We start from the raw sequence: 62169 nt of genomic DNA on the forward strand, positions 1-62169 counted from the left end.
ACAGAACTCAAGAAACCTCTTCTGAGGACCTTCTGTGTACAAGGCCCTGACTACAAAGGGGCAGTGCCCTGAACAAAGTAGAGCCAGTTCCTGCCCTTTGGGAGCTCACATTCTCTTGAAGGGGGAATCACTAGTAATAGCTGGGAGATGATTTAATTCGGGCTGTGGTGAGTGACCGGTGTGTGGCCCTGCAGGCCGTGGGGGCAGCTGGTTCCCAGGGCCCCGGAAAGCACCTGCCTTCAGCTAAGGCCTGAGGAGCAGGGACCGAGGGAGAAGCAAAGGCGTCAGGGAAGACTAAGTCAGGATTCAGGCCTAAGGCCTCTGTGGAATGAGAAGAGAAATGCCGAGGGGGGCTCTATACCTGCCCCTGCGTCGTGTTTAAGTAGAGTACACTGACTCTCCATTTCTCTGGAGGTAAAGCCTCTCAGGTAAGAGGCACCAAAGCCAAAAGCAGGAAGGACTTCCTGAGGCCCAGGCCTGGGGTGGGAGGTCTGAGCAGCTGAGGCTGCCTCTCCATCCTGCAGGCAAAGACTGATACCAGGACCAGAGGGAGTGACCTATGTCTCTCTCTCTCTCTCTCTCACTCACAGCCGCAAACTTCCCCTCACTTCTGTTTCCCTCTCTGGACCCCATCTTCGAGACCTCCTCCAGGCTGTTACTATATCCCCTCTGGAGGAAGAAATGGCAGTAGTTCTTGTGCCAGATGGTCTTTGGACTTTTCAGCTTCTTCTCGGGCACCAGCCACTCCTGACTGGGATTCGGGGGCAGGATCAGGGTCTGCTCTGATGCTAGGAAGGGGCTTCTCTCCCTGGCCTCTGTGCCTGATTACCCACGTCGCTGCCCATCCTCAGCCAGTGCTCTAGATCCAGAGAGAACGGGGCATCTCACCAGGAGGGGCCAGGGTCCTCCTAGGAGCCCTCCCTCAGGCTCCTGCAGCCCCTATACATCGAAAACATGAGGGCCAAGTGGGTGCAGCCTCTGAGTCCTGAACGAGGGCCATGGCCTAGCATGGGTTGGAAGATCAGGGCTGTGGAGTGCTCCAATGTTGGGAAGGGGTAAGGCGGAGGAGGCAGTGCGGGTGGTCAGCCTCAGGGAAAGGCTCCGAGTGCTGTGGGCTGCAGCAAAGGCAGGGGTGGACTGGGAGTTCCTACAGAGCTGAGGCAGTGCGGGAGGAGAGCCACTCTGAGCCTGAGGGACAGTGGCTACAGCTGGAATGGAGCTGTCGCTTCTGAACACTGATCACTCAAGGTCAGAGGCAGTGTCTTCTGGGTATTCAGAACACACACACACACACACACACACACACACACACACACACACGGCCTTTGAGCAGCAGAAGCCGGCAGGGTGAAAGCGGCTACTAATTTATGCACATTCATAGAACAGCACATTTGCCTGCTGGGCAGGTCTGTTCCCTCCCTCACAGCTCTAGACCTGTCCCTGCCTTCCCTCCTGTTCTCCCAGCCTCTCCTTACCCTCCGGCCACCACAGTCACCATCACGGGCCTGTTCTGTGATTGTTTCCTTGCCCCTGTCACACTTGACTAGTTTGAGCACCAGCCAGCAAAGTGTGGGGTCCCTGCTCTTGCCTCCCCACGGTCCCCGGCCCTATCCAGCCTTCCCTCCCGCTCGCCTATCTCCCCCACCTGGAGAAGGCAGGAGTCCATTGCTCTTTTACCCCCCACTCCACCCCTGTCAAAGTGGCCCATGATCTACTGGCTGTGTCCTGCTAGTCCCGGGAAGGTTTGGCTCTGTGCCCATTAGCATTCCGGCTCCTGGCCTCTGTCCCCCACCCCCAGGAATGGGCAGGGAAGGGATGGGGGAACTGAACTGGAACCGCCCTCAGGGGCAGGTGCCTGGGCAAGTATTGAAGGACTTTAATCTTCCAGAGTCAGGAGATAGAGCCCCCATGAGGGACTTGGGCTCTCATTCCTCTCCCTTGTGGATCAGCCAGAGCCAAGGTAGAATCCCAGGGATGCCGAGGGAGGCTGCAGCAGGCCTGGGTACCCCGGCCCAGTCCTTCCGTCCTCTGGTCTCCCCTTGTCTGCAGTCCCACCCAAGGCCTGTTGGTTAAATCTTTCTCTAACTTCCCACTGTCCATCCCACCAACAGACCTCAAATGACCTAGCAGAGCCTGCCAGCAAAGTTTGCAACCCCAGGACGGCAGAAAAGAGTTGGTGACAATGGAGCAGGGACAGGGGAGGGGGATGGAACAAAATGCCTTGGAAGTTGGACCACCTGGAGGGGTGTAGGGGGAGTAGCCCCCTGCTGGTCTCCCGCAGTTCTGATTCATTTCATTCCCACCTCTAATCTTTATTTTAAGTTTATTTATTTATTTATTTATTGAGAGAGAGAGAGAGACAGAGAGAGAGACAGAGAGAGAGAGAGGCTATGAGAAGGGAAGAAACAGAGAGAAAGAACCCCAAGTAGGCTTCGCACTGTCAGCGCAGAGCCGGAGCTCTATCCCATGAATGAATGGGGCTCGATCCCATGAACCGTGAGATCATGACCTGACCAAAATCAAGAGTTGGATACTTCACCGACTGAGCCACCCAAGCGCCCCACCACCACTGAGCCTTACGTCAGGCATTGTGCTGGGCAGGGAGGCCTGACCAGACTGGTGTGTTAAGGAGATAAAGAAAATTCCGCTTAGCCCTGCAGCCCTGGGTTTACTCAGTTGCAGATTTCCAGTTTAGGACAGTATTTCTGGCACTCACAGCAAATGTCGCCCTGGAGTGAACCAAGGAGTCCTGCGGCATTGCACAGGAAAGACTGAGGCTGAGAGTAGCAATGGGAGGCAGTACGAGGTGGGGAAGTACAAGGAGTGTGAGTTCTGCAATCCAGCTGCCTGAGTCTGCCTCTACCAGACTCTGCTGTGGGGCTGTGGACAACTTACTTAACCTCTCTGTGCCTCAGTGTCTTCACTCGTGAGCAGAGAGTGTTCTGAGGATTTCAAAGACGGAGTCTACAAAGTGACAGAGCACCTTGGACACAGGAAGTGCCAGGAGAGGCCACCAGCATGCCACTGTGGTGGTAGCCCTAAGGGTTGCATGTAACAGATTATTTCTTGGTCGAATCAACCAGACCTGCTGGCTGATTTGATGTGGGAGGAGAGACAGAGGAATCCAGTTCCTGGCTCAGGCAGTGGTGAGGCTCCTGGAGCAGGAGGCAGGGTTAGAGGGCTCTGTCCTGGCAGAGAGCTCGGGGTATGGGTAGAGCACATCAGGGAGCCCTGCTCCTCAGCTTCCATCATCTGCCGCTCCCTCTCCCTCCCTCTGGAGCCTGTGCACTCAGATGTGGGGGAAATGACTCTGGACATGGGCGTTTTCTCCTTCATGGGGACTGTCAGTATATTTGAGAGGCAGTGTATTTGAGAGAGACAGAGCACACGGGACTCCCAACGCCTTGGGTAGAGCCACCCCCTGCTCTCCATCTTCCTAGTCTGGGGACTTTGAATATGCGGTTTGACCTTTTTGTGTCTCAGCTTCCTCACCTGTAAAATGGGATAACAATAATACCTATCTCATAGGATTGTTGTAATGCTTAAGAAAGTGAATGTATATAAAGTATCAAGAAGAGGGCCTGATACATGTTAATGATTGTTATTACTTATCTGTCCTAACACTTGTCTGGGCGGTGTGGAGGTGTCTAATGACAGTCAGGGGAGGGTGAAGGTTGTACCAGGGCATGGCATGACTGTTCCCAAGGTGTCCACTATCTGTCTTGGATGTCTTACTCAGAAACATTCCCCTAGTCCCCTGTCCCCTGCAGACCTCAGCCTTGATTAAATATCGGTTGAGTGGTTAGTTTACTTGCCAGCCCTCACCCAGGAATCCCCAGAAGGAAAAACCCGGCCCCATCATTTGCCTTGGTGGAAGGCAGGGGGCTTTGCCTGCCAGTAATAAGAATGAGGCAAATGGAAGGTCCAATTCCTAGGCCTGCCCTGGCTACCAGTTAACAGGCAACCACCCCAGCCATGTTCTCAGTCTCCTAAGAGAGGGAGAATGAGAAAGAGATGTAAGAAAAGAAAGGTAAGGAGAGAGTAGTGTTGAGAGAGAACATGGATGGGGTGGGGGGAGTAGGTTTGAGACACTTCATTTTCACTCATTTAAATTACTGTCATTTAAGTGACCCCCCCACACTTGTGCACATATGCTCAATCTCCCTGTGCATAGATCTCTCTTTTAGGCATTTAGTCCAGATTAGGAGAGTGAATACAATGTATACACAGTACAATACAGCATGGGGGTTAAGTGGAGCCTGACAACCTGGGTTCAAGCCCCAGTTCATCATTTGCTAGCTGTGTGACCTTGGCAAGTCACTTAATACCTCTGAGTCCCAGCTGCCCCATGCGTATAAAGTGGGAATGACACTACTACTCCTTCCTAGGGTACTGGCAGAGATTAAATACATGGAGCCCCCAGAACAGTGCCAAGCTATTGGCACAACAGGCTATTGTGACCTGAAGGTATGCAGATGCTCTGCTCCATTTCCCAGTTCCTTTTCCACCTGCCCAAGTAAGGGCAAGTATAAAGAGGAAATGGGGATCCCTTTCTGACCCCACTGCCAGTCCCTTTGAAACTCCTCTGTCAGAGTTTCTAGATCAGGTCACTAGCCCCAGCAACCTAACTCCAACTGCCCGCCCCCCGCCCCCTGCCCCCAACGCTTCCTCAATTCTCTTATGTATGCACCCTGTGCCCCAGCCTGTTTTCCTTTCCTGTCCACAACTAAGCTGTTCTCCCCTCTTCCAAATTCCCAGAACTTGGGTGGGTGGGTTTGGGCTTGGGGCTCTCCTCCTTCCTGAAAGAGGCATTTAAAACTCCACCACCATTTCTCAAAAGGTGAACCCAGCAGGGGTAGCTGGCTCAGTCACTTAGCATCACATTCTTTTTTCTTTTTTTAATGCTTATTTATTTATTTAGAGCTGGGGGGCAGGGGCAGAGGGAGAGAGAGAGAATCCCAATCCCAAGCACGCTCCATACTGTCAGCGCAGAGCGCCGCTGGGGTGCCCCATTTTACCAACCGTTGAGACAAGACCACAGTCGAAGTCAAGAGTCAGACACTTAACCAACTGAGCCACCCAGGCGCCCCGAGGGACTGACTCTTGATTTCAGCTCAGGTCATGATCTCAGGGTTGGTGAGATGGAGTCCTGCATGGGGCTCTGCACTGACAGCGAAGAACCTCTCTCTCTCTGCCCCTCCCCAGCGCAAATAAACAAACTTAAAAAAAATGTAAACCTAGCAGATAACCTTGGGGTATTTGCTCAAAATACAGATTTTCCATTTCATGCCAATAGAACTGAATCTGAATTTAGGGGTAGGGAGGATAAAGCTTTCATTTTGGCTCCTGGGTGGATTTTTAAATACACATTAAAACGGAGATTTTAATCACAGTTAAAATCCGTCTCCAAGAAAATAATCATCGGTGGGAGGTGGGGGCTCAGTGTCCCCAGGCAGCCTGGATGGTTTATTAGAGTGTCTTCCCCAATGCAGGCAGGCTCAGCAGCAAAAGAAAAGGGACAGAGACTGGGACAAAAAAAAGTGAGTCCTAGAAAGAAGAGAGTGGGGCGTGCGACTCCTTGCAAAACCCTCATCAACGTCCTCACCAATTACCGGGCGCTGAGGGTGTCGCAGCCCAGGAGCCACTGTCTCTCCGCTTCTCAGAAGCTGAGTGGGGCGAAGAAGGCGGCTCTGGGCCATCTGCCCGGTGGTGGAAACTGAAGCCCAGGAAGGTGACCGGCCTTGGTACAGAGCTGCCCGGGACTGTGGAATCCCGAGGCCCTGCTTCTACCGCCCCCCCCCCCCACCCCGCCCTCCCCAGCACCGTCAGCCCGGGAGCACGCGGTGGGGGCGTGGTTCTTTAAAACCCTCTTTCTTCCGAAGCTGTGCCACAATTCCGGCCCCCACCCATCCTGGAGAGCAGTCCTTTCCCCAGCCTCAGTTTCCCCACCTGCGCGCGTGTGTTTATGCGTGTGGGGTGTGTGTGTATCTATCCTAAAACCCAGCGCTTCCTCTCCAGCCTCAATTTCCCCACCCGCGCCCGTGTGTGTGTGTGTGTGTGTGTGTGTGCGTGTGTGTGTGTGTGTGTGTGTGTTTGCCGGGCAGGGGAGGGGTGGGGTAGGGAGGGGAGGCTAGGCAGCGGGATTCCCCACGGGAAGGCAGCCCAAACCCTCCCCCGGACTGTTCGAGACCCTGAACCGAAACAGGAGGCAGGACGCCCCCGGCCGGGAAGCGGCCCCAGCCCGGATTTCCCTCCCGGGTGGGGCCGCAATGACTCACCCCCCTCCCCCTTCCCTTGGTTTCCTTGTTTGCATTTCTCCTCCCGGCCACGTGGCGGCCTGTGAGGCCACTCAGCACCCCTACCCCGACACTCAGGCCGTGGCCGCGGGGGCACACAACCCCGGGCCGCTCCTGCCCCCTGGGGTTTCTCAGGCCTCCGACTCTTGCCTGACCTACAACCCGCGAGTCCGGACTCCACCCCCTGCCCAGCCCGCCCCCTTCCCTGTGCCCTCCCCCACAGTAAGGCCGGGCGCCTCCTCCCCGCCCTCCCAGCCCTTCCCGGGGAGGGGAAGGGGGCGGGCAGCGCAGGGGGTGTGACAGCTCCCGCCCGGACCAGTGCCAGCTGCAGCCTCGCTTCGGCGCCCGGTGCCAGCTGGCTCATTCGTCTGGGACGGAGGCGGAGGCTTGGGGCTCCTTGCCGCTGCGGGGGGACTCCCCCCCACGCCCCCTGCCCTCAACCCACCCGAAAGGAGCCTCTACACCCAGCCCGTTACCCTGGCAGCCCTTCCAGCTAGGAATTAGCCCTGTTCGCTTCACCTGGGGTTTACAGCCCTCACTCCTCCAGGAGCAGTCGGGGTCTCGCTGAGGGTCCCCCCCCCAACCTTTGCTAGAGCCTGCAGGGCTGTGCAAGCTTGAGAAGGACCATGAAGGTGGGTAAAGTTGGGGTCAGGGTGGGGAGGAGCAGGAGAGGAAGCTGACATGGTGGGTGGGGTGTTTGAGTGGGAGAGAGAGGGCTGCTCAGGGGTGAAGGAGAAGGGGAGAAGAAGGGTTTGAGCTGAAGCTGCATTTCTGGAGGATCCAGTGAGTCGGTAGCCTCGTACTGGGAGGTGGCGGAGATCCCTCCAGGGACAAGGGCAGTGGGGTGGGGCAGAAGTCCAAAGAAGACCGGGAAGAAAGGCCCGATCTCCGGTCTGCCAGCTGGAGACCCCTAAGTGCGCCAGACCGGCAGGCCCCAGTGAAGGTCTTCCTGTCCCTCCCCCGGCTCCTGGCAGGGTTGCAGCACCTCCGCCTGACCAGTCCAGAGGACTCCGAGGAAGTGGTTCTGCCTGGGGCAGTTGTGCCCTGGTCCAGCTGCCCCAGCCCTAGCCCCATGGCTCTCTGCCTTCTTCCCTGCGTCACAGGTGGGCTGGCCAGGTGAGAGCCGCTGGCAGGTGGGCCTGGCTGTGGAGGATAGCCCAGCTCTAGGAGCATCACAGGTGGGCGGCCTCCCGGACGTGGTACCGGAGGGGACCCTGCTCAACATGGTGCTGAAGAGGATGCATCGGCCCCGGAGCTGTTCTTACCAGCTGCTGCTCGAGCACCAGCGCCCCAGCTGCATCCAGGGGCTCCGCTGGGTGAGTGCCCATCATCTGCCCGGGCCAGGGCCGTGTACCAAGGACCGGAGAGGGGCCTGGACAGGGAGAAATCCTGCTGCTGGGGGTGTGGGGGCTCCTGCTGGGGTGGACAGTGGGTCAAGGAGCTTGGCTGATGTGTGTGTGGGCGGCTCACACAACTGCACCATGTGCATCTGTGTGTATGAGGTCCTCGCGCCTTCCCATTCTGGCGTGGGGGAAGGGGAAAGGGATTTGTCATTTATCTGTCACCTCTGTGTGCCCTGAGTTAGGTGCCTGTGTGTTCTTCAGGTGGTGGTGGGAGGCATGTGTGAAATACTGGGGGCCAGGTCAAGGTGGGAGGTGAGGTAAGCTTGGTTACTGCTCTTGAAATATCACCGTGGCAACATTCTCCCTTAGTGAGTAACTGAACTGCGAGGATTCTTCTTGATCTTGGGGTGAGGTGGCCATGTGAACACTGCTTGGCATCTGGCTTTGGGGGGCCCAGGGGAGGATTCTGAGAAGTTTGAAGACTGGTCTCTAGACATCAGAATTGAGAGGATAATCTGGGTGTCCCTAGCTCTCCCCCCAACCCCTCCTGCACTTCCTCCCTGGATCTTCCTGATCAGGGCCCTCTTGGGCCAGTGTCCTGCTCAAGATGGGGCTCTGGAGGGAGCAGGGGAGCTGGCTCCTTCTGGGCTAAGCTGTCGCCCCACCCCTCCAGGTCACTGGTAGTAGCTACTGCTTGGAGCCTGTGGGCTGGAACCCTCCCTCTTTCCCTCTCAGGCTATAATTACTTGTGCATTTCCTGTCCCCTTCCCAGCTTGTAGAGGCAAGGTGGTGAGTGGGGGAAAGGTCAGGTGCCAGGACAGTGAGGTCACTGGAGAATCCCTTGGGACCCAAAGTCTGGGAAGGGGTGGAAGAGGCCGCCAGGCTGTCTCCTGACTCCCTCAACTCCCAGAATTGAAGGGCTGGGGTGCGTGGGGAAGCCGGAAAGGTGGCGTGAGGGTTGCTGGAGTGTAAATGGGGTGAAAGTCACAGAAACACAGCCCCTCTCTAGCCAGGTGTGTGTGTGTGTGTGTGAGGGGTAGGTGGAACTTGGTGATTCAAAGGAGCTTAGATTTTTAGGCCTAGGGGCACAGGCCACGCCCTGCCCTGCTGACCATCCTTGGGGAATGGGCGAATGAGGTGGCTTCAGCCCACTGAGGCTGTGTTTAAGAGGTTCTGGGTACTTGTGAAGTTGCTCCTCTCCCCTATAAGATGATGTGTTTGGCCTCAGAGGGGCTTATATGAGGGAAGTGCGAGTCAGGGAGTGTGTACAAGTAGGGTAGAGGGTGGATGTTGTAAAGGGGTGGAGCCTAGGAGAGCCGTGCTGGGAGTTATTCAGGCCATGCCTGCAGAGTAAAACCCATCAACCTCCTGAGGTCTGAAGAGAATACTTTCTGTTGCTACTAGATCAGGCCAAGAGAAAATGAAAGCAGGTTACCGGAGGATGAGGTTAGACAGACGACGGACTTACCATTGATGGCAAAAGTGACACTGGAATGAGATGGAAGAGCATCTCCTTTGGGGCAACCACATGCAAAGTAACCGCTTGAGCTAAAGCCGACCCCAGAGCATCTCCTTTGGGAAGCATGAGAGAGAGGGGAGAGCTTGTCCAATGTCTGGGAGCCAGAGACGGATCAATTTACCTAGAGGCAGGGGCAAGATCAGGATGACCTCTGGTGGGTCCCAGAAGCTCAGAGAAGCCTGAGATGTTTCCCTTTGAGTGATTGTTTTGGGGGAGGTGGCTAGATTCTCTAACTCAGAAAACATGCTTTCATCCAAGCATGTTCAAACAATGGTAGTAGCCAATAGTTGTATAATACTTGTGTCCCAGGCAGCATTAAAAGAGCTTTACCTTTTTTATATCAAATAATCCGACAATAGCCCTGTGCCAGCATCCCATTTTATAGATGAGAGAACAGAGGCACAGAGTGGCTAAGTGGCAGGTCCAGGGTTATACTTCTGCTAAGAGACAAAGTTAGGCTTCTGTGACAGGTGACCTGGCTATGGAGTCTGACCTCACGGTGTACTTTCTTCTGCAAATGGTAACACTGACACCCCAAAGCATCCCCTTTCCCTTGTGTCCTCTCCCTGTCTTGCCACACACAGCCCTGGCCTGAGACCCTAGCCATGGCCTAAGGGAACTGGTCTGACAGGTCCCCACGAGGCTCTCTGGCTCTGTGCCTGCCCCTTCGGTGTGGCTCTGACACTGAGTGACAGGGAGGGAGGGGCAGGCTGTGGCACTGGTGCAGGGAAGCTAGCTACCCCCTCCTCTCCTACCCTGCGTCCTTCCTGTCCAGGTAGGAGAGGAGGCAGCGGACAAGGACATTCCCCCTACCCATACCAGCCACTTCTTTCCAACTGAGAACCCTAAGCTGACACTCAGGGTTATCAGATCAGAGACAGGGTCAGCCAAGGTCCAACATTTCTTGCATTGTGTCCAGGTAATAGGCACCCATCATAAAATAATGAAGTTTAATCAAGTTGCTTAACATTTACCAAGCAGTTACCACAAGCCAAGCATCACTTCGAGTGCTTTATGTTATTAACTCATTTGATCCTCATAATTACCCATGAGATAGGTACTATTATCATTAACCCCATTTTACAGATGAGGAGACTGAAGCAGAGAGGTTAATGAGCAGCCAGGGTCACACAACTAGCTGGTAGTGGGGAACTGAGATATGACCCAGGCACATGGATCACAAGCCCATGCCCTTGACAGTTTCCTGAATAGTACCCCCACCCCCAGCCTAGGAGGCTCCCAGTGCATATGGACGTGGTAGGAAGCCAGAGGGATAACAAACCCATGGACCTTTGTTTAACGCCATGTCCTGGCAACCTTACTTGCCCATGGAACATTCCTGAGGGCAGGATTTACCCTCCTATCGCATAAAGTGGGACAAGCACGAGGTGGTGGAGGTGCCTGGGAGATGGTGACCTATGCTTTGGGATCAGACAGGCACAGTGTGAATCGTGGTGCCCCTATTCACCCACTCTCAGGACAGCTTATCTAACCTCAGAGCCTCCTTCTGTCTAGCTGTGAAATAGGAGACAAACACCTATTTCCAGGGCGACTGTTGGTTATTCAGTAGGATCTTGAATTTCTGAGTAGTTGTGTGACTCTGGGTAAGTTACTTCATCTTTCTGGGCTCCTGCTTTCCTTGGCAAATTGAGAGAGATGCCTTCGGGAACCTTCCTCAGTTCTGATGGCCAGAGCCGTCTTCTTCTGACCCTCCTGCTTATTCCCTGGGGCAGGGCAGGAAACGGTTTAAACAAGGCCTGGAGATCTGGGATCTGGGTTGCGACCAGTCTCGCCCCATGAGCTGGCACCTCCCCGCCTGATGTGCCCTCCAGGGTCAGAATAATACCAGGAAGGGAGCATATGCTAGAGCCTGGGTCGTGGGCACCAGAGAGTTGGGGCAGGGACAGGGGTCACCTGGGCCTTTTGACATGAACAACAACAAGTCATTAGTGCTCGGGACTGTTTGTTCCGACACAGGGGGCTGGCTGGATAGCATTCCTGCCCTTCCTCCTTCCCCGGCTCCTCCTCCTCCTTCTCCTCCTCCTCCTCATTTCCTGTTGCTAAGTCTCCAGGGCTCTGTGTCTGGCACCAGGCTGGGCCCCATGACCCGGGCAGGGATACCCTTGGGACACCTAGCGACTTCCGCCCAGCCCTGGGCCAGGCGCCTATGCGTGCCAGACCTCAGGCCTCTGCCTGGCACGCAGTGGGAGGGTGCCAGGACCAGGAGAGGGGGTTCTGGCCCCAAGCCTGGTTGTACCTCAGCTTCCCAGCCAGTCCTTCTCGGGACCTGAATACAGATGGGAAAGCAGGAGAGAGAGCTGGGGGGGAAGGGGGAAGGGAAGGAACCGGGCAGGTGAGGTGGGTGGGATGAGACCAAGAATGTGAGCACTTCTGGAGTTTATGCAGGGCTGTCTGGCTGTCCCAAGTACATGTGACTGAGCTACACGGGCTCTTTACTCTAAGACTTCTGCTTCCTAAGTCAAGGAGGACAGACAATCCCTGTTCTGCCCTACTTTATATTTGGTCCTATTCTGTATAGAATCAGAGGAAATCATGGAGGGAGACGTGCTTTGCAAACTGTAAAGTGCTGTGCCTTTGGGAGGGCTCATTGAGGGTAGGGCATCCTGTCCAGGGATGTTCACAAGTTCCAGTTTTCAGGCGGCAGAAAAAGAAGTGTCCTAAGGGGCTTTCACGCCTGTGGGTCCCGGATGGCTCGGCTGATACCAAGGGCATGGAAACCTTGTTACCCAGTGTTTCTGCATAAATCCTGCCTTCTGGGGCCAGTCTCGGGTGCCGCCAAGACTTTGTCACTCTTGCAGGGTTATGGGCATCATCTCTGGGAGGACAGGGGCTTTCCAGAAAGCAGCCCGCTTTCTGCTTCACAGATGAGTAATAACACTTAACTTGTACATACAACTCTATGCTAGGCAGTGCTTTAAACATTCAGTACGAATCACCCACAGAGCCCTTCCCAAAGCCTTGGGGTTGGTATTATGAGTGTTTTATAGAGTTTATAGACAAGGAAGCTGAGGCAGGGAGATGTCAAACAATATATTTGGGATCACACTGCTGGTAAATGGAGGAGCATGGACTTGAATTCAGGAGTCTCAGGGTTTGGTGGTTGGGGACAGAGCCTGGCCCGGGATTGGGCATTGGGACCCTGGCCCAGGAGCAGGTGTTCTAGGCCTGCCTCCCAAGCTGCTCACTTCTGGCCTATCATGGGCCTTTCTTACCTCCCATCCTCATGCTCTTCCAGCTCTCTCCCCTGCACAGGTGTGGTTAACCTGGGAGCCTGGGCGCACCTAGGTCCTGAGTAAGCAGAATGGGGAGCTCATCTGTGGGGGTACAGCACTCGTGTCTAGAAGGAAGGCAAAGTTCTGGTGATAGGGTGGGAAGAGGTGGGAGCTTGGCATACAGGGGTGCTCGGGGGAAGTAGTTTATTTGTAGACTGAGTGGCAAGCTGCACGTGTTTGGAGCTGGGGACTGGGCAAGGGCTGAGAGGCATGGGGGAGGGCTGAGGTTAAGAGCTGGACTTGAAGGGCTGGCACTAACGTGTAGACCCTCCCTCTCCTCCTGCCCTTGCCCTTAGACGCCACTCACGGACAGTGAGGAGTCCCTGGATTTCAGCGTGAGCCTGGAGCAGGTACCAGCCAGGAGGGGTGGATCCGGGAGGGGGCAGCCAGGAGGTCAGGGCCTGAGCCGCTATGCCGCTCCCTGTCCTAGGCCTCCACGGAGCGGGTGCTCAGGGCTGGGAAGCAGCTGCATCGACATCTCCTGGCCACCTGCCCAACCCTTATCCGAGACCGGAAGTACCACCTTAGGCTCTATCGGTGAGTGGAGGCCTCAGCTGCCTCCTTGCCCACCCCCATTTTCTCTCCCTTTTGCTCTCCTTTGGGCATCTGGTCCGAGTCCTGCTTCTAGCCTAGGAAGGCACCTTTTTCCTTAAAAAAATTTTTTTAACATTCATTTAATTTATTTTGAGAGAGAGAGAGAGAGAGAGAAAAAGAGAGAGAGAGAGAGAGATTGAGAGCAGGAGTATACAGCAACAGAGGGACAGAGAAAAAGGGAGAGAGGAAATCCCAAGCAGGCTCTAGTCAGCGCAGAGGGAAGGCACCTTTCTGACGGAAAGTCTTCCCTCTGCCCTTCACCCCCCTGCCACTTAATTCTCCCTCTTCTTCCCTGTCCCCTTGCCTCTTGTAGGCAGTGCTGCTCTGGCCGGGAGCTGGTGGATGGGATCTTGGCCCTAAGCCTTGGGGTTCATTCCCGAAGCCAAGCTGTTGGAATCTGCCAGGTGCTGCTGGATGAAGGTGCCCTTTGCCACGGTGAGCCTGAGCCCAGGGTGGGGCCCCCGGGCCATCCAGTCCTGGGGAGCAGGCATCTGGGGGTGAGGAGGAGGTGGACATTGCAATGGGGGCTTTGTTCCCACACACCTCAGTTTCCTCTCCTCCCTCTCACCTGGGTCTCCACTCTGCAGTGAAACATGACTGGACCTTCCAGGACCGAGATACCCAATTCTACCGTTTCCCCGGGCCTGAGCCAGAGCCCGTGGGAGTTCATGAGCTGGAGGAGGAGCTGGTGGAGGCTATGGCCCTGCTCTCCCAGCGGGGGCCCGATGCCCTGCTCACTGTGGCGCTTCGAAAGCCGTGAGTCGGGTGCCCCACACCCCACAATTCCAGGCCTCACGTGGCTCTCAGACTCTAGTTTCTCAGTTTCATCACTGAGAGTTTCCCTTACTCGCTGTGTGATCTGGAGTCTTCCTTCCCCGCCTTTGGCCGTTTCTTCCTCTGTAACCGTGGGTGGGGGGCACAGGGCCTCCAAGACCTGTCTGCTCTGGTGCAGCAGTGGCTGAGGGAGGGAGGGCTTTGGAGTCTGCAGGCAGGTATGGGTTCAAATTCCAGTTCCACCGGCTACTTGCTGGGTGGCCTTGAGCCTCTCCGTGCCAGCTTCTTCTTCTGTCAAAGGAGGATAACGGTGGCCACATCATGAGGCTGTCACGAGGGCAGACGTAACACCTAGCTCTCGTCTGGCACTCAGTGTGCACTCAGTGGTGGCTGACCTGTTATGGGTCACCATCCGGCTGGCCTCAGGCCAGAGCACGGCGGGTGAGCAGCTCCCATGCCCTCAGACCCGCGGTACACTGTGTGCCTTCCGGCCCTCCCGTGCCCGCAGCCCAGGTCAGCGCACAGACGAGGAGCTGGAACTCATCTTTGAGGAGCTGCTGCATATCAAGGCCGTGGCCCACCTCTCCAACTCGGTCAGTCTGCCTGCCCCATACCATCCCCAGGAGCCCCTCTCCCCGTGAGCCCCGAGGCCCCAACTACTGGGCCAGAAGACACCTCCCTCGCCTTTTGCCAATGGCTAGGAAATTCCCATCTAATTTTTTGTTCCCAGCATCCTTGTCCCAAAATCCTCCTGCCGCTCTTAGGTCATTCCCTCCCCTTGCACTATACCCCGCTGAGTCCCAGGCACCAGACCAGGCCGCATCGCTGCCCCCAAGCACTTGAGTCTTTGGACCTAACCTCCCCCGCCTTACCCTGGACTCACTGCACTGACCCTCCTCTCCCCACCTCACAGGTGAAGCGGGAATTAGCGGCAGTTCTGCTCTTTGAACCACACAGCAGAGCGGGGACCGTGTGTAAGTCAGACAGGGGACAGGAAGCTGGGCAGCAGGGACCCAGACATGGCCAAGGCCATGGAGAAGTCGGGGGTGCCCACAGCAGTGTCTGATCTGTGCTTCTCTCAGTGTTCAGCCAGGGAGACAAGGGCACCTCGTGGTACATTATCTGGAAGGGGTCTGTCAACGTGGTGACCCATGGCAAAGTGAGTTCTTCCTGTCTCCCCAGCCCTCGGGCTGCACCGGCTTCCCTGGTCCAAGTCCTCATGGGCAGTGCCTTCAACAGACCCAGGGTTGCCAGTCTCCCAGCTCTCCTCCTGTCTTGGGGTTCTCCCACCACACACGTGTTCTGATGAGTGTTGGGGGGGCCTGGCTGGGCTGTGACTGAGACCTGGCTGCAGGGGCTGGTGACCACACTGCATGAGGGGGATGACTTTGGACAGCTGGCTCTGGTGAATGACGCACCCCGGGCAGCCACCATCATCCTGCGAGAAGATAATTGTCATTTTCTCCGGGTAGACAAGCAGGACTTCAACCGCATTATCAAGGTGCCATTACTAGGGGTGGGGAGGGCAGGGGACACGGCAGGGACACGTCTCTGGAGAAGTAGTAGGCGGTGAAGTAAGGGGCATGGGCCAGAGAGGGCCCGTAAGGAGCAGGGAGAGGTAGGAGATGGGGAAACTTGGAGGTGATGGCCGGCGCATGGCTACGTGAGGGGGTCCATAGCACACGGAGGAGGTTCAGTGAAACCCAAGAACTCCAGCTCAGTGTTGGAGACCGTGGGGGTGGGAAGTCAAAGAGGGTAGGGGACTAGGGTATGAGGGGAGGCAGTGTAATGGAGAGGGGGCCGCAGAGGGAGGCCAGTGAGAGCTGGGTAGAGGAGCGGCTCAGGCTGGGTGATAGACAGGACGGGTAGAGCAGCTCCAAGGTCGGGCCTGGAATGGGGTGGGAGAAGGACTGAATGTCCTTGTGGGAGCCTGTGGGTCTGGCATGGAGGAGGAGGGAGATGCCCTCGAACGGAGAAAAGGAGCCGTGGTGTGTGCTGAGCACTGGGTGTGGCTTGCTGTCCAGGATGTGGAAGCAAAGACCATGAGGCTGGAAGAGCATGGCAAAGTGGTGTTGGTGCTGGAGAGAGCCTCTCAGGGCGCTGGCCCTTCTCGCCCCCCAACCCCAGGCAGGAACCGGTAACACACCCGCCACTCTCCTTCCGCACCCCTTCTCTCTTGCCCACCTTCTCTCCTTCTGCTTCCCAAGCTTTACTCCCTTCTCCCATGTCTGACCCCTGCCTGCTGGCCTCCTGGGGGTGGGGAGAAGGGGAATCCAGGCACAAGGTACCCCCTCCCCCCCAGAGCCAGCTTTCCCTCCAATCCCAACACTGGATAGAACTGGCAAATAGGGAAGGGTGATATGATGTGATTGATTATTGATGTCTGTCCCAGATGTGGGAGTGGGGAGTGGTAGCACGTGTGCTATGGACTGGCTGCTTCTGCTAGGTATACGGTGATGTCTGGCACCCCGGAGAAGATCCTAGAACTGCTGTTGGAGGCCATGCGGCCTGATTCCAGTGCTCATGACCCAACAGGTAGGGGCAAGAGATACCCTGCCTGCCGTGTGACTCATGGGGTGGGCGGGCAGTGTAGTCTGGGAGAGGGCCAGGCACCCTGAGTCTGACCTCACTGGTGCTGGGTTGGTCCATTTGGTCAGGCGGCAGGAAGTACTCCTTCCTGTGCTCTTGGCTTAGGTGGGGAGAGCTGTCACAGGGGCTGGGCATTGCTGGCCCTCTGCCCATTATGGGACTGGGAGAAGGGACACTCCAGCGGTGCACGTATCTGTGCTCAGTAGACTTAATCTCTGAAGCCTCCTCCTGTCCCCTTGTCCCTGCCCTACAGAGACATTTCTCAGTGACTTCCTCCTGACCCACAGTGTCTTCATGCCCAGCGCCCAGCTTTGTGCTGCCCTGCTGCACCAATATCCTTCCAGCCCCAGGGTGCCTGGGATGTATGGAGCAGGGAGGAGGAGTCTCTCACAGCAGGGCTGTGCTGAACCCTCTGAGGTACCAGCCTCATGCCAAGGCCGGCGTGTCAGTGGGCCCTGGGCATCCTTGCCCCTCCTCTGCTTGCGGTGCGGCAGGCAGTCTGGTTGGATGTTGTGGTTCCCTTGACTGGTGCCCACCTTCCACGCGGAGCCCTCGGGAGGCAGCGAGCAGGAGCACAGCACCTACATTTGCAACAAGAGGCAGCAGGTCCTGCGGCTGGTCAGCCAGTGGGTGGCCCTGTATGGTCCCATGCTCCACGCTGACCCCATGGCCACCGGCTTTCTCCAGGTACCTGGGAGGGAGGCAGGGCGGGACTGGGCTGCCAGCCCAGACAGCATTCATCTGTGTTGATGACTCTTGGCTCCTCCCAGAAACTCTCAGACCTGGTGAGCAGAGACGCCCGCCTTTGCATCCTGCTGCGGGAGCAGTGGCCCGAGAGGCGGAGACATCACAGGTAATGCCTCGGCTCCAAGTAACTTTCCATATGCAGGACCCGCAGGGCATCAGGGACTGAGAACATCTCTGGAGTCGAACAAGTGGCTTTAAATCCAAGCCGCACCGCCTATAGCTGTGCTGCCCTGGGCACATTCCCCCCTCTCAGGGCTTTGGGCTCTGGTGTGTAAAACTGGGGGAGAGTTCCCATGTCAGGAGGATGGAATGTTACCACGTCTTAAGAGCACAGAGCAGTGCCTTGAGTGCCCCACGTGCATCACGAGTGTCGGCTCTGGTTGCTCATTTGTCTGGTCCTGTTCATTCTGTGAGCTGTTCTTACCAGTTTCCTTACTGTCCACCCTCACTCATATTCATGCATTCTCTTGCGTCACTCATGTGTCATTCTCATACTCCGAGTGCACCTGCTGTCCTCACTTCCTCCATTCTGCACGTATTTATTACCGAGCATCCTCAGTGCTAGTTCCTGCCGGCCCCACCCGGTGAATTTCCTAGAGCTTATCTTGGCGCTCCCAGACATTCCCGTGTGGGCAGGTGAGGCTCAGGGAGAGCTCACCTGCAATGGCCCTGCCCCGTCTGACACCTGGGGCACATTACTTCCTGGAACTCTCTTTCCTTCCCCTACTGGCCTGGGAAAACCACCGAGTGCAGGGTCTGGGTTTCAAGCCCCAGCTTTGCCCCTCTCTAGCTAGTACTCACCAAGTCTGCAAAGCTCTGAGACTCTAAGGAGGGAGGGGGGGATCCAGAGCCAGCCCTCCCTGCCCCCTGCCCTGCCCGCAGTGGCCGCTGATCTCATCTCACTTCCCTTCTCACTTGCTTCCCAGGTTGGAAAATGGCTGTGGGAATGCATCTCCTCAGATGAAGGTGTCTGCACGAACTGGCTCCTCTCACCTCTGTCTGGCCCCAGCTTCTTGTCTCTCCGGGACCACAGGGCCCCTCCTTCAGCCCACCCCCCCCACCCCCCCCACCCCCGCCACAGAGGCTCTACCTGGGAGGGATCCCCATGCACACACATTCCCCCGGGGCTGGGATAGGTGTCCACAGAGCCTGAGCCATGTGTGGCACTGGGAGCTGGCCTGATGGGAGACACAGAGGTCCAAGGTCACCTCCCACCCCTCCCTCACCCCAAGGGGCTTCTGTTGCACTGGGGGGGAATCCATCTTCCCCGGGGGGTGAGGGATGGTGCCTGAAGGCAGCCTATGAAGCCCAGGGGTTGCTGGTGGCCAGCATTCTGGGAGCCAGAGGCGGCCAGAGCTGTTCCTGGCAGGGGCCACAGGGAGCAAAGGGGAATGAGAACAGATTTCTTGAGGATGGTAGGAGGAAAAGACTGGAAAGGTAGGATGGGGCTGGTTGTGGGGAATGCTGCACTGGGAGTAACAACCAGGCTCTCTGTGCCCAGGTGTCTGTCCCTACCCCCGTCCTCCCAGCCAGGGACTCTTATAGGCTCCTCTCTCTCTCTTTTTTTTAATCTTTTATTTATTTCTGGGAGAGAGAGAGAGACAGCATGATCAGGGGAGGGTCAGAGAGAGAGAGAGTCACAGACTCTGAAACAGGCTCCAGGCTCTGAGCTGGCAATCAGCACAGAGCCCGAAGCGGGGCCCGAACCCACGAACCGTGAGATCATGACCTAAGCGAAAGTCAGACGCTTGCTTAACCGACTAAGCCACTCAGGCGCCCCAGGCTCCTTCTCTTCTATAGGCAACACTTATTCCCTCAGGATCTGGAACTTTCTTTATCTGGTTTTTTTGTTTTGTTTTGTTTGTTTTGTTTTGTTTTTTTGACTGCCTAGATCCTTCCTACCTTTCTGATCTCTGCCAAAATGTTGGTTCTCAGAGTGCCCCCCTCCCACCTCCCTATACAGAGCAGTCCCCACGCCCTGTCCCCCACTCCCCGCTTCCTACAGCGTATCTTCTATGATTCTCTCCAAGCGTTATGACCAAGTGGAGTTGTTCTGTGTCTTTGTCTACTTGCTTATTGTCTGTTAGCATCTGTCACATCCCACTAGAATGAGGGAGGAGCCTGGACCTCTGTTTGCCCAGGGCTCCCACACTGCCTGGCTTGTGGCTGGTGCTCAGGAACTAGTGAGGAATCACCCTCGCGTGCTGGGCCCTGTGCGAGGTGCTGACAATGCAGTAGGAGGGGCGAGCCACCCCTGGTCTCATGGGGCTTGTAGTCAGTGAGGGACAGAGCTGCTGAGCAGTGTCATGATGCAGGAGGGAAAAAGAGGGAGGCTCTGAAAAGAGAGAAGGGAAGGGCTGACTCGGGGTCAGGATCAGGGAGAGTGACCACAGGAGCTGAGAGCTGCAGGGTGTGAGGATCAAGGCAGTAGTAGACCGCAGTCAGGTTCACAGGGAAGGAAGTCCACCTGTTGGGGACCCTGCAGGAGGAAACCCCCGGAGAAGACCAAGGAGGCATGCAGGGGCCATGGCATGCAGGGCCCTGTGGCTCACGGTAAGGAACTTGGTGCTTGTCCTCCAAACAATGCGAGCATTGGAGGTGTTGGAGCCACGGACTGATAAGGTCAAATGTGTGTTTTGAGTAGGTCAGCTAAGGAGCCTGTGCTTTATCGAGCAGACAATGATGGCCTTGAAGCTGCATTAGGAAGCTTAGTCTGGCGCAGGTCAGGCAGATTGGAGGGGGAGGGCGAGAGGTAGCCGAGGCCCAGGGTAGAGAATAGTAGGGCCATTGTAAGACATTGGGAGGGAGGCCCCTGGGCAGGTGGAACAGGAGGTTGGCCCAGGCTGGGAGGAGGGGCACAGAGGAACCCCCAGAACAAGATGACAAGCTGTGGGGAAGCTGGGGGGGTTGGGGGGAGGGTTGGCAGAGGGGACATAGGAGCCCAAGCCCAGGAGAATGGCCGGGAGACAGGATGAGGGGTCTGAGGGAGGTGCTAGGTTTGGGGGGATGGAGCCCAGATAGGGAAGGATCCAGGAGGTGCCTGAGAGCAGGCTTGGAAGAGAGCACAGTGCTGGAGGTATGGCCGCATCTCCCACATGCAGGTGGTGTGAGACTTTATAGAGCTCCGAGCAGAGCCCTGAGCCTGGGAAATCTAGACATGGGCCCGGGCAAGGTGTGAACTTGGAGCTCCGCCGCCTGCAGAGCTGGAGGAGGAAGAGTTAGTACGGGAGGCATTGGAAGAACGGTCGGGTGGGCAGAGGAATTGCATTACGGAGAACTTTGCTGAGCAGGGCTGCCCCATGGGCCCAGTGCTGGGGCCCAGTGAAGAAGGGCTGTGGGGCTGGACCGGGCAGGTGACACAGGGCGGTAGAGTATCAGTGGGTAAGAGCACAGAGGGAGGGAGGGAGGAGCAGATTAGGGTTCCAGCTGTGCCACGTACAGCTATGTGGCCTCGTGCATGTTATTAACATCTCTGAGCCTCGTTTATCTCATCTATAAAACGGGAGCAATAATGATAATATTTTTGTCAAAGGACTATTGTGAATATTTAGATACTTCGAATGAGACTGCACTTAGCCTGGCATGTAGCAAACAGCAAACTAACAAATGAGAGCCAGAGGAGGAAAAGGAAGAGAAAACCAGGGCCGACAGCTGAGGTGTGCTCCTGTTAGGCGAGCTCTGGGACTATCTGGCAAAGGGGGTGACACATACGTTCTGGGGCGCTGGCTTGTTTATAGCCTGTTCTGTCTCTTCTCATGGAGCCTTGGGGCGTCAGGTCCCTGCAGGCAGCAGAGCCCGATGGTGGTGTGTGTACTGTGTGGGTCCCATGCTCCCGGTGACAGTCCCCTTTCTGGCTCAACACTCTCTCCTCTGTGTCCTCCGGGCCTTACTTTCTCTCCCTCTTAGGCCAGGAACGTGCCTGTTTGGCTCCCCGGCCAGGACCAGCCCCTCCCCGGCAGCAACTGTGCCATTCGAGTTGGGGACAAAGGTTGGTGGTCCCAGCCAGCCAGGGCATAGCCTGCACCCTGCTGTCGTCACCCTTGACCTCATTATGCCTGGCTGAGGAGGGCACGCTGGACTCCTCAGGGTCTCTGTTCCAGAGTCTGCCCCCTGGGCCTTCCTCTGCAGCTCAGGGCCCCCTTCCCTACTGTGTACGGCAAATCCACCCGGGCTTCCCCTTGTCACCTGTCCTGCTTCCTTGGGACCTCCCTACCCCCTGCTGCAGTTGCTGCCTGCTGACCCCTGGGTAGGGGCACCAAGAAGCCCCTTCCTACAGCTCAGCCGGGTCTTCCTTCCTCCCCAGTCCCCTATGACATTTACCGGCCGGACCACTCGGTGCTGACCCTGAAGCTGCCTGTGACAGCCTCAGTGAGAGAGGTGATGGCAGCATTGGCCCAGGAGGATGGCTGGACCAAAGGTCAGGAGCTGGTGAAGGTCAACTCTGCAGGCGGTGAGTTGTGTCTCTGGGCAGGGTGGCCCCGAGGGAGAGGCCCCTCAGGTCAGCGCCCAGATTCTCCCCCCACCCCGGGATTAAGATCATCATCTTTATCATCTTCATCAATGGCAATGATGGTTAGCACGTAAGAGGTAGCATTTACGTCTCTTCAAAGTGCTTTGCGTGTAGTGCTTGAGAGCGTGAGCTCTGGAGCCTGTCGGCTGTGTTCGAGCCCAGCCCTTGAGCAGGATATTTAATCGCTCTGTGCTCTTTTTAGCATCTGTAAAATGGGTCTGATGAGAGTGCCTTCTTCAGAGAGGAACTGTGAAGATTGAGTGAGCTCATCTACTTATGGGTTTAGAATGGTGTCTGGCACAGCAGTTTATACAGAGGTTTTATTATTATCATGCTCATATGTTCATTTAATCCTAGTAACAACCTTATGAGATAGGTACTTTTCTCCTGTTTGCAGACCGGGAAACTGAAGCTCAAGGGGTTAGGCAATTTCCCCAAGTCCACACAGTAAATGAGAGTGCCTGGCTTTTGAATCTAGGTAGTCTGCATTCATTTTGTCAGCCAGCAAACGTATTTGAGAGTCAGCTGATGGGCCAGCAATGTGTGAGGAGCTAGAGGCACCATGGCAGGTGAGATGGAGCAGCTTAATGCTTAGGACCATAAACAGGACTCCTAGACCTGGGCTGGGATCCCAGGACCCACTGCTGATTAGCTGTGTGATCCTGATCCCAACAGAGTGCTTACTGTCTTTGAGCCTCTGATTCCTCATCTGTCACATGAGCACTAAAACTGTACCTATCACACAGGACTGCTGTGGCCATTAAACGAGATCATGTATATAAAACACTTAGCCCGGGTTGGCACGAAGTTAGTGCTCAGAACAGGGCAGCAGGAGAATTATTTAGACCTGCTTTCAGGGAGCTTGGGCCATCAGAAACCACTGCAGGTTTTCCGGGAAGGACATAGCCTGGGGTTGACAGCTGGAACCCAGGGTAGACAGGAATTAGGGGCACCCAGAGAATAAAGGCAAGGAGCGGAGGCCAGAAAAGCAAAACCTTCTCTAAGCCATGGGTGTCTGTGCTCTGTTCTGGGAAGCACCGCTCTCTGGTGGCCACCTGGAGAACTACAGCTGCCCAAGGACTGTTGACTGACGCCCTACTATATAAGACAGAAGCTGTTTAGAGCACTGACCTGCAAATTTTTTAGATGGACTTCCATGTCAGTAACTAATATTTTTACTACAAGCCCCCTGATCTGTGTCTATTTGCTTATAAGTCATTTGCATATACTCCTACGCTAACATCATATAATTATAAAGCTACCCACAACAGAAAAATGCAAAACAGATGAGAAAAATAAATATGTGCTAATATTTTTTTGAACACATGGATGGTCTTGTATATCTTGCTTTGGTGGCTACTGGTAGAGACTGGGGATTCGAACGTGACTAAAAACACAGTCGCAGTCAGTAGGCAGTGATAAAAATCAACACTAAGGCCTCTGTAAGGCATTTCCAGTTTCCAAAGGGCTTTTGTATGCATTGTATCCTTATGGCCACTACTTATACAAATTAATTTATTAGACTCATGAGTAGTCAGGGTAAGTCTTGCTGTCTCCGTGTGACAAAGGAGGAAGCTCAGGAAGACTCCAGTATTGCCCAAGCTCTGCCTGTCTTCTCACCTTCCTCGGGTGTGTGGACCTGGGCAGTGCAGGGGAGTGAGCACCCGGCCCTGCGCATTTAGAGCGCCTGCCCAGGACCCCAGCCTGGCTGCTGGCAGAAGGGGCATCCGAGCCTCCCAAATGGGGCCTCCACCCTGCCTTCAGTTGCTCCCTGGCCTCCCTCCCTGCACCCGCCCCCTCTCAGCCCACTCTCTGCTCTCTTTGCAGATGCCATTGGCCTGCAGCCAGATGCCCGTGGTGTGGCCACATCGCTGGGGCTCAATGAGCGGCTCTTTGTTGTCAACCCACAGGAAGTGCACGAGCTGGTAGGGACAGGCAGGGTGCCAGGGAGGAGCTAGGGGTGGCAGAGGTGGGGGCAGGGGAGGGTCATAGAAAGGAGGGAGGGGGGCCTGGCTCTGGCTGCTGTTGGGACTTAAGGGAGAAGAGGAAGGAGCAGGCCTCAGCTGATAGGAAGGTTCCAGATGCTGGGGAAGGGAGAGAGCTGGTTGAGAGCTCTGGAGAAAGAAGGCCTCTGCTCATTAGGGGTGCCCCCAGGAGACTGGAGCCGTACAAGGAGGGGGGTATCAGCACCGGGGGGCCAGCAGGAAGATAGATGCATCTTTGGGGAGCCCTATCCTTCAGAGGCCCTTCCTAGTAGCACCCCTACCCACCCAGACACCCCTTTAATCACGGGCACAGAGTCCCCCCCCAGCTCTGCGCCTGTCCCCTGGAGTGCTCAGGCACCCCTCCTGAGCTCTCTTCCACCTGCAGACCCCGCTCCCTGAGCAGCTGGGGCCCTCCGCGGGCTCTGCCGAGGGGCTGGACCTGGTGAGTGCCAAGGACCTGGCGGGCCAGCTGACGGACCATGACTGGAACCTCTTCAACAGTATCCACCAGGTGCAGGAGCAGAGAGGGGAGGGGAGAAGCACAGATGGCAGGAGCACCTTGCCTGGTGGGGGCTGACCTCCCCTGCCGTCTGTCCCCCACCGCCAGGTGGAACTGATCCACTATGTGCTGGGCCCCCAGCACCTGCGGGACGTCACCACCGCCAACCTGGAGCGTTTCATGCGCCGCTTCAACGAGCTCCAGTACTGGGTGGCCACAGAGCTGTGTCTCTGCCCCGTGCCCGGCCTGCGGGCCCAGTTGCTCAGGAAGTTCATCAAGCTGGCTGCCCAGTGAGTGCCTTGGGGCCGGTGGGTGTGTGGCAGAGTCCTGAGGCCACCTTCTCTCCCATTCCCGTCCCTGGTCAGTTTGTTGGAGACTCTTGCTTCCCTGGGTCTCCTACGAGAGTCTGTGTATCCCCAGCCCATCTACCTGCAGCCCCCACAGAGGCTGGCCCAGCCCCATCCTGGCCGCAGGCTGGCTGTTGTCTGGGTATGAACTCTGTGGGTGTGGCTGCTTCCCCTGAGGACCTCTGGGTCTTCCACTCACAGCCTCAAGGAGCAAAAGAATCTCAATTCCTTCTTTGCCGTCATGTTTGGCCTCAGCAACTCGGCCATCAGTCGCCTGGCCCACACCTGGGAGGTAGGTATGATCTGGGGGCGGGGGGGCCTGTGCCCATCCTGGGAGTCCTAATTGGGGATGGGGCTCCCATCCCAGAGCAGTGACAGCTACATCTGCCTCTCCTTCACAGCGGCTGCCCCACAAAGTCCGAAAGCTGTACTCGGCCCTAGAGAGGCTGCTGGTGAGTGCTGGGCCTTGGCTCCTCCTTCCAGAAACCCCAATTCTGGGCTTCCCAGCAGCCCTTCTATGTATCTGTGGTCCCTTCCAGGATTTCCAGCCCTGGGTCAGAGCCTGATTCCGTCTGGGCTGACAGTCTGGGGAGCTGGCTGAAGGACGGAGTGTTAGCATTGGGGGGTGCACAGTGTATTAAATCCCTCAGTGTGGGGAGCATTGGCTGCGGCTATGACGTCCTGTATGAAGACCAGGACAGGGCACACGTGGGGTCTGGCCTTGGGCTCTGATGCACCGGAGGAATATCGGGATCTCTGGCCTCCAGCTGACCTGCCTCAGGACCCCCGGAAGCAAGTCCTGGCACCAGACTGCATGGTGCACCGGGGTCTGTCAGTGGCCCCTCAGGAGATGTGAGGAGCCTGTAGGCTAAATTAGGTGATGAGGGAAGCATACAGGAGCCGACTGCCTCTCCCCTCCTCCTCCCTGCTAGGGATTGTTGGGGGGTTAAGAGGTTTGAGAGTGTTCAGGAGAAAACTGGCACAAAGGTGCTTTTATCAGCCTGGCTCTGAGCTCTTGGGGGGAAAAAATTCACTTTGCAGGCTCAAGAGGTTCAAAGGAATTTACTCACTAGAGAGGGACAGAGACAGAAAAGAGAGTTTTGAAGTCTGGAGGGCCCCTGAGACTAACAGCCTTGAAGTTTGCCTGGGGGGTGGGGGTGGGGCTAACCCGACGCCAGGAAGCCATGCGAGCAGACTGGCCATCCTGTCTCAGGTCTCCTCCCGCCTGCTGCGGAGCCCGCCCTGGTGAGGCCCGAGGCCAGGGGAAGCAAAGCTCGGAGAGGCCAGGGCTTGCTCGGGTCTTGGTGTGAGATGGGTCATGCTGAGCGCGGCTCTCCCTCGCTCACGGCGGCTTCTTCCCTCCCAGGACCCCTCCTGGAACCACCGCGTCTATCGACTGGCTCTCACCAAGCTCTCCCCTCCCATCATCCCCTTCATGCCCCTTCTTCTCAAAGGTAATAGGACCAGAGCTTCCCCTCCTGCCTCCGCCCTTCTAGTCCTGTGCCTGTCTGCATGTCCATCCGCCCCTTGGGGTGCTGACGTATTGGGGCACACAAAGACGAATTAGGAGTTCCCGGGTTAGAAGCAGGGTTGAGGCATGCAGACAAGCACTGAGGACATCAGGTGGTCTCAGAGATGGGGCCTAAGAGATACAAGGAAATTGCTCCAGGGGTCAGAGGTGAACCGGAGGAGGAGGGCAGTGTGGGCCTAGGACGCGCAAGGCCCTCGTTATTGGCCCCCTGCCTTTCCTGGGCGGCAGGAAGAGGAAGGACTTTGGGGACCTTTCAGCAAAACCCATCTCTTTGCAGACATGACCTTCATCCATGAGGGAAACCACACGCTGGTAGAGAATCTCATCAACTTTGAGAAGATGGTGAGTTCAAGGACAGTGAGAGTCTGCCCCTAGAGTGGGCTGGGGGATATGACTGTGGCCTTGGAAGGGGGTGGGGGTGGGGTGGGAGAGAGTCTAAAGCTGTTAATAATACAGATATGGGGACGCCTGGATGGCTCAGTCAGTTAAGTGTCTGACTCTTGATTCTGGCTCAGGTCAAGATCTCACAGTTCATGAGTTCATGCCCCACATCGGGCTCTGCGCCAGCCCTGCAGAGCCTGCTTGGGGGTCCCTCCCTCTCTCTCTCTCTGCCCCTCCCTGCTCACGCGCTCTCTGTCTCTCTCAAAAGAAATAAATAAACTTCAGAAACATAATACAGTAAGAATACTTCTTATGAAATAGCCCCAGCTTCTCTCCCTTGCATGGTGGAGAGGGCGGCCTTAATTACCTCACCCTGCATCCGGGGCCCTCCAGGCCTCTTCTGCTCTAAGCCCTTCCTGATCTCTGTTCTTTCTCCCACTGTGCGCTCCCCACGGGGCCTGTGAGTGTGCTGGGGCAAAGCAGGCCTGGCCCCATCTAGTCCCTAGGAGCACCCCCTCAAAGGGGGCTCAATCTCTAGCGGACCCACAGGACACACTAGGGGCCTGTCCCTCAAGCCTGGTCTTCTGTCCTCATGTTGCCTACAGAGAATGATGGCCAGAGCCGTGAGGATGCTGCATCACTGCCGAAGCCACAGCAATGGTGAGAGGGCTGGTCCCCATGCTAGGAGTCCCCGCCCCCACCTGTCCCCTTCCAGGCCCCTGCTCGGCCCAGCCTCCCTGACCCCCACCTCTCACCCCACGCAGTGCCCCTCTCACCACTCAGAAGCCGCGTCTCCCACTTCCACGAAGACAGCCAGGCAGCAAGGACATCCACATGTAAGTGGGGCAGGGCTGGGTGCTGACGGGTCAGCCACGGCTGGCATTTACAGGCATCTGCGTATAGGATGCTGTGAGCTCTTCACACCTCTCTGAGGTGGGCAGAATGTTATGTGCACGGACAGATGCACAAACACGCCTGAGCACTGAAGTGACCTGTGCAACGCCACACAGTTAGTGACTCCAGACCGGATATTTTTAGTTGGACTTCAGATGCATGAAATGGGATTAAATCATAATCCACGGTTCATACCACATCATGGGCCCTTTATTTTATTTTATGTATGTGTCTGTTGCGATAATATAATGGACGCCACTGGGCCCAGGCCAAGTATGAGCACATTTACAAGAGCTTCCTCTCCTTAAAGAGCCTTTCCTTTTCCTGAGCCGATGGAATATATTTATTTAGATATATTTATATAGACATGTATACACACATGTGTACATCCACATGGTTCTTTAAAATGCTTCATGTATATGTTATGAAGACAAAGTATTCTTTAGTTTCAGTTGTTTTTGAGTTTAGTAAGAGGAGTATGATGCTGTATATAATCTTGGGGACCTGTGTTTTTCTGAGTCTGAGCTCTTAACCACACTTCTGCTCCAGACTGGGGAGGCTGTGGATAGTCTTCAGGATTGGCTGTGGGAAGTGGCCGGGTAGGGTGGTGAAGGGCAGCAAGGGTGATTTGCTCCTTGATGGTGAAGGGATGGGCCCTACCAAGTGGCGTGGGAGCCCCCACCCCACTCCCCAACCCCCACTCCCGAGTGGCATGAGCGACCCCCCCTGACTGTTCTCCCCCACACCCTCTTCTCCCCCCCACCCCCCAGGCTCCGAGCAGTCGCTGACCACCCGGAGTCCAGCCAGCACCTGGGCTTATGTCCAGCAGCTGAAGGTCATCGACAACCAGCGGGAACTCTCCCGCCTGTCCCGGGAGCTGGAGCCGTGAGGAGGCTGGGGCCCGAGCAGGCACTTCCCGTCAGGAAAGCCAGGGCACGCCCGGGGCCAAGAGGCACGCAGGCCGGCCGCAGCTGGGCAGGGCTCTCCGTGGAGTGGACTCAAGGCCCTGGAGCGGGCAGTGTGGAGGCAGCTGTCCCCCGTGATGACTGGCGGCCAAGGAGGACCTCGGGATGGAATGGGCCGGGGCCCAAGGCCAAGGAATGGGGGGCAGAGAGGCCCTGGAGTGGGTGGGAGAGCAGAGCAGGTGCTGGGACTCTGTGTTCAATAGAGAGCTCTCCACACCAGGTTTTCCCCAGATTCTGTGTCTTGTGGCTTTGTTGTCAGGCCATCTGTAGGCGGTTTGTTTTCACAGTGGACAGAGAGAGCCTGTCACATCTGTGTGGCGGGTGTGTGGCAGGGGCAGAGTGGCCTGGGGAGGGGCGGGGGAGGGGCCGTCCTGCTTTTCTTCCCAGAGCACAGGAGATAAACAGCCGGGTGTGGCCAGGGCTGTTCCTACAGGGGGAAGGGGGCAGGGGGCAGACGTGCTAGTCCCAGAGGAGCCTTATGGGTTGCATAAATCACCCTGATGCTGTGTTCCCCGGGCCAGCCCTTTTGGGGCGTGGCAGTAAAGGCCCGGACACTCCAGACCTCAAGAGCTGGGGAGGAGGTGCTGTGCTCTAGAGCTGACCAGGAGAGTCTGACAAGCAGTCCCACTGGTCTCTGGGACCCAGGCAGGGCACCAAGATGGCTGACTGCCGTCCAGACTTACCCCCCTGGCCACAGGGGCCGGAGCAGCTGCTGGAGCCTGGAGGCCCTGTCAGTGGCCAGCCAGGACAACCCTCGGCTCTCCAGTGTGGTCTGAGAGCACTGTCACAGCCCAGCTGTGACTAGCTTCCTCCCCCCTCGCCTCCTGGCTGCACTTGCTGTCCTTCTCTGCCTGCAGCACGTCTCAGCCTGTTGGGTGGTCCCCACAATGAACGGAGGTCTTAGAGAAGTGGCCGGTGATGGAGAGAGAACACTGAGGCAGAGACTTCGGAGGGGAGACCATCCCTTTCTGAGCCATAGCAGGCTCCCAGGAAATCCAGTTTCTTATCAGGGATCGGAATGGTCTCAGCAAGCTCTGTCACCGTTCAGTCCTTCCCTCCCCAGGGCTTCCTGCCTCTCAGCAGGGGGAGGTACCCTGTCTGGCCTGGTGAAGGGCCTCTTGGCCTTGGGGACCACCCCAGAGTAGGTATTGAGCAGCAGGCCCTAGCGCATCTAGAGGACGTGGGCCCCTACATCGAGGTGGGGGAGACAGCTGGTGTGGCTCTGGACTTGTTCAAGTCCTCCTCCCCTCACCCCTGCACTGTCAGACCTCTCTTATCCCTGTGGCCATGGACATACATGCAAACTGCTTCCATAGAGGGTTAGAGCCCTTCACAGGAGGCAGCACAGCTGGGATTATACCTCAGGTCTCTGAGTGAATCTGAGCAAGTTAAGGAACAGTTCTCTGCCTCTATTTTTCCATCTGTAAGATGGGTGTGGTGGTCTCAGTCCAGCTTTAAGTGACAAGTGAGTCAAACCGTAGCTCTGCCTCAAGAGTCAAGGAGACAGCCTCAGCAATCCCGTGTCCTCGACCCAGTGGGCCTGATGGGGTGGGCAACGACGGACTGAAGTTGGGCAGAGCTCATTCCTCCAGGGAGAGCCTGGTTAGAGCAGATGGCAGGGTCACCTAGTCAGTCCCCTTGCCTATGGGTGGAGATGCAGGACTGCAGGGCGCGGAAGCTTCCAGAGCTGAGCAATGATGACATGAGGCCCCGGCCCTGGTGAGTCAGGACTGCCAGGGGCTCACTTCCCCCCAGAACTCATTGTTCATGGGGTTTGGGCAAATGCCAGACCAGCCTGCCGGTCACCATCCTTTCAGACCCAGGGGTGAGACCAACCCTGCAAAGACAGAATGGAAGCCACGCGTGGTCGGGGGTGATGTCATCCATCAACATGTCTACTTGTCTTCTCTGGGGCCACACCTATGTCCCCAAAGAACTTGGGCAGCGCGTGAATCTCCCTACTCCCTCAAACTGCCCTGCAACTTCCCAGCTGGCACTTCTCTCAGGCACGACCCCTGTGGAGCCTGCTGGGAGAGGCTTTGTCAGGAAAACAGTGCCCGGGACGGGCAGGAAGGCCCAGACTGGGCTCCGGAGACCCTGCTAACAGGGCTGCGTCACCACGGGAGAGGCAGAGGCTCCAGGTCATGGTGGCTTCTTGTTCTTAGTGCCCCACTCCCTGCTGTCTCCCTGGCTGCCGAGGCACGGGGTAGCTGGAAGCCCCCTCTCGTGTCCTGGCAGCCCACGCTGTGTGCAGGGGGCTCCTAGTTGGTGTCCTGGCTTCAGGGCAGCTGTGACGGTGGAGAAGCTCAGGGGACTGCTGAGAGAAGACAGTATAAGACGAGGCCTTCAAAAAAGCCTCTCTTCCCTAACAGGAGGTAGAGCGGAGAGGGAATGTGTGTGCTTGCGCACACACAGAAAGGAGCGGGTCGTTGTTCCCCTCCAGTACACTCACATACGCACCCCTCCCTCACCCCTAATCCCTAGCTCCCTCCTGAAGGCTGGGACACTAATTGTGGGGTGCATGCAGGGAGGGTCATGCCTCTCCAACAGGCTGAGCAGGGTCTTGTGAAAGGGTAGGCGGGGCCGGGGAGCCCAACTGTCCGTCTCCTCTGGCGCCTGTCCTGGGAGCCGGCCCTCCTCTCTCTCTGCGAGCCCTGGGCTTGGGCTGCTAGCCTTCCCAGGCAGCAAAGATCAACCCCAGCACCGCTGTTCTTCCTCGCGTTTCTCCTGCTGACTTAGACTTGAAGAGTTTTCATCGTTTCTGGCATACTTTCACCTCTATTTTCGCCTCGTATTTTTATACTGATAATACGGCAAGTTTTTTTTTTTACCCCACCCCACCCCTATTTAGAGTCAAATGGAGGCACAGAATGATGGGCCTAAGGTCACGTAGCTGGCTAATAAGCAAGTGGACTGATGAAGAGACCGGGTGTGTAGCAGCTGGGCCCATGCCATGGGCCTCTGCTCACCCCTGCCCTTCCCTGGTGCCCCCGGCACTCCAGATGCAATCTCCCTGAACCCCAACATTTTCTTCTTTTACAGGAATGGGCCCAGGCACATACATTCCCCCCTCTCTCACCTCATATTTGAAATCTTATGTTGTGGGGGCTCTGTGAGTGAGAGGTAGTTGGGGCCCTCAGGGAGCAGACCACCCAGGCAGGCAGGCAGACAGACCCAGAATAAGGCTGTCAGAAGGGACAGGATGCCGCAGAAAGCAAGTCCAGAGAGCGGTGGGTGCCTAGGGCCGTGGGATCTCCCTGCTCACCCCCAAGCATTTAGGCACAGCTCTGCCTCTCAGAATTGGGGATCCTCTCTACTTCTTGCTGGAGCGAGTCACTGAGCGTTCTGAGCATCAGACAGGTACAGTGGCTGGTGGCCTGACAGTTGTTCATGATTCCTTCTTCCCTTCCATGGACCAAGAGGCCGGGAGGTAAATGCATTCCCAAAATGTATCTCACACCACCCCGCCCCAAGTGCTAGGCTTCTCACACAGCTGCTGGGGTGGGGGTGGGGACACGGGCTTGACCTAACAGTCCCCTTAGGCCTGTCCGGTTGCCCCAGACAATCCAGGTATCCGCCCCTGAGATTCTGGGCTCTTCAAGACCTGAGCCCCGCCCTCCCGTTGCGAAGCTGGACAGGGCACCTGAGGGCAAAGGGGCTTATGGCCCAGGTGAGGAGTGCCTGTTGTCCCTCCCAGTGATGATGAAAGCGATCCCTCTGAGAAGCTGAGTCTGACTCATTTGTGCTTTGAGAGCATCTTGTTAGTCATGCCTGGGGCCTTCCTGGGGCAGGCGGCCTTGCTGGGGCCAGAAGGGCTGCTGCTGCTGGTGGTGGGTGGAACACTGCGGAAGGAACATGGGCCCTGTGACTCCCAGAGGAAAAGGAAGGCTGGGCTCAGAGCTCAGATCCACACTTTTAAGGGAAAGGTGTGGGATTCTAGTTGCTTGTGTATGTTTGGACTTTGACCAGTATGCACCCTGGGTGAAGGTGCCCTGGGTTTAGGGCCTCATCTGACTCTGCCTGACGTGTTCTTAGCCCTTGGGGAGAACTCAAGGCCACAGTTGTCTTGCTGGGGTGTGAGGTGTGGGCAGCCACAGCTGTTTCTGGGTTGCTGTTGGAAGGAGAACACAGGCTCTCCTGGCACTGAGGGGACTGTAGCCAGCAGAGGGGCGGAGACAGGGTGGCTTCTTGCTGGGGTCATGACAGCAAGGCATTTTTAGCTCACTCTACCTTCCTGAAAGGTGCCCTGTAAACTAGAGTGTGAGGTGGCCCAGGTAGGTGTCAGGGCAGCCCTCCGCGGATGCAGCGCGTGGAGCCAGAGGGTCCCGGGTCTCAGTGGCCACGCAGCCTTAGGCAAGTCCCTTCCTCTCTCTTCCTTGCTTTCCTGATTTATAAACAGGGATTTTGACTAGAAGGGTTTGGGATGTATTCCCACTCTCAGTGTCTTAGGCTGCTCAAGGCAACGGGAGATGAGGGGGCAGCGAAGCTGTGGGTCACAAAGCTGCAGCTCTCTGAGCATCTTCCCAGTGACGGAATGTCAGCTGTGAGCAATTTTATCAGAAGGCTTTTCAGTCCCCTACCCCTAAACATTGCCTCCTGCAACCTGCCTGTGTGCTGGTTGTCTGTAGAAGGCCCCTGTTGGGTAAATATGTAACTTGGGAAGATTCTAATGGTCTAATGGTCAGGATTCTAATCCTTCTAATGGTCACTTCAAGGGAGAACTAGAAAGGAAGAGCCCTGAGGCAATGCAGTAGGGGAGTTTTCCTGACCCTGGGCGAGGGGCAAGGTCCAGAGTATCACTTGGGGAGCATAGGGCACCCCAGGGAGAGGCAGATGGCTGGCTTCACCTGCTCAGCTTTGCTGCGGCCAGTCCTGCAGGGGCAGAGGAAGATGGTGGGTCATGGAGGAGGTCAGCCTTCCTGATCTTTCTTCTTCTCTTGGTTCTTCACTTCTGTGCTGGGCAGCCATAGGGGATCTCATCAAGTAGAACACAGAGCCATGGATTTGTTCCCCAATGATGCTCCAGCTTCCCCCAGAGCATGTCGTGGGGCTGCAGCCCCACCCCCAGAAAATAAGCGATCCCCTTTGGCAACCAACCAGGGGAGCTAGACGGTGTGATTCATTGAAGAGTCATTCCCCCAAACCTGGAAATACTCAAAAGTGAAATACTTGAAAATACTCAAAAGCACATTACATTTTTAAAATACAAATTTGTTCTTGGAATTAAAAAAAAAAATCACATTATGGAGAGTTTAGATTAGAAAAACTGGCACTTTCTCATCCTTTATGTCTCTTTTAAATGTCATTTTTTTCACAGAGGTGTCCCTAACCATCCTATCTAATTGGATCTTCTGTGGCCCTGCATTTTTTAATTGAAGTACAATTAACATACAGTGTTATATTAGTTTCAAGTGTACAATAGAATGGTTCAGCAATTCTGTACGTTACGCAGTGCTCATCATGATAAGTGTACTCTTAACCCCCTTCATCTATTTCGCCCATTCCCCCACCCGTCTCCCCTCTGGTAACCATCAGTTTGTTCTCTGTAGTTTTTTGTCTCTTTTTTCTTTGTTTGTTCATTTGTTTTATTTCTTAAATTCCACATATGAGTGAAATCATACGATATTTGTCTTTCTTTCTCTGGCTTATTTCACTTAATATCTTCTAGATCTATCCATGTTGTTGCTAATGGCAAGATTTCTCTATTTTTTTTACGGCTGAGTAATTTTCCATTATGTATATATGATATAGCACACACATACACCACTTCTTTATCCATCCATCAATGGCTATGTATGTTGCTTCTGTATGTTGACTATTGTAAATAATGCTGCAATAAACATAGGGGTCCATATATCTTCTTGAGTTAGTTTTTGTTTTCTTTGGGTAAATACTCAGTAGTGGAATTACTGGATCACGTGATAATTCTATTTTTAAAATTTAGAGGAACCTCTGTACCATTTTCTGTAATGGCCGTACTAGTTTGTATTCCCACCAACAGTGTATGAAGGGTCCTTTTTCTCTACAGTCTTCACTAACACTTGTTATTTCTTGTCATTTTGAGTCTAGCCATTCTGACTGATGTGAGATGATATCTCATTTTAGTTTTAATTTGTATTTCCCCAGTGACGAGTGGTGTTGAGCATCTTTTCATGTATCTGTTGGCCATTCTTATGTCTTCTTTGGAAAAATTCAAGCTCTGCCCATATTTTAACTGGATCGTTTTTATGATGTTGAGTTGTGTAAATTCTTTATATATTTTGTATATTAACCCTTTATCAGACATATCATTTACAAATATCTTCTCCAATGGTTTCTTTGGCCATGCAAAAGCTTTTTATTTTGGTGTAGTCCAAATAGTTTAATTTTGCTTTTCATTCCTTTGCCTCAGGAGACAGATCTGGAAAAATGTTCCTGTGTCTGATGTCAAAGAGATTACTGCCCACATTTTCTTTCTAGGAATTTCATGGTTTTAGCTCTCACATGTAGGTCCTTAACCCATTTTGAATTTATTTTTGTGTATGGTGTAAGAAAGTGGTTGAGTTTCATTCTTTTGCATGTAGCTGTCCAGTTTTCCCCAACACCATTTATTGAAGAGACGGCCTTTTCCCCATTGCATATTCTTGCCTCCTTTGTTGTAGATTAATTGGCCATACATGTGTGGGTTTATTTCTGGGCTCTCTGTTCTGTTCCACTGATCTATGTGTCTATTTTTTTTTCTTTTGGCCAGTACCATACTGTTTTGATTACTACAGCTTTGTAGTATATCTTGGAATCTGGAAGTGTGGTACCTCCAGCTTTGGTCTTCTTTCTCAAGACTGCCTTGGCTAGCCCTGTTTGTGTTTAAACATTCACTTACCTGGCCTTGTTCTCTGTCAGGCACTGTTCTGAGGGCTTTGCGAGGATTAACTCACCCCATCTTCACAGAAGTCTTGTCAGGTACTCTTACTTGCTCTATTTTATGATTCTGGGGGAAACCAAAGCACGGAGAGGTCAGGAAATCCAGCCAGGGTGGTACAGCTGGTGTGAGAGGCAGGGCTGGGATTCGAACCCAGGCAGCTTGGCTTTCGAACCAGCGGTCTCAGGCATTGAGTTCTGCTCCCCCAGTCACGGCCTGCAGTGTGCTTCGTCCATTGTCCCCCTCCCCCTCTGGCAGCTGAGCTCCTTGTCCTCACATCCACTTTGCTCAGCAAAGTCAAGTGAATGAACAAAGGCTGAGAAAGGGGAAATGCCCATAATCTAGCTACCTTGGACACTAATTATGATGATTTTGACAGATTGTAGATCTTCATACCATGGGTAGGAACCACTGTCATCTTTGTGAGGGCAGAACGGCCAGCTGGGTCAACACACCCGGGGCAAGAGGCCAATGAGGTGCCTCGTGCCAGTGCCTGGCTCCTGCTTGGCTGCTTCCAGATCCTCCGTCTTCCCCTTGCCCTTGCTCACTGCCTTGCTGTCTCTCTGAACCTCCTTATCTCTGTCTGCCCGTCTCATCTACTTCTCTTTGTTCCCATCTGGGCCTCCAGACCTTCCCCAAAACCACTGGGGTTTGAGGACACGAAATAGAAATTTTTATTTCTATTTCTACCTGGGTGGCTCAGTCGGTTAAGCATTGGCTCAGGTCACGATTCCATGGTCTGTGAGTTTGAGCCCCACGTGCATTGGGCTCTGTGCTGACTGCTCGGAGCCTGGAGCCTGATGCAGATTCCGTGTGTGTCTCTCTCTCTGCCCCTCCCCCACTTGTGTTCATTCACTCTCTCTCAAAATAAATACAGATTAAAACTTTTTTAAAGAAATTTTATTTTATAAACACTATTGAGCAGTGTAAAACAAACATTAGCACAGCTGGCATAAGATGTAAGCAGGTGGTTAGTCTGGCATCTTAAAAATCAATGTAAGTCGAGTTGCCTGTTACCTTATGGATTCGGAAGCTGCTGGAATCCCAGGTCCTGTCTGATGCCTGCGTTGGCTGCCCCTTGCAGTGGTGGTGCCAAGGGGTGGCTGGGGGTGGGGTGGGGTGGGGTGGATGCTGCTGAGTTTCCACTAGCTCCTGAGAGACGTGCAATATTGTGTGTTTGCTATGAAAACGTAAAAACGTAACTACCCAATGAATGCCTAGACCCCATTTCTACCCACTGCCCATAAGCCCCCGACCCTGTGCAAACTCTGGAGTCTCCAATCTCAGAAAGGGATCTGTCTGGTCTCTGTGTTTTGCTCATTATCTTCCCTCAAGCCTTTATAACAAGTGGGGCTGGGAGGCTCAGTTCACTCACTCATTCATTCATTCATTCATTCATTTATTCTTGGTTCTTTGCACACGTTGACGGTTATTCACGACATATTCAATGACAATACAAAACAGTAGAGGGTATCCAGAAGGTAGATCCCCTGTCACAAAGAATTTCAGAGGTGAGCTGAAGAAACAGCCTGTATGGGTGAAAAGGCAAATGGCAGTGCAGGGGTTAACCGACACCACACTGGCAACGCCAGAGGCAGAGGCACCCAGGACAAATAATCCAGGGCTGAGCCTCTCTGGCAGGAGGGCTAAAGGCAGGCTTTGCGGAAGGGTGGGTTTGCCCCGGGACTGGAGGTGAGTAGGTGACAGATGGTACACGGTCCGGGGGAGGGCGTTGCAGGCAGAGGACTGGTGTGGGGTTTGGCCAGCAGAACCAGACGCACAGCCTGGGACTTGGACGAAGGGCCCAGGTGGTGTGTCTGACTAATGCATCCAGGGCAGGTGGTGAGTGTGATGCTGAATATCAGGGCTGTCCAAGAACTTAAAAAGAAATGCCTGGAAGCCCAACTGTGGTCCACAGCACACGAACCAATGTGAGAGAAAACCACGCGTGGAGCCATTCTAAAACACATTCAGTAAGACGTAACTACAAACAGGTGGTTCACAAGTGACCAGATGTGGGTGACTGTCTTAGGTCTCTACCCTGGGCCACAGTCGCATGAGGGCTAGAGGTCCTTAGGTGCCAGGGGTCCCCTCGAGAAGCGACTCTAGGCCTCACCTGTGCTGGGCCAGCCGCAGGACCCTTCCAGGTCTGATCTTGTGCTGAAGCGACTCAGCCTTGGTTTCACAGAGGACAAGGAGGATGGGTAGTCTGGCCTGGCCCAGTCTCTCCCATAGCCTGTCGGCCCTGACAGACCCCTAACCACCTGGGTAGCCCAGAGATGTGTGGGGTCCACTTCGAACAGCAGCCTAATGCTGGGCCTTCTCTGTCCTCTGTCCCACTTAGAAGCCAAGGTTCTAAGAACAGCTTTCCACCCTGGCCTGAATCCTGCCAATCCAGTAACAGCAGAGCACCAGGCACGTAGTGGGCGCTCAGTAAATATTTGCTGATGGGATTCTCATTCCTCACACCACTGACAGCCTGACTGCACCCCCCATCCTTGCCCAGGTGGCTTTGCCCTCTAATCCCCCATAGCTGCACCCAATCCTCACTTCCTGATGGAGAAGAGGCACCTCGGTTGGAGTGCTCATCATGGGCACCCCATCTCCCACGCACCTCTCACCATCCCCTCCCTGCCCTATGTCTCCAGGGCCTCCTACCTTGCTGGCTGGCCCCACGGGAAGAGTTTTCAGTCAAGGGTGGAAAGCCCAGGGGAAGACCTAGCCGGTGGGAGGACTCGGAAAGAAGAACAGCAGTTTTCTGTCTAGACCAGGCCAGCCGCTATCTGAAATGCCATTTAATGCGTTTGTCTCTATGTACACATACGTGCATCTACGTTCAGCTAGGAGGCATTTTCGTGTGAATGTATAGAGGTGTGTTCACACGTTGGCTGGTGGACTATTTCCTCCTGTCCTCTCTGCTGTGTCCATGTCAGCATGTCTTGGGCTGGGAATGAGATCCGGGAAGTGGGAAGGAGCAGCGCTGAGAGGCACAGAGGCATCCGAGTGGAGGCAGCACCGCCTTTCAGGGCTGTGTAAGGGCTTGCAACACCAGACGAGAACAGGGGCCAGGTGCCTGCCGGGCTCCCTTTAATTCCCACTGAGTCTGAGTGCAGACCACCTTGAGTAGTAACCCAGCCGTGATTGTTGATGCATTTTGTGAGACAGCGTGGCATCAGTGCCCATTAGGATGGCCTCTGGTGGGAAGCCCTCTGGCATAACTTACCAATGTGCTCCTGGGTGTATCTCCCGACCATTATGTCTCTCAGTTTCCTCATCGGTGAATGAGGAGAGCAACGGTACTGTTAAGGGTTGCAGGGAGAGTAGAGTGTGCATAGGAGGTGTCGCGGGTGACACGCGGCACATACTTCATCAGTGTTGATGGCTGTCCTTACGTTGGCATTGTAGTTCTTGCTGAAGGACCTCTGGCTCTCTGGGGTCGGTCCCAGCTGCCTCCGGCTCCCAGCCTTGCTCCTGACTTCATCTCCACAAGGCAAGAGTGGAAGATTCTCCCCAACCCCCCACAGCAGCTCATCCTGGACCTGGGCAGGAAGCCCCAAAATGAACTTGGAAGGGATTATCAGGTCCAACCCTGTCATTTCAGAGATGGGGAGAAATGTCTCACATTTCAAGCACACTGGCTGAGGGGGACACGCTCCCCTACTTCACCCCTGGAAAAAAGTCATTATGGAGTAGTTTCAATCATTCATCAATTATGCCTTTTCATATAAGAGTTTTCATTTCTTGAGAATCTCCATGCAGCCCTCTTTCTGGAAAGGGTGTTTTAGCAGATTCTACCTTTAATAGGTGGGAAAATGTGGCAGCCCCAAGTTGCTGCACTTCGGCTCTTGGACTTGGGGAGCAAGGATGCTGAGAAGCCTCCTCTCTCTGGGGAGGGTTGTCAGGAAGATGAGTGTAAGTAAGGGATGCAGGGAGTGGCCTCCTGTGGCCCCAGGGGAGGAAGGGTGGGTCCTGTGGGTCTCTCTGAGTCCTCTTGCCCATCGCTGGCCTCGTAAATCTGGAAGCTGTGAGAACCTAGAACATGTAAAACCTGAGATGCTGACTCAAGAGTTAGAGACCATTTGCATACTAATGCAATGCAATGCAATGTAATGATCACCTTTCTATGTTCCTCATATTAGGCACCAGGAACTCAAAGATGAAGCAAGCCTGAAGCTTCTTGGAAAGTCAGGCCTGTGGCTTGCAGCTGGGTGGGTGTTTGGAGGGCATCACCCAAAGATAAGCCCTTCAGTGCTCTCTATTTGGACAGAGAACCCCTCCTCCCCCAACTAAGCCCATCTTGCTGCCCCTGCTTGCATGACCTATTTTCTGGCTACAAACAGCTAGCATTACCTGTTCTAAACATCTGGAATTACCTGCCTGTTAAGTCACCTTCCCTCTGGCTTCAAACAGCTGTAGGGCCCCACCCCCTCTCCACCTCCTATCCATCTAGGGTCCCTCCCTCCCCTTTTCCCTCTTGGAAGGATCCGGAGGTACCAGATCCACAAGTTCTGATGTCTTTAAAAGGATCAGCCTGGGAAATAAGGCTCATTTGAGAGCTGTGACATTCACCTGGACTTGAGTGAAAGTCCAACAGCCAGTCCCCTTTTGACCTCCAACTGGGCACCATGAGGGCCTGTGTGCCCCTGATAGTGGCCATGCTCTGCAGCCTGGCCTGGGCTGGTAAGTCGCTATCTGGTGGGGGTTAAAGGGTCCTGCCTAGAGAAGCAGAGGATTAGGGAACTTGGTAGAAGGGAGGGTAGTGGGAGAAGGGAGGGTCAGCTCTGCCCTACAGCCACAGAGCATCTTGGACCTGTCCCTGTTGAAGTATAGGAGTGATCTCTGCAGTGAAGGGGACTGTACAAGGGGGTTGCAGGGCTGATGGACTAATGTCATGGAAGTTCCTTCTTGACTCCTTGGAAGACCAGCCCCACACATCCCTCAGTCCAACCTGACCTGTGATCTCACCAAGGTTTGGCCCACTGTGTGGTATAAGGCTGGGGTTGTGGCCTGCTGGGTTTGAGTGGCCTGGCTGCCTTTGGTCACTGCCTGGGGGTTGTCTGGGAAGGGGGTGGGGACTGGAAAAGCCCCTGACCAGGAGGTGGGCCATGTGCTCTCCTGGCTGTACAAGTGGTCAAAGGAATGGGTCTTTGACCCAGGGTCTGAGGGACTAGAGCACAGAGAAGGGTCCTGCCTGTGGTTACTAGCGGTGCAGGGGGTGGGACCGGGAGCTTCCTGCTTTGTGGGTGTGCAAAACGCTGATGCTGATGTGTTAACTGATGGTTAATGGGTGAGTAGGAACGAGTGCCAAGGGAGGGGGCTGAGCTGAGAGGTGTGCAGAGAATCCTGCTCTGCCCAGAGGAGAAAGAATCAGAGCTTGATACCCATCGCACCCAACCCGGGTTGGGTTGTTGTAAGAATTAAGATAATGTGTAATGAGCACCTTACATGGAGCGAGATCTCAGTGAACTGGGCTTAAAAATTTTTTAAATGCATTTACTTGAGAGAGAGAGAGAGAGAAAGAGAGAGCAGGGGAGGGGTAGAGAGAGAGGGAGTGAGACACAGAATCCAAAGCAGGCTGAGCTGTCAGCACAGAGCCTGATGCTGGGGCTGAAACTCACCAACCGTGAGATCATGACCTGAGCCGAAGTCGGTCGCTTAACTGACTGAGCTACACAGGTGTCCCAATGAACTGTGATTTTGATCATGATTATGCTTATAAATATTCCTGGGAGAAACTTCCCCTTGGAGTCCTTTCCAGTCAGGTTATGTCTACGGAGACTCCTAATGGGATGCCCAAATGGAAAACGTTTGGAGGAGAAAGCTGTTCCCAGGCTCCCTGCCCTGGGACGGACCCCCTCAACTCGGACTCACACAGCAGAGCATCTGGGAGTCAGCTCCATCTGGGCCCTGGGTGGCGGACAGCCAAGAAGGGAGGGCATGAGACCTTCTAGGTTAGTGTGAAGGTGTGGTCGCTGGGTTGGCACATCCCACTCTCAGGAGAGGAGAGTGCCTTGAGACATTTGGTCCCTGGGTGGACACCCCTGAGGGCAGAGGCAAGCGTGGCTTCTGAGTGCAGGTGGGGCCCCTGCATCTGGGATGGTGATCTGATCTGGCTGTGGGATCAATGGGAGGTGAGGGTCCAGTGGGCGAGGCCTTCTTTCCTAAGGTGGCAGGGAAGAGGCTCTGCCCTCGTCTCTCCTGGTTCCACCATCTCAGACCTTAGATTCAAGAATGTGAATCAGATGGAGGAGTCACTGCCAGCCTCAGGACCTTGGTTGTTTCGAGTGAACTGGGGCATGAAGCTGGTCCTTAGAAATGAATCTTCTTGGTTGACGAGGTCTCCAGGGAAACAGCATCTGGGGCTCCCGGACAGGCATGGGTGTAGGATGCGCCAGTCGTCAGAGGGGCTAGTATACTAGGGACATCCAGGCTTGGGACCAGACTCTCATATAAAGAGGGCCATGCTGGCAAATTGAAGTCTTGGAGAGTGCAGAGAAATTTAATATTTCATGGGAGACGAGGAGAGGTGGATGGAGGGAAGACCTGAGATCAAAAAGGCCAAAATGAAGAAAGGCAGAGGCTCAGGGAGATGAGGCTTCTAGAAGGGCTAGAAGCAGATGGTTGTCGAAGCGGTGACTCTGCACCTGACCAGTGGGTGCGGCACACATGGAGCCGCGTGTGGCCTGGAGGTACAGGGTGGGGAGGCTGGAGTGAGGAGTCAGGGTGACTGGTCCACCGAGTGTCCCCAGGACAGCACAGCAAGGCACGTACGAGGAAGAGTTCCTCCTGCCTCCCCCTGCCCGCTCTAATCCCCAGGTCATCTGGAAGAAGACCAACTTTACAGGCAACCCCTGGAAGGGGGTTCTCACTGGGGACCGAATTCTTGAACTGAGATGAAAAAGTCCACTCAGCCGGGCCTGTGAGGGGTGTTCTGACCCCCACAGAGCCGGCCGTTCACTCAGGGCCTTCTCCGCTGGTGTCTGCTGCTGGAAAGAAGTGAATTCTTTCCTTGCGCTCTGCTGATCGGCCCATTGTAAATGTTGTCCTGATTTGTCCAGATTTTCTCCCTTTGGATTCTGGGTGTACTGCCAGGCTGACCAAGCAGGCAGCTGACCAAGCCTTCCTCCTGGCCTAAACATTTCTCCTTAAGATCTCTGCTTTGAGGTTCCAAGGGAGCATCATTTAAGATTCAAGTGGAGTTCTCCTGAGCCTGAAGGGAGTAGTGGCCTTGGGCCTGGTTGTTTTTAAGGACAACCCATTGGATCAAAGGCCTGCCTTCCTGGCCACAAGGGAGGACCTGTATGCAACTTGAGGCTGCCTCAGGATCTGGTTAACCTTGACCTGACACCTCTTTGATGTAAAGAGTGTAGGCTCACAGCAGTGACATCAGTTAGGAAACTGTCAGCAACATAAATGCACCGACACCCCAGTCCAAGGGATGATGGCCCTGCCAAAACACAGGGAGGGAGTCAGCTAGGTTACGTAGGTCAACAGGGAAGACTGCTCCAGCCTGTCTGCACACTTACCACGTTGAAGGTGGGCCTGGAATATTATCACTGTGTATTTATCTAACTCATACATGTTGCTATTACGTGTCATGCACTGTGCTAGCGCTTTACAAATATCACCCATTTCATTCTTATAAATATCCTATGAGATGGTCTCCGTTGCTATGACCCTTTCACAGATAAGGAAACTGAGGCACAGACGGTCAAATAACTTGCCCAAGAGCTTGTAGCTAGAAAGCAAAAGAACCAGAATTCCAGCTGCATGCAGTTTGGGTACCAGGTCCAGTTTCTCAACCTCCCTGCCATCCCACACTCCTTAGCACAGGATAAACCCTAACCCCAGAGCCCAAACCAGTCACTAAACCCATATCCCTAATATTCACCTCCCACCCACTCCAGGCTTAAGCTGAGATACTGTACCTGTGTGGAATCACAACCAGAACCAAATCCCACATCAAATCTTAGGCGAAACTGGGATAATTTCTCTTCTCCTGATCCTGACACATTCCTCAGCTGTGAAGTGGCCTTAAACCTATCCCCACATTCCTCACCCAAACATCAAGACAAAATTGTCACTTTATCAATAAACGTAACTCAAGCCCAAATCCCAGCTGTAGCTCTTAATCTAGACCAAGCCTAACCCCAACTGTAGCCCAAGTGAGGTTTCCGTTTCCGCGTTCATTCAAATTCTGACGCTAATAGTAACTCTGCCTCTGATCTTGACATCCTCCGTAGCCCACAGCCTGGCCCCTAAGCCCAGCCTTCGCTAAATCCAAACCTCAGGAACCTCTAGTGGAAGCAAAGACTCTGTAATTACCCTTAAAGCTCAAAGTGGAAGGAAAGGGCCCCCAAGGCCAGCCGTCCCCTGCTGTGCTCCAACACCATCTTTGCTGGGGCGGGTATGGTAGGGCTTGCGTTTTTAAGAGTGGTAGTGGGTTTGTACCATTTCTTTCAAATTTTTTTCTTCTTCTGTCTTTTGTGATTGAAGATTTGCTTCTGCAAGTCATCTGGCTGGAGTTAGAGATGTGGTCTGCGGCTACATAACAGATCCTATTCCAGAACCGAAATCTTACCCGCACCCGCCTCATTTCCCATCAAGTAATTCAAACGCATTCCAAAGACTCGCAGAAACAGAAGGATGGGACCCAGGGGGAAACAGGGTGCAGGGAAGACCAGATGAAGGGGAGTAAAGAACAAAGTAGCAGAAGACATAAAAGGGACAGGATGAGAGGAAGGGAGTGTCAGAGGAGAGAGGGCGGGTGGGATCCTGCCCTTCATCAGGGCAGTGCTGCACCTTCATCTACATGGCAGGCGAATGGTGGCCAGTGGGTCATGACCAGCCCACAGACCTCTTTCCTTGGTCTGCCTGTTTTGTTTTTTTTTTAACCGGGAAAGTTCACCTAAAAATTAAAGCTTCTCTTGAAAAATTAGAGGCTCTGGAACACTGAGCCTGCATCCCAACACGCAGCAAGTGAATGGGGCTGAGAGTGGCTGCCAATTTCAGGCAGAGCATCCCTGCCAAGTTTGTCACGGTCCCCACCTCTTCCCTCCACCCCTCTGCTTCTTTACCTGCTTCTACTAGAGGTCTAGCCTCAACAGGCATTTGAGTTTGTGATCCTCATCTGTAGTATGAGGCCCGCAATACACAGTGGGTGGTGGGTAATGGGGGTGAGGTTTCTGTCGTGCTCAGGAGGCTCTGCGTGTAGTTCTCCCGTGCAGATAACAATGATCTTCCCTGCTGGGTGGGGCCCCTGCCCCTGTCTTCAAGCCCTACTGCAGGGGTTACCTGGATGAGGAGAATAGGATCCACATAGCCCTGAGTTTGTGACCTTTACTGTCCACAGGAAAAATGGAGTCATGTGCGTCTCGCTGTAATGAGAAATTTAACCGGGATGCCGCTTGCCAGTGTGACCGCCGGTGTCCCCGACATGGGGACTGCTGTGAAGACTATGAGCACCTGTGTACCGGTGAGGCTCCTTGTGGGGTGAGGGGTCTGGAAGGCACAGCACCCCAGGCCACTTCCGTGCCCAGGCCCAGCCCGCCTGAAGGGATGTGGGTTTGGGTATCCAGCAGTTCAGAGCAGAGTTCAAGACTGATGACAGGGCTCAAAGGGCCCGAATGAGGACAGTGAGGTACAGAGTAAGGTCAGGGATTTGGCCACTATTTGTCCCAGATATTTTAGGATGTCCCCAGTGTCAAACCCCAATTTAAAAGAAAATAGATGTCATTTACCTGCAATGTATGTCTTAACTGTCAGGATTAACAATACTATCTGGAATGTTTTAAGTAATTCCCAAAACAGCAAAATGACAACAGACAGTATAGCATGGATTATATTACCAACTGGTATGCAACACTTTAAGTTGCAAAAGTGTAAAAATGGCCTTGAACTTCCCAACTTGCAAGCCACCAGGAAGACTGCATGCATCACAGTGGCTGTCGTGACTCACTCTACTCTTCCTATAATGCATGGACTGAGTGGCTGCAACATCTTCAATCTGTCATTCCCTGGCTAGCTATTGAACGGGACATACACCACCCTCGAAAGCCAATTGTTTCTCTGCTGTACTAACAACATAGTTTTAAAGGAATCATTTGAAAAAAGTATTTTGAATAATCCCCCTGTTTGAATGCTTTCCAGTGTTGTAGAGCACCATATAAATGGTCTTCTGCTTTGTGACACAAAGCCTTGCTAAATTTACTGTCAAACCACACGCCATGACCCTCTGTCGGGTAAACATGATCACTGAAGCCACGGTAGGTAATGGCCTGCAAGACCGCCGCATATGGTTGTGCAGGTTGTACACTGCACAAGGGCACCTGGCTGAGAAGGCCAGGTGGACCAAAACTGAATCAATACCCTTCTTGTTAAGTCATGTGCTCTGGTGAAGAGCTGTGTCTGCTGAGAGGAAGGAGGACCTTTCCCTAATTTTCCCAAAGGTGGTATCTGCAGACCTAGCCATGTGCTCACTGAGCTGCTTCTACCCTCATTCGATTTACACAAAAACACCACCTATACTAGCAGAAGTTCTGCTGAGCAGCCCCAGGAGTGGAAGCCCAGGTCCAGAGCTCACTGCCAAAATCAGAGCCTACCCCTTTTCCCCGGTCACCTTGGACCATCTGGCTGGCATTTCACAGCAAAGACAATTCTTAGCTTCGGAGCCAGTCCATCTCCAAGTCTCTGATTTGCAACGTAGAATCCTCCCCCCCCACCCCCCCCACCCCCGCAGAAAAAAATCTAGATGATGCTTGAGACTCTCAAACAGCTCTTGAAAGTCCATTTAGCATAACATTGGCTACGTTAAGAACCCTGCAGATTGTCAGCACTTAGAACACAGCCTGGCACAAAGTGAGTGATCAGAAGATATCTGTAGGCAGAATGAATCATCTGACCTGTGGTTCTGATAGTAATAAGAGAGCACTCTTCAGAAAACTCACTAACAGATTCTGAATCACTTTGTAATGGTGCTGCTTCTTTGGGGCAAATGATCCCAGTGCGTGGGAGAGGAGCTCAGAGTCCCCAGGAACAGCCTTCCTCCTCCTCCCCACCCCCACCCCACCCACCCTGCTCGGCCCAGAGCCCCGCTGCGGTCCCACAGCCTGCAGGCCCAGGGAATAGGGCAGCATTAAGCACGCACTCTTCTGAACACACCCTCCCCCCAGACGGTGTCCGTGGCCATTGCCAAGTGTTGTAAAGAAAGAAGGGAAGTTGGTATCTCAGGAAACAGTTCTTGGTCCTGGAGGGCCTGGGTGGAGTTCACCCTTGGCTCTGACGGGAGTTTTTATAGGTAAGGGATGTTCCTAAGCAAGGGCCTTGTCGTTTGGAGAAGCTCAAGCCCGTCCATCTACCAACTTACACTAAAGCAAAATCATACGAAAATCAGGTTTCAATCCAGAAGGCACAGGCTCCTGCCACCACCCCTCCCCTTTACACAGAGGAGCAAATACAAATGGGTTTCCCTGAATGGTGAAGTGGCAAGCAAGAGTTGTCACCTGCGGAAATCCTTTTTACTTTTTATAACAGTTTTCAGCCATTTTCAGTCTGTCGCCTTCTTCCTGTGGGTCTTACTCAGGTAAGGCGGTGCCTTACCCCCTGTTTTGCGTTCTCTTCCACTGCACTGCTTGTCCCTGAGGCTGAGGGAACTGAGGACCCAGATAAAGGGAAGGGACCCCTCGGGGGTGTTTGGTGACTTTCCTTCTCTGACCTACAGTGGAAGAGGAGCCCAAAGAGCCAGAGCCATTCCTGGAGCTGGAGGAAGGGACGGAGGAGGCCCCAGTGAGCCGTGAGTGTGCCTTCCCAAAGGGGACACTTTGGGCTAGGGGAGGGGGGACATGAAAGGGCGACAGGGAGGGGACGGCCATCTCGGCAGCCACGGGCCCAGGCCTAAGCCAGATGGACCCCCAACCCCCAACCCAGCACCTGGAGGTGGTAAGAGGGCCGACCTCTCAGCCTAGGGTGGAGGCAGGAAAGGGAATCTGAGGCCCATGGAGGGAAGGGGAAGAGATTTTATTTTTAGAGTGGGAAGATTATAAAAACAACAGGCCAGAAAGTAGAGTTCGGCCCCTCTGAAAGGGCTTCCGGACTGCGAAGGGTGTGCACCGATTTAGCTTGTTTGTTTTCCTTCCCTGGAGATCTGGAATACGGCGCAGGAGGGAGAGGCTTGGGGGGGGCGGGGGGCGGTGTAGAGAGAGGGCAGTGAACTGGCCGCCGGACGGAGGGGCGCCCTCTAGCGGTCCTCCCCGGACACACACCCCCTCCCCTGTCTTCTCAGATTTGTACTTGGCGCCCAACTCCTGTCGGGACCGCTGCCGGGAGGCCTTCGACAGGCACCAGCCATGCCACTGCGATGCCCGCTGCCCAGAGTTTGGGAACTGCTGCAACGATTTCGAGAGCCTGTGTGGCCATGACGGTCAGTCTCCTGCTCCCTTTGGCACAGCCCCAGAAACGGAAGAACTCTCCAGAACAGTAGTTGTCCAGGGGGGTGGTCCCTGGACCCGGCAGCACCAGGAACACGTGGGGATTTATTAGAAATGCAAACTCTAGGGCTTCCCCCGAGATCGACTGTCAGAAACTGGGGGCGGGACCCACTGACCTGTTTTAACAAGCCCTCCAGGTGGTTCTGGTGCAGGCCAAAGTTTGAGAACCTCCCCAGGGGAGGGGGCGGTGTGGACATTTTGTGGACATTCTGTGGGCAAGGCCATGTGATTTTTTTATTGTTTTTTTTTTAATTTTTAAAATGTTTTATTTATTTCTGAGAGAGAGAGAGAGAGAGAGCGAGAGAGAGAGAGAGCAGGGGAGGGTCAGAGAGGGAGACACAGAATCCAAAACAGGCTCCAGGCTCTGAGCTAGCTGTCAGCACAGAGCAGCACGGGGCTCGAACCCATGAACCATGAGATAATGACCTGAGCAGAAGTTTGACACTTAACCGACTGAGCCACCCCGGCGCCCCAAGGCCATGTGATTTTAAGTATCCTTTAGGCCCTACGCCCCAGCCCTCCAACCACGAGGGTGACCTATACAGCCTGTCTCCCTGGCTGCTGGCTTCTGGGAAGCTGCCGAAGAGAGGGGGCACACAGATGGCTGCCTCCTCCAGGCCTGCCTTGGGTGAGACGCCCCCTCCCCAATTCTTCCTAGAGGGCTTCTCCTACAGCAGTGATGCCATAACCAAGGAGGAGCTGCAGAGCATCTCGGAGAAGATCTACAGGGTAGACACCAACAAAGCCCAGAAGGAAGACATCATTATCAACAGCCAAAACTGCATCTCACCCTCGGAGACCCGAGACCAAGTGGACCGGTGCCCGGAGCCGTGAGTCCTCCTCACTCCTCATCCTGCAAAGCCTCCCCCGCCCCCCGCTCCCGCTCTCAACCCCGGCTTTGCTTCCTTCCCAACCTCAGCTCTTCTCTCCTCAAGGCGTTCAGGATCAAAGGGAAAGGACACATTATAGGTCTCCAGAGACAAATATCTTGAGGGACTATGGGTGTCCAGTTGGGAGGGTTTCTGTGACTGGGCCGATAGTAGAGCTGACCTTCCACGAGCTGAAGGGGAAGAAAAGAGTGACCTCACGTATGCCCTTGGAGAGCGTCTGGAGTCCCCACTCTGCTCCCCAACCCAATCCTCCAATGCCTGCCCCGGCCTTTCTGGCAGTTCCTGTGGGGGTTTCTGCTCCACGTCCCGGCCTCTCATTGGGCCTCCCTCTGCCTTCTGCCTTCCCCAGGCTCTTCACATATGTCAACGAGAAGCTGTTTTCCAAGCCGACCTACGCAGCCTTCATCAACCTCCTCAACAACTACCAGCGGGCCACAGGCCATGGGGAGCACTTCAGCGCACAACAGCTGGCAGAGCAGGATGCCTTCCTCAGAGAGGTCATGAAGACTGCGGTCATGAAGGAACTCTATGGCTTCCTCCGTAGCCAGAGTGAGTGAGCCTCCCGGGCAGTGCTGAGGACGGGGGTGTCTGCAGGAATGCCTGCCAGCCCTGGGGCTCCATGGTGGGGGGGAGGTGAAGAGAGCAGGTGGGGACTATGTGGCGGCCAGTGGATGTCTGCGAGGGGCAGGGAAGGGGCCAGAGAGGAGCCCGGGAGAGACCGTGGCCCTGAGGAGCTGAGGAAAGCCTCTGTCTGGCTTTGGAGGTCGCCTCTCTTTTGAGTTACCCTTAGCTGCCTCGTTTATCCCCGCCACTCGCTGCTTCAGTCTCGGGGTCTCTGCAGGAGGGGGAGTCACCCCACTCCACCCCGCTTCAGCCAGTCCCAGGGCCAGCGCCACCTCCCAGGCGCATAGGGTCCCTGATTCCCCTCCCTCCTTGTGCTCTGGGTCCAGGAAGGACGTTGGCTCTCTCCACGTTTTTGCGGGGGAAATAGCAACAGAAAATCACTGAAAGTTCAGAGAGGGACGTTCTACTGGGAGGGGTTCTGGTTGGAGTGGCTCCAGATAGGGATACATTCGAATCAGACCAGAAAAGGCTTGAGCCGCAGGACTTTGAGGCACGGCGTTGTGTTTGTTAGTGTCCTGCCCATTCCTCTCGTGAGCTCCAGGCAGCTGGGCTTCGCCTCGTGGGCAGCTGTGTCCTCCGCTCAGAGCTGCTGCATCCCATCTGCCCACCTTCCCTTAAGAGTTGGTCACACGCAGTTTTTAGGTAAAGCCGGTGACACACAAGTGGAGAGGGCGCGATCCGGCACCGCGCCTTGGTGCTCCTCTGCAGGAAACACCGGAGAGTCTTGGAGGTCAAGGCAGCTTGTCAGAGGAGAGAAGTGGAGGCTCGCACAGGCTAGGTGACCTGTCTGAGACCACAAGGGAAGTTGTGAGTTCCCTGGGACCTGGGGATCTGATCCTGAGGCCAGGCTGTTCCATACTTGTCCTGTCCTCACCTCTGTCGCTGTCCAAATCCAGACTGTCCTTCCACTTCTAGCTCAAGTCCCACATCGCTGAAGCTGCACCTGCCCCAGCTCACCGCTGGCTTTCAGCATCTCCTCAGAGGTCAAGGGTTTCGGGGTGGGAGGGTAGCCCCAAATCGCCTTGGGCCAGACAGACCCTGCCACTTGTTAGTGGTGTGACCCTGGGCAAATTATCTTCCCTGTCTGAGCCTTATCTGTGAATGGGGTCTTGGCGGATTAATGCAGGTAAAGCACAGAGTGGAAAGCTGGACACCGGGTAAGTGGTAGCCATTCAGATTGTGAAACCATTCTTATTTCGTGTATATTCTGTCCTGTTTTCCAACTGTGGTTTTTAAAAAATTTTTAAATGTTTATTTCTGAGAGATAGAGTATGAGTAGGGGAGGGGCAGAGACAGAGGGAGACGCAGAATCCAAAACAGGCTCCAGGCTCTGAGGTGTCAGCACAGAGCCTGACGCGGGGCTCAAACTCGCAAACTGTGAGATCGTGACCCGAGCTGAAGTCGGACACTTAACCTACTGAGCCACCCAGGCACCCCTGTGTTTTAAGTCCTTGAAAGGTCAGAAGGTGCTGCTATCTCTTTGGTATCCTCCACACACAGTTCTGAGCAGCAGACTGTGGATATCTGATGGCTCCCTAAATTAGAGCTCCAGACCCAACTTTCCTCTTGGGTTTCCACTGCTTCTCTGATGTCTCATGTGGCTTTCTCGTGGCATGTAGTCAGGACTTAGTGTGGAGAGAACTCATGCTTCCCCTGTCTTCCTCCAGACCTCCTTCCTCAGGCTTTGCCATCCCATCAATGACACTGTAGCTTAGCCCAATGCTCAGGCCCAAACCCTAGGAGTCCGATTGGATTCTTCTCTTTAATTCACAGCTCCTCACCTCCAACTCCTCCATCAGTAATGTCCATCACACCCTCCTTCAAAATCTGTCCCTGGTGTGCCTGCTTCTCACCCCTCCTCCACGGCTGTCACCACAGTTTTAGACCTGGACAAAGCGTTAGCCTCAAAACTGGTGTCTCTGCTGGCTATTTACATACACAACCAGAGTGAGCCTTTAAAAACAAAGCTATCCCATAATTTCCCTGCTTAAAACCTTTCGGTGGCTCTTTCTCCTCTCAGAAGCTATAAAGTAGTTGAGAGACCAGTTGATGTCAGTAGCAATCATGTGGGCTCAAGTGCCATGTCTACCTTTTATTAACTGTGTGATCTTGTGAGAGTTACATAGCCTAGTCTGCCCCAATTTCCTCATTTCTAAATTGGGGATAATTAGTATCAACTTTATATGAGTGCGAGGACTGAAAGCACTTAAAAGAGTCCAGGCACATAGAACATACTCAGTACATCTAAAATATTTTTGTGTGATTACTTTTTGGCCGACACCCAGCTTTCTTGCCATGGCTTGTGTGTGGGTGCCACTCCCTACCTATCAGATGTCCTCTGCTACCACCCTCCCCCACAGCCCACTGTGCTCTGGCCACACTGACTTTCTCTTCGCTCTGCACACAACGCCCAAGTCATCTTAAAGCCTTGTACCTGCTGCTCCCTCTACCTACCTGCCCCCCTCCAGATTTTGCATGGCCGACTCCTTCAGGTCTCTGATTAGTGCTACCTTCTCTGAGAGGCCTTTCTGATCTTCCTTTCTCAAAGGGCCCCCTACCCCCACCCCACCTCCAGTCATCATGGGCTACTCTGCTTTATTTTCTTTATGGCACTTATCTGCGATCATATTGTTTGTCTCTTCACTGGAATGGAAACTATGACGATCTCGTCCTTGCCTTTCCCTGCTGAATCCTCAGCCTTTAGATCTGGCTTGGCACAGAACAGGTGCACTGTGGATAGCTATTGAGTAGACAACTGAATACGTTTGATGGTTGAACCCATGTGTCTCTTGATGCACTGGAGCCGGTAGCCCTTCCCTGCTTCCCAGGACCTGGTCCCTCCTTCCCCTCTCCTAAGTCCTCTGTGTTCCTCTCTGCAGACCGCTACAGCTCGGAACAAGAGTTTGTCAGCGACTTGAAGAACATGTGGTTTGGGCTCTATTCAAGAGGCAATGAAGAGGGAGACTCAAGTGGCTTCGAACATGTCTTCTCAGGTGGGATTATTCTGCTTGGAAAGAAAGAGTTGGAGGAAGGAAGAGACAACTTCCCTCAGGAGTAGGGCAGCATTGGGCACTGCTGAATCGGCAGCCAAGCCAATTAACAGGGAGGGACACGTCCACTCCCAAGCTGAAAGGAAGGGGTCTGAGGAGCTGCTTTTGAAGAACGGTCTCTTCTGGGATGTCTGAAGAGGAAAGGAGACCAGATACTGGGGCTCCCAAAGGGCACACGTAGGAAGGGAGATGTGTTTGGGGCATGGCTGTCTACCTCTGGATGGTCCTCAGCTTTCCAAGATGGCCATGGTCTTTCTCCCCACCCCATAAAGCTCCTGCCATGTTTGGCTTGCTACTGGGGAGACCGCTGAGAGGAGAATCCCAGGTTGATCACCAGGGCCAGCTGGGAGGAGGAATTCTCCCAAGGGCTTGAGCTGAAAGGGTTTGGGGGAGGCTTTCCTAGGTGAGAGTTAGGGATGCTAGAAGTCAGGGCAAGGGACTGAGTAGGTGTGCATTCTACAAGCCAAAGCCTGAAGAAGGGGGGGCAGCCTTGGCATGGGAGGGGCCAGAGGGGTTGGGGAGGGATCTGGGGAGGCCCAGATCACCCACCTTAAACTCTTTATTATAGGTGAAGTCAAAAAAGGCAAAGTCACTGGCTTCCATAACTGGATCCGCTTCTACATGCAGGAGAAGGAGGGCCTGGTTGACTATTACAGTCACATCTACGATGGCCCTGTGAGTACTGAGTGCTGAGCCCATGGACTGAAGAAACCTTATTAGTAGTCAGATATCCTGCCCTCACTCTGTACTCCAAACAGCCAGACATGCCTCTCACCGTGACTCTCACTGGCCACCTAGTGGGGACTGTGAATATGACTTCCCTATTTGCCGGAGAGCACATCCCGGAGGAGACCCCCTAACACGGAAGGCTCCAGACTGCAGAGGATAGGAGGCAGACAGCGCCATCTCTGGACGGGAGGCTGGGGGAGGGTTCTCAGAGGGGAAGACTGCTCTCAGAGATGTACAATTACCCCCTGCCTGAATTTCCTTAGAACGTGGCCTTGGCTGGAAGTTTCAGCCTGGCTAGTCTGGGTTCAACCCCTTACGTTTTATTAAAAAGAAACCTTTGCTGCCCTGTGCCAGGAAATAATTTAGGGGCAACAAATTGTCCTCCTCCACATGTGATGGCCACAAGAACCAGATAGCGCTCCAGCTGTCCCACTATCGGTCACAGGAGTGTGGGCTCTGGCCTCTCTGGGAGATGCACACTGGCAGCTCCAGACAGACGGTGTGACACCTCGGCAGGGCAGACCGTCTCCCTGGTCAACGTGAAGAACGCAGCCTCCCCAGAAAACTCACACAGCCCATCAACAAATCTTGGCCGGCTGCTACCGTTTGTCACCTCTCAGTCAGGCCGCACTCTGTGGTATTCACCAGGCCCTCTTTGCTACTCTCCGCAGTGGGATTCTTACCCCGACGTGTTAGCCATGCAGTTCAACTGGGACGGCTACTACAAGGAGGTGGGCTCAGCCTTCATCGGCAGCAGCCCTGAGTTTGAGTTTGCACTCTACTCCCTGTGCTTCATTGCCAGGCCAGGCAAAGTGTAAGTACTGGGCCGGCCAGGCCCGGGGAGCAGGCCAGGGCCACACGCTCTTCTCGGCCAGGATGGTCAGGAGAGCTGGGTTCTGTGACTCCGTGGCTCGGACAGATCACCCTTCCGGACCTCAGTTTTCTCACTCAGGCAATGGAGTTGTTACATAAGACTGGTGGTTGCCAGGGGTGCCTGGGTGGCTTAGGCAGTTAAGTGTCCAACTTCAGCTCAGGTCAGGATCTCACGGCTTGTGAGTTTGGGCCCTGTGTCGGCCTCTATGCTGACAGCCTGGAGCCTGGAGCCTGCTTTGGTTTCTTTGTCTCCCTCTCTCTCTGCCCCTCCCCTGCTCATGCTCTGTCTCTCTCTCCAAAATAAACACTAAGAAAAAAATAGAACAGTGAGAAAATGGAGCTGCTCTGGCACCATGGGCCTCTCTCTTTGGCCCCAAAGGCTCCTAGCGAGAACCTGACATCCCAGAGGGTATAGCTAGAAGCCACGGAGCCTCATGCCTTCCAACTTTTGAGGACTTTGGGTCCTACTAGTTCTGAAACCCTAACATTTCATTTCTGGGGGTTCAGCCATAGCCTCTGAGATTTTAGACGACTGTTCTGGGAGAGATGAAGAACAGTGTTCTTTAGGAAGATAGAAAATAAGGCACAGATTTTGAAGGACTGACTGTGCATGGGGAGCTGGAGGCAGTGGCTGAAGAAAGCTGTGGCAGGTCTCTTAAAGGCTGTTCAAGTCTGGGTGGAGCCCTTCTGCATGGGTCGGACTTGATCTTCCCAGCCAAGGGATGGGCGTGGAGAGACGGGGCAGGCCCCTCTGACTTGGCTGTCTTTCCCCACAGGTGCCAGTTAAGCCTGGGTGGATACCCCTTGGCCATCCAGACCTATACCTGGGACAAGTCCACCTACGGAAATGGCAAGAAATACATTGCCACAGCTTATGTGGTATCTTCCACCCAATAGAGCTTGGAGCCAGACATGGGCCCGAGGACAGTGGGAGCTCTTGCAAGACTCAGGTGCTATCTGCACCTGAGGTTGGAGGAGGATGGGGGAGACTGGGGGGGGGGGGGGGGGATTCCCAAGTCTAGAAATGCCCTTATGGGAAAAAGAGAAAAGAAACAAATAAGAGAAATGCAGAGAAACTCGAATTTTTGTGCTTCAGCAGTTTGGAAATAGAATCCAGACAGAGAAGATAGGAGCCCTCCATGGCCCTTTGTCCTGACGGGCGACAAGTCCTTGACCTCTCCAGGCCCCATGTTTCCTTTTAATGTAAAGGGAAGGGGTTTGCCCCCTTTCCTCTTTTTGGAGTTGATAAGAGGGCAAACCTGATGGTATTACCGTGAAGGTGTTTTTAATTGTTCTTAAGAAGAACAGCAGCTAAAAAATCAAGGTTACTATAATGGCTGTTATCGTACACAGCTTTGCAAACTGCAGCTCAGCCCTGTGTCAGGGCCTTGAAGAACTCTAGTCATGGAAATCAGGCAGTGGGTGTTTGGTCGTTTCTAGGGTTATAGCCTCACAGAACAGGGCCTGGGAGAATGCTGATGACTGATGGACGGCATAATGGGTTGGCACCGAGCGAACTTGGGAGGGAGTGAACTTCTCCAGGCCTGAGTGTTTCTGTAGCAGCTCAGTGACTGCATCAAGAAGCATCCTACTTGTATATGTTTAGTGCAGGCGCAGAGGTGTATTTTGATTCCACGTATTTTGTGAAAGAGCCTCCCAAATAGAAAGAAGATTTTGCATCAGGAGAAAAGGAATTTACAGCTTGGTGACATTAACAGTTATTTTAAGACTTACCCAGCAGCCCCCATTTGCTGGAATTAAAGACCAGGGAGGGGGGGCTCCCTTGTTCCAACCTTAGTTATGCATCTCTACCCTGACCTGAGGGAGACCTAGGCTTGAGTGATGGTTTACAGGGTTTGAGTCTCCAATTAAAGTCATTCGGAAAACCTAAACTCTGTCCCTTCTTTGTATATGACCCCCGCCCTCCAAGTGTATGTCTCCCTCCCTGCCTTTTCCCTGGAGCAGGGCTGGGAGCAATGTTGCTGGCTTCAGTGTCTCTTCAGGACGGTGTGGAGAAGGTGGTATCTTGAAGTCCTTGAGGACTCCCCAGATCTCTCTAGCCAACAGGGGAAGAGAGTTCTTCCTGGTGGACTCGTAGTAGGAGCAGTGGAAGGAGTGTAATTTTGGCTTCTGGTTCCACATATAAGGAGCTTGGAAGTTACTACTCCATCCTACCAACGAGTAAAAAACTGGACAGACTGAAAAATCAACAAATCTTGGATCTGGAAGAGAGGCGAGGACACAGGCAAGCAGATGCCCTGAAGACTGGAAAGTCAGGCAAATATAGATTGTCATAAGCTTGGAAAGACAAGCTTACTGGAGCGGAGACTCTCAAGCAGAAACCATGGCGGAAGCCAGTGCCAAGACAGGAAAATCCAAACGGCAACTGATGAATTGCCTGATGGAGAGCCGGTGCAGACTACTCTGAGAGTTAAAAACTCCAGGAACCCAGTCATAGGGCGAGGAGCGCCACTGGGTTCCCAAAGAAACCTGTGTGTCAGAGAAAACCCCCTCGGGCTTCTGGCCCAGGGAGAAGTGGAATCATTCTGAAATAGCTAGAGTGCTCTGTCCTTCTTAACAAAGCCTGCCGTTGGAGGAAACTTATTAGCCAGAGGCTAACCTGCTGGAATATTATTAGAGCCTAATTGACCTGAAGAAGGGAAATACCCAAATCCACCCATTTTAGCCATCGTCTCACACAGAAAGGGGGAGAAAAAAACCTTCTGAGAAACAGCTGTGAAGTTCTCAATCCAGAGGAACAGGCTCACTAAAAGACTGAGACAGAATCATAGTAGAAGGCTTCCCTTCTCCTCACCCCTCACGACTGCATTACTAAAGGCCTACTTACTATGCCTGGCAATCAGCAAAGCATACCAACAGGCAAAATAACACAATCTGAAGCTATAGAGCAAACATCAGAAACAGACATGGCAGGGATGTTGGAATTATCAGATAAGGAGCTTAGAGCAACTGATTAATAAGCTAAGGGCTATAATAAATAATAGACAGCATGCAAGAACTGATGGGCAGAATGTAAGCAGAGAGATGGAAAGCCTAAGAAAGAACCAACAAGAAATTAGAGAGATGAGAACACTATAAGAGAAATGAAGAATAGCTTTGATGGGCTTATTAGTAGACTGGACACATTTGAGGAGAGAATCTGTGAGCTTGAGGATATCTCAACAGAATCCCCAAAACCAAAATGCCAGAGAACAAAGGCTGAAAAACACCCAAGACAGGATATCCACGGACTGTGGGACAACTACAAAAGGTATAACATACACATAATGAGAATACCAGAAGGAGAAGGAAGGGAGAAAGGAACAAAAGAAATATTTGAAACAATAATGACTGAGAATTTCCCCCAATTAATGACAGACATCAAACCAGAGACCCAAAGTTCAGAAAACACCAAGCAGAATAAATGTCAAAAAAAAAACCCAACTCTACTTTGACGTATCACATTCAAATTATAGAAAATCAAAGATAAAGGAAAATCGTGAAAGAAGCTGGGGGCGGGGGAAATCTTACCTACAGAGGAACAAAGATAAGAATTACATCCAATTTCTCCTCAGAAACCATGCCAGCAAGAAAAGAATGGTGTGAAATATTTAAAAATGACAGGAAAAACCCCACTAACCTAGAATTCTGGACCCTGCAAAAATTATCTCTCAAAAGGGAAGGAGAAATAAAGACTTGTCTTTTTTGTTTTTTTAAAGATTTTTTTATTTTTAAGTAACGTCTATACCCAACATGGGCCTTGAACTTACAACCCTGAGATCAGAGTCACATGTTCTTCTGACTGAGCCAGCCAGGCGCCCCAAAGACTTTCTCAATTAAACAAAAATTCAGGGAATTTGTTGCCAGCAGATCTTGCAAGAAATTTTAAAATAAAGTTCTTTGGAGAGAAGGAAAATAAGAAGTAAGAAGTGAAGATAAAATGCTGGTACAGATGTGAAGCAACAGGAACTCTCATTCATTGCTGGTGGGAGTACAAATGGACAGTTACATTGGAAGAGAGTTTGGCAGTTTCTCGCGCAATAAAACATACTCTTACCATATGATCCAGCAATTATTCTCCTTGGTATCTGCCGAAAGGATCTGAAAACTTATGTCCACACAATCGCATGCGTGTGAATGTTTATAGCAGCTGCATTCATAATTACCAAAACTTGGAAGCAACCAGGATGCTCTTCAGTAGGTGAATGAACTGTGGTCCATCCAGACAATAGAATATTATTCAGCACTAAAAAGAAGTTGACTTATCAAGCCGTGAATAAACATGGAGGAACCTTAAATTCGTAATACTGAGTGACAACAAGCCAATCTGAGAAGGCTACATACTGTATGATTCCGAGTATATGACGTTCTGGAAAAAGCAAAACTATGGAGACAATAAAAAAAGATCAAGTAGTTCCCGGAGTAGCAGGTAGTGGGGAGGGATGAATACATAGAGCACAGAGGATTTTAAGGCAGTGAAAATATTCTGTATGATACAATGATAGATACATAGTTGTTATAAATTTGTCCAAACCCACAGTACAGTACTAAGAGTGAACCCTTAGTTAAACTAAGGTTAGACTCTGGGTGTTAAACTAAGTTAAGACTCTAGGTGATGTGTCAACGTGAAGTTCATCTTTGATAAAAAGAAAATTGCACTCTTCTGGGGACTGATATTGACAATGAGGGAGGCTATGTATGTATGTGGCAGGAGGTGTATAGGAAATCTTGGTACCTTCCTCTCAGCTTATTGGAAACCTAAAACTTCTATTAAAAAAATAAGGTCTGAAAAAAAAAAAAGAGTGGAAGGAGCATTGCACTTAGATTATGGGGTGCGGTACATGGAGACTGGTGATCTCCAGCCCTTATAAGCAGCCCCCTTGACCACATCCACAAGGAACATAAGGGTGCTCCTGGATGTAGCTTCTGTGGTTGTGGGAGTTGACCAAGGTGAGGGAGGAGGAGGAGGTATTAAAGAGATAAAGAGAGTTCTTACCTGTAAACAGATCATGTGGGCCACACATGCTAGGAAAATGCCAGGTACGAAGGAATACCTCAGGCAAGTTACAGATGGATGAAGCAGGGCCTCATCTCGCTCTTCCTCAGGGGAGCTCACAGTCAAATGAGCAGGACAGGGAGTCAGCAGAACACGGTGGTCACAGGTGCTGGCTCTGAAGTCAGAATGCCCAGGTACCTCACCAAACCCTGTCACTTGCCGGCTGTATAGGCACACGTTTTAGTTATTCAAAGGAGTTTCCTCATTGGTATTATGGGGCTAATATTACCATCACGTTGTGAGATAAAAGGTACAATATGTTTATAACTTACAATAATTCTTACCTGTCTCACTTATTATACAGATTTCATTTTTCATGAAGAGAGGCAGTTCATGTTCCCTGCAATTAACCTTAACATTCATCTACTGGTGCCTAGTACTTGTCCTCCTTACAGACCTCTTCAGAGGTCTTCCAGGCAGTCAAGTGGGACACAGAGCCAGTGATCATATCCCAGGGCCTGGACCTTAGCTTTGCTAAGGAATGAATTAATATTTAAGATCTCAAGCTGTTCCAAACTGTGCTAGGTGAGGTTTTTACATACATTTTGCTCAGCCTATTAGTTTTTTTCATCTTTACCATTTTAATTTTCCCTAGACAACAGGCTTTGATTAGGCCACATTCTCAGTAAGTAGCAGAACAGGATTACAAAATTTAACCCTTTTCCTCAGGCTATAGTGAGCTTGGATTTCTAGCAGTATTGACTCATTTATTCGTTTGTTACTCTTTCAAAGAATACTTATGAAGGCCTGTGATAGAGGTTACTGGTTTCCCCTCAGTATCTGCTCTCCTCCTCTTTTTCCTGGATTGTTTTTAGATAAGCAACATGACTTCCAAGAGTAAAAACCTCTCTTGCAGAGGAGGGGCCGTGTGTCTGTCCTGGCCAGTGGCATGCAAACGGGAGTGTTCCTAAAGGCCATCATTCCTACTGTGCCCCTTCCTGCTGTCTGGGTTGCAGACAAGATGGCTGGAGCTTGAGCGTCCATCTTGAGCCACCAGGGAAGCCACATGCTCAAGATGATGGAGCGGCAAAGTAGAAGGTACCTGGGTCGACACTGGAATTATCATCCCTGTGGGGAAATAGGTTCTACTTACATAAGTGGGTTAGGAAAAAGCTTAGGGCAGAAAGTCGCCACCATGGGGCAAAAGAACCTGGGGCTAGGTAACAAGATGCTGTAATGGGATCACCCGTAAAATTACTTTCCATCTGACACCAGTAGACATTGATCACAAACTCCACTTGCCCCCCAGGCCCTTTGGTTCTTGGAGCTGATGACAGTTTTCTTCACGTTCACCGTGTGTGTAAGATCTCAAGAGCTCAATAAATACGGAGATGAAACCCCTGCTGGGGGCTCTGGTCTCCTCCTGGATATTAGGCTCTCTCGTTTTCAATTCTGCATCCACCCTCTTGCTGTACAAGAGAGGACTCTAGACTTCTAGTCTGCAACACATACCAACCCTGGATTGCTCACATTCAGTCTTCTTTGAGAGAGAAATATTATTCTCTTATGTCTAAGCCACTATGATACTGGGCTTTATCTCACATGCAATTAAACCTCCTACAATTCATAACAACCCCAAGGTTCACAAATGTGAATAAAGCTACTTAGCTAATGTTCCTTTTCTTTCTTTTTAAAAAATTATTTATTTTTTAGAGAGAGAGAAAGAGAGAGAGAGAGAGAGAGAGAGCGAGCGCACATGAGGGACAGAACAAGGGAGAGAATCCCAACCAGGCTCTACACTGTCAGCACAGAGCCTGATGCGGGGCTCTACTTCATGAGCCGTGAGATCATGACCTGAGCCGAAATCAAGAGTTAGATGCTTAACCAACTGAGCCACCCAGGAGCCACCCAGGAGATTCATATAAACTTTCAGAGTGTTTCCTTATTTAGCTATTTTGAAGATCTCAGTAATCGTTTCGGACATTAACACCATTGACAAAACGAACACCATTCATAATCATTAACTGCAGCATTTTACTCTTGCAATAGTAAACACTTATATATATTTCCACTATTAGAAATTCAACCTAAAAGGGGCGCCTGGGTGGCTTAGTCGGTTAAGCGTCCGACTTTCGCTTAGGTCATGATCTCGCGGTTCGTGGGTTCGAGCCCCGCGTCGGTCTCTGTGCTGACTGCCAGCTCAGAGCCTGGAGCCTATTTCAGAGTCTGTATCTCCCTCTCTCTCTGACCCTCCCCTGCTCACGCTGTCTCTCTCTCTCTCTCCTAGAAATAAATAAAAATATTAAAAAAAAAAAAAAGAAATTCAACCTAAAGAACAAACACATAAAGAGATACCTTTTTGAAAATGACTATTCAGCTATTAACAATAAGTGCAACTGAGATGACTGGGGTTTGTTTTCCCTAAAAATAAATTAATTAATGAGACATATAAGCATAATTTACCAAACTTGTTGAAAACTATTTGAAGATATGTCAACAGAAAGTGGGTAAGTCTGCAATCTAGAAAAGAACTTATGATGGCCTGCGTCTGGGCTTACATAAGAGGAGAGAAGGCTGTCATGACAGGCATAGCTGGTTTGGGTAGAACAATGTGAGCCTTGGAATTGGGTAACAAAGGCCATCAAGACCATCTAATTAACTCCTTTCACTTTGCTTCTGTACTCACTAAGAAACTGTCTATTATGTGACTTGAGAGGGAGACAAAGAGGACGGAGGAGTCACCCAAGGGTCTCCGAGGTTTTACTAAAGGAGCCAGCAGCCCCCATCCTTCTCATCTCAATGGCGTCTGGTAGAATTCACTTAAAAAAATACATTGGTTTAGTTAAGGACATCCATAAATCAATATGTTTTAAAATTATTTATTATAATAATTAAAAACAAAGCAAAAGAATAATTTAATTAGTAAATATATTGATGATTCACTTAATGACTACTATGATGTAAAAATACTAAGATACTATATAAATATACAGTGGGAAAGATGAGCTAATGATCTGCCCTTGTAAGAGAGGACCCCCCCTCAGGATGGTTTTTCGTTGACCATTATCTGGATTAGTGGTTTCCAGTCTAAAACGCACAGTTGTATCTTGTGCTTTAAAAAATCATGATGCCCAGGCTGCATTAATTAAATCAGAATTTCTGGGGACAAAACCTAGATATCAGTATTTTTTTTTTTTAATGCTCCATAGATGATTCCAAAGTTCAGTCAAGCCTAAGAGCCACGGAACTGGATTTTGAGGCTATTGTTTGAGATCATGGAGTTGTTTCAAACTGACAGGTTTCTTTGCTTCTGTTTGTTTTAATGGAGTTTTGAAATCATTTTTGTTTAACAATTTT

The 62169-nt window shown here is 53.1% G+C and overlaps 2 protein-coding genes across 2 annotated transcripts; both read left to right on the forward strand.

Annotated features, from left to right (window-relative positions):
• The first annotated feature begins 6601 nt into the window (after positions 1–6601).
• On the forward strand, positions 6602–28517 carry RAPGEF3 (Rap guanine nucleotide exchange factor 3). The gene is made up of 28 exons (XM_039243113.1): positions 6602–6928; positions 7400–7612; positions 12748–12801; positions 12882–12988; positions 13359–13480; positions 13633–13801; positions 14328–14412; positions 14733–14793; positions 14902–14978; positions 15174–15320; positions 15844–15956; positions 16266–16354; positions 16662–16740; positions 16945–17095; positions 17179–17261; positions 18082–18121; positions 21062–21143; positions 21459–21605; positions 23493–23590; positions 24036–24161; positions 24258–24439; positions 24698–24788; positions 24898–24948; positions 25863–25950; positions 26305–26369; positions 27014–27068; positions 27173–27244; positions 28073–28517. The coding sequence occupies exons 1-28, from the start codon at positions 6923–6925 to the stop codon at positions 28189–28191; spliced, it is 2772 nt and encodes a 923-aa protein (XP_039099044.1). The 5' UTR covers positions 6602–6922; the 3' UTR covers positions 28192–28517.
• An 11273-nt stretch (positions 28518–39790) lies between these two features.
• Positions 39791–54741, forward strand: ENDOU (endonuclease, poly(U) specific). Its single transcript, XM_039243128.1, has 10 exons — positions 39791–39845; positions 44518–44640; positions 46885–46956; positions 47446–47583; positions 48309–48480; positions 48890–49089; positions 52044–52157; positions 52783–52889; positions 53615–53757; positions 54593–54741. The coding sequence occupies exons 1-10, from the start codon at positions 39791–39793 to the stop codon at positions 54711–54713; spliced, it is 1245 nt and encodes a 414-aa protein (XP_039099059.1). The 3' UTR covers positions 54714–54741.
• The last annotated feature ends 7428 nt before the right edge of the window (positions 54742–62169 follow it).

Source organism: Hyaena hyaena, unplaced genomic scaffold, assembly GCF_003009895.1.
Source record: "Hyaena hyaena isolate Hyena2069 unplaced genomic scaffold, ASM300989v1 scaffold_221, whole genome shotgun sequence".
Taxonomy (NCBI): Eukaryota; Metazoa; Chordata; class Mammalia; order Carnivora; family Hyaenidae; genus Hyaena; species Hyaena hyaena.

Bases quoted from the DNA above. Each gene is read 5' to 3' on its own strand.
- RAPGEF3 (XM_039243113.1), top strand. The intron at 13,802-14,327 runs GTGAGTCGGGTG...CCGTGCCCGCAG, and splicing joins ACTGTGGCGCTTCGAAAGCC to CCCAGGTCAGCGCACAGACG. The intron at 14,979-15,173 runs GTGAGTTCTTCC...ACCTGGCTGCAG, and splicing joins ACGTGGTGACCCATGGCAAA to GGGCTGGTGACCACACTGCA.
- ENDOU (XM_039243128.1), top strand. From the start codon at position 39,791: ATGAGGGCCTGTGTGCCCCTGATAGTGGCCATGCTCTGCAGCCTGGCC. The intron at 47,584-48,308 runs GTCAGTCTCCTG...AATTCTTCCTAG, and splicing joins GAGCCTGTGTGGCCATGACG to AGGGCTTCTCCTACAGCAGT. The intron at 49,090-52,043 runs GTGAGTGAGCCT...TCCTCTCTGCAG, and splicing joins TGGCTTCCTCCGTAGCCAGA to ACCGCTACAGCTCGGAACAA.